This window comes from Microchirus variegatus (assembly GCF_963457635.1).
Source record: "Microchirus variegatus genome assembly, chromosome: 7".
Lineage (NCBI taxonomy): Eukaryota > Metazoa > Chordata > Actinopteri > Pleuronectiformes > Soleidae > Microchirus > Microchirus variegatus.
In genome coordinates this window covers 21,335,496-21,405,921 of record NC_139808.1, presented here as the reverse complement: position 1 = coordinate 21,405,921, position 70,426 = coordinate 21,335,496, and the positions used below count along the sequence as shown (strand labels likewise).

The 70,426-nt window shown below is 42.6% G+C and overlaps 4 protein-coding genes across 4 annotated transcripts; 3 read left to right on the top strand and 1 right to left on the bottom strand.

Moving 5' to 3' along the window:
* Positions 1 to 28,114: 28,114 nt before the first annotated feature.
* Positions 28,115 to 29,306, bottom strand: LOC310929169 (vasopressin V2 receptor-like; the record flags this gene model as incomplete). Its single annotated transcript, XM_083891888.1, has 2 exons — positions 28,115 to 28,317; positions 28,463 to 29,306. 2 exons carry the CDS (start codon positions 29,304 to 29,306, stop codon positions 28,115 to 28,117), a joined length of 1,047 nt encoding a protein of 348 aa, XP_083748014.1.
* Positions 29,307 to 30,627: 1,321 nt separating this feature from the next.
* Positions 30,628 to 36,266, top strand: vhl (von Hippel-Lindau tumor suppressor). The gene is made up of 3 exons (XM_083892390.1): positions 30,628 to 30,906; positions 34,313 to 34,435; positions 35,260 to 36,266. The coding sequence occupies exons 1-3, from the start codon at positions 30,720 to 30,722 to the stop codon at positions 35,451 to 35,453; spliced, it is 504 nt and encodes a 167-aa protein (XP_083748516.1). The 5' UTR covers positions 30,628 to 30,719; the 3' UTR covers positions 35,454 to 36,266.
* Positions 36,267 to 39,904: 3,638 nt separating this feature from the next.
* tatdn2 (TatD DNase domain containing 2) lies at positions 39,905 to 45,395 on the top strand (the record flags this gene model as incomplete). Its single annotated transcript, XM_083891965.1, has 6 exons — positions 39,905 to 40,201; positions 40,449 to 40,832; positions 41,631 to 42,296; positions 42,520 to 42,647; positions 43,023 to 43,206; positions 45,255 to 45,395. The coding sequence occupies 6 exons, from the start codon at positions 39,905 to 39,907 to the stop codon at positions 45,393 to 45,395; spliced, it is 1,800 nt and encodes a 599-aa protein (XP_083748091.1).
* A 1,606-nt stretch (positions 45,396 to 47,001) lies between these two features.
* Positions 47,002 to 53,481, top strand: ccdc174 (coiled-coil domain containing 174; the record flags this gene model as incomplete). Its single annotated transcript, XM_083891964.1, has 11 exons — positions 47,002 to 47,043; positions 47,828 to 47,935; positions 48,041 to 48,141; positions 48,364 to 48,422; positions 48,499 to 48,655; positions 49,059 to 49,148; positions 50,036 to 50,172; positions 50,274 to 50,368; positions 51,358 to 51,502; positions 51,618 to 51,761; positions 52,348 to 53,481. The coding sequence occupies 11 exons, from the start codon at positions 47,002 to 47,004 to the stop codon at positions 53,022 to 53,024; spliced, it is 1,755 nt and encodes a 584-aa protein (XP_083748090.1). The 3' UTR covers positions 53,025 to 53,481.
* Positions 53,482 to 70,426: the final 16,945 nt, after the last annotated feature.

Genomic DNA, 70,426 nt, shown 5'->3' with positions numbered 1-70,426 from the left:
TATCTAGTCCCGCCCCCATTACCCATACAATTTTATTACTTTTTCTTTTTTTTTTTCTTTTTTTTTTTTTTTCATGTTAACTTTCGACATTTTGGACGTCGCAGCAACAATAGCATAAGGCTGCAGTTCATCTCAAGGCAGTCAACAGGCTACATGCACGGCCGTACATGTGTCCCTGTCGAACCATCACGAGCGATCACAGTCTCAAGTTGTTGCCTCGGTTCCGCCGATTTAAACTGCCTTCAGCATTCACACTTACTAGTAGGCAGTATTCCTTATGAACTTTTAAGTCATTCAACAATTTTTCTTCTTTGTATAAAAAAAAAATCATTTGAAACACACTACAATACAATACAATACAATATTATAATAATAATAATAATAAATTAATTGGCCTTTATTTATAGAGTCACAAGACTGTTTTGTAAATGCTCATATCAAATTCTATAGAACAAATCTCACTTGTTGCCTCATCAAGATCACTTCCTGGTTGACTCTCTGCTGACTGCACCATTCGACGCAACTCTGGCGAGGTGAGCTGCTTGGCCTCTTTGATGACATTATCCCTGAAGATCGGATCCCATTTCTGAAGCAATCTGGTGGATACCTCATCATCAAACAGGAGAGTAAAGTCTTGATTCACCTATAAGAAAGAAAATATACTACTACCACATTCAGCACAAAATGTCAAGCCATTCTATAGCTTTCATACTTACCAATCCTTTTGTATCCAGGAATCTTGGGAAGATGGAGAGGACTTTTGTCCGTGTCATCGATAAGCTTCTGACGATGCTGAAAGGTCTCCCTCATCTTCTGGAAAATTAAGGAAGTGTCTGTTGTATGGTTGAGCAAAGAGATGGCCTCCTGGCATGCATCCCCATCAAGCTTCTGTTCAAAATTAAGGGACCTTTGGAAATGTGGGCCTCCTGAAGAAAGGCACACAACACACTTTCAAAAAAAGCCTAGCAGATAGGTAAATGGAAACAGAACAGTATCATTAAGTACAAGTAAATGTTAATGAGAACATTATCTAGTTTGTAGACAGTTACTTTCTTACCTCCTCCGGGGAAAAGCCAGTGGAGCTACTTGGAGGTGCAGATCCTCTCCGAATCTTTCTCTGGATCGTCTTCAGACGCCAAGAAATGTATCCGGTGCTGCTTGCAGCATCATAGAAGTGTTCCTTAAATGTAAATACATTCAAAAATAATCTGTTGTGAAACTCACAAGTTCCTAACAAATCTCAGAATTTAAATGTTACTGTAATGCACACAGAACCCAACAACCCAAAACATGAAAATTATGTAAACAAAGAGTACAATAATAATGACTATACATAGCCTTTCTTGGAGTATGGGTCTTTGAGGGACGGGAACACTGTCACTATCCCAAGAGCATACTCTTCTCTAACAGCTTTGGTGGGGAGTTGCCTGAGAAGAGAGATTAAATTAGCATTCTACTGTATATTTATGTAACGGCCAAGCAAGAAAAAGAAGTGTATACACAAATAGAACACACATACACGTGTTTATCAATCATGTGTGCCACTATTATATTGACCATTTTTCTTCTGGTAGCATCTGTTAGAGTTTGTGTTGTGTGATATTCTTGGAGGACCGCGTCACCACCTGAACTGGTTCCAAGTACAACTTCAATCAACTTAAAAAGATAAAAAAGAAGCAAAAAGTTGTAATAAACAGCTTTTCTAAAGATGACAAATGTTGATGTTTTAAGAAACCTGTGAGAACTGAGCTTTGTCACAACCTTTTTAGCAGATGCTGCATCAATTGTACCCTCAACTCTTGGTTTCTTCCTAGGGACATCATCTAGGAGTATAGTTGATGGACTTGCAATTGAACTGAAGCTCGAGTCAGACCACTCAAATGGAGAGGACAAGGAGCAATCAGAAAACTCTAAAAGGAAAAAAAAAAGGTCATGGCAGCAGGTTTTTGATCCAACCAAGCAACATCACACAGATTTATCAGATTTATCAAAATACATTTTGTAATAATGTTGGATTTATGTCAATTGAAATGACATTTAAACCATTTTAACAAAAGTCAGACTGAATGCCCCTGAAAATATCAAGGAGGACCAAAGAATGATAAATGTTGAATATTTCATCCACTTGAAATATTGGTGGATTTAAGTGTACTACAAGTTGTTAAAATCATTGTTGCATTGCAAAAGTAAATTACATTTATTTCACAATAGACTCCAGATTTATTATTCTGTGTGCTGTCAGAAGCTCTTAATGAGAGCTGTTCACCACGGTGGTGCTGAAACTGAATCAATCGATGCCAGGCAAATCGATCACCCACTGCTTTATCAGCGCATAAGTCACACACAGCGCCCCGTGGTCCCCCCACACAGGTGCAATTAGGCTCAGGGGCGCTTGCAGGAATTAATGCTATGGTACGCACGCCCATCAACGTTACACAGCCCTATAAAGGCTAAGTTACCTTTAGATTTGTTCTAGCGTGCCGTTAATGTATGGCGTTTTGACAAGCACACCAGTTGTCTACCTTGTTATTGCCCATCTGGAATAACTCCTCTAGCTTTACTGCGTCCATCCTCCATTATAAGAACTTGCGATATCCATGATGAGTACTGAGTTAGTGGATTAGCTTCACATTATGTACTGATAACCATATATTTATAAAATAAAAAGAAAAGAAAAGAAAAAATAACAAAAAAGAAAACAACAAGTATCCTAGTTGCGCGGCTACGCGCGTCTCTCCCGCACAAACAAAGTGTTTGCACGTGGATATAGCATTAAGTTCATTTTGATGTGTGTGCCATCAGGTGTATCCAAGTAGTAATCAAGCCCATTAGCGCATATATACCCCCGTGAATATTGGCACACACATGTGAGAATGGAAGAAATCGGCAGCAAAAGAAACAAGCGGGCACCGTCGTTTACCGCGGAGGAGATGGGCGTGTTGGTGGACGAGGTGTGGCAGCACCGTGAAGTTTTATTTGGTGGAACTAAAGGAAAGAAAAACGTAACGGTGAAGAACCGTGTAAGGCAGGCTATAGCGGAGAAGATGTCCCCCTCCAGCCCATGTGGCCTGCGTGACTGGGGTGCTGTGTGAAAGAAGTGGTAGGAATTCCAAAGCCAGACAGGGGGCATTGATGTTGAGTGGGACGAGGCCTCTCAGAAAGTGAGGAATTATATTATTTTATTATTATTATTATTGTAATAATTGTATGTGTAGTACTATAAACTCATAAACGTGTAATTCAATAACAATTTTTTCTTCTCTACTATTAGTCTATGTTTCTTTCGCTAGTGGTTCACAGCTATGAGCGCATTTCAACATTGAACATTGTTTTATTATTTCAAAAAGTGGAGGATATAAATTTCCCTGATGCGGCTTGATCACTGCAGCCTAGAAATCTAGATGCCCCTAGCGGCTATGATCACTGAACATTTGGTCGCTAAGAAGGCTGTTAAGAGTGGGTCAGCTCGATCTTATGTTTCCTTCTTAGTGAAAGATCTTCTTAAGCTAAGAGCGACTCTGGGAAACACGTTCTTCTTTCACAGCGTTCTTAAGAGCGCTCCAAAGAAGAGTCGTCAACTTCTGTCCCTGTCGCGTCTTTGTACAGTACTTTTGCGTCAGGTGGCGGGCAAAATCCCTCGATGACTGAAAAAGATAAGATACATCTGATACACTTTTTAAACCAGCACTGTTCTTGCTTCACAAATGATTTCACATTCAATAAAATCCACCACGGTATGATTAAACAGACTTGGAGAGAATCCCCTAGACAAAATACATTCCCTTTTCAGTCCAAATTTTTTTTTTTTTACTATACCAAATTTAAGTAAGAAAAAACCAAACCTTTTTCATGGAACTGCATAAAATAAAACTGTCCATCAACCTCATCCAACTTCACATACTTCTACTGTTGGCAGTACCGAACCTGTACCAGCATTTTGCTGAGACATGCAAAAAACAAAACAAAAAAACATCAGTAATAAGCACTTAATGCTAAACGAAAGAGAGAGAGCAAGATCCTCCCAGTGGCATTGGCAGGTAGTGGCACCTCACTGGCAGTCCGTGACGGCCTGTGACAACTTCTGGCCTTTCCGTGGCATTTACTGACACCCGCTCGGTGTTCAGAAACGCCTCCCTTGACTCGCTGCCAATAAAGGCGGGGCCACATTTGTTGTTACGACAGTCACTTCCTCCATGGATCATGATGAATACAAAATAAAAGTATTAGATTTTTATTGTGGACACTGTCAGTGTCCATTGTCACTCTGTCACTGCTTAAGGTAACAAAGGATAAGAATAATATAAACACAGGGAAATATTAAATATAAGAATAGTACAATATGTACACTATTTTACATTCACATTTATGCTATGGAACAGATATTAATGTACAGTACGTGTAAAGTACAAAACAGAGAAATCATGCAAAACTTTGTACACTAAAATAAGTAAACAAGTAGTTGATTTTTCCCTAATACTTTTATTTTGTATTCATCATGATCCATGGAGGAAGTGAATGTTGTAACAACAAATGTGGCCCCGCCTTTATTGGCAGCGAGTCAAGGGAGGCGTTTCTGCCAGTGAGGTGCCACTACCTGCCAATGCCACTGGGAGGATCTCGGTGCTGCTGAAACGGAAACTGAAGCAATTCAAGCAAAAATGATTAAAACACTCGCATTAACATGGTAAGCCAGTATCAGCCATATCATACGATGGTGTAGTGATAATCAGTTGCAATTAGCGACGTTGCAATTAACATTAAACTTAACAGTAATGTTACCATGGCTGCCCATGCTCCTAAGTCAAAAAACACAAAACTATTGCCAAGTGAAAGTTAAAGTAATTGTGCTTGTAATTTGCTAAATTAACCTTCAGTATCAAACAAAATTATTTCCACATCCAAAATTATGCAGGTGCCTGAAAAAGCATCACTCACGTATAGAGCACAGGAAAAAGAAGACCCCACAACACTTTTCTTACAAACGTTTAACGTTACAAAACTGAATTCTTGAAACATCTTCCCCTAGGGCTGGGCAATTAACCGATTTTAAATCGAAATCGTATTTATTTGTTTGGACGATGTTTTAAAAATTATTGGTAACGCTTTCTTTTACAGTCCCCTAATTACCTGGTATTTAGCTGGTAAATTCATGGTAACACTAAAGTGTTGCTAGGTAATTACCAAGGGTAATAAGATAAGTAAATACAGTGAAACCGTTGCCAAAATACTGGGTAATGCACGGTAATGTACTCGGTAAGTAAAGTAAAACTGTACTGTAAAAGAAAGCCAAGCTTGTTTCCATGTAATTACACACATTTTTAGGGTTAGGTTTGTTAGATTACCCCTTGGGTAAATAGCTAGTAATTAGGGGACTGTAGGTACCTGCTTATTACCAGTTTATAACCCAATAATACACTTACATTTACCATAGTTTTGCCATAGTTTAGCTGTACATACCTTCTTATTACCAGCAGTAATAACACGCTATAATTAACTATATAGTTACCAGGTAAATGCCCAGTATTTTGGCAACAGTTTCACTGTATTTACTTTCTTATTACCATTGGTAATTACCTAGTAACACTTTGGTGTTACCATGAATTTACCAGGTAAATACCTGGTAATTAGGGGACTGTAAAAGAAAGCGTTACCAAATTATTTTTACAGCGCTCTCTCAGACTTAGGGACACTGATCGCCACCGGCGAGCTGCATAAACGGCCGCTGTCCCGTTAACACGAAGGGAAAACGCAGATATTTCCACGCGGTTTGGCCTCACATTTACACGTTGCTCCGGCCAAAGAGAATTCTGAAAACGCCGGTTATTACTTGTGTCAACTGGGAGAAACAGGGTTTTAGGTTCTCAAGCGTCACATTATGCGGCAGAAAAAGACGTCATGTGAGCCGTCCCTACACTGCAGAGTGTCCGCCCATAGGTTTGGCGGCGCTCTACGGCGTATTTATGTGGGTTGATGACAACTTTGTTTGTAAACGACGTTGGATCAAACCAAACAATGCCCAACTGTAAATCAATTAAAAAAGACTTAACAATCCTAAAAACGTGGGTTTATCTCTGACAATTACCAGGGAAACTGACACTGAAAATAACTGCTTTATAAGTCAGGAGACACTTGTTTGTGTGTGCGCGCGCACGCGCTTGTGTGTGTGTGAGTGTAAAATGTCATTAATTTGCATAATTATAATAATAAATATAATAATTATTTCGTATTTAGTTTAAAAAAATCGATTAAAATCTAAAATGCATGTGACTTGGTTAAATCTAATGGATAATGTAGGAAAACGTTTTCAGCTTGTTAATGTTTAATTGTTAGCTAATGGTTATTAAAATAAAAAAGAAGAAGAAGAAGAAGCTAATGTTAAAGCTAATGTTAATCCCACACATTAGCTGTTCAGTACCAACCACAAAAAAGCTTAGCAAAGTCGCCTATATATTTTCAGCAGATATTTCATTCAATACATTGTGTTTCTTTTGATATTATTGTTCCCGTAAGTTTAATTTGTACTTACCACGTGTAAAACTCTCCACCGAACTACGCATCCATTCCCGAAACCAGCAGCACATGGTGGATGACGCGCAGCAGAGTCTACTATTTATTGATGCACGGGTTCACCTGGGCTGAAGCCCAGGGGTTTACCACACGGGTTTACCTGGGCTGAAGCCCAGGGCCCTATTATAGTAGGGAGGTTAAGTGACTTTTGACTTCAAGTCATGATGCAAATGTCCCCTTTGGCATGGAAGTGACTTAGGGCCATAGAAATAAATGTATCCTAAGACACAAGTGAGAACACGTATTATATCTAAAATACACCATTTTTTTCAAAATGGTCGCCGACCATACTTGAGAGGCCCATATCTTTGCTTCTGTTATAGTTACAATAACACATTTGGTGTGAAAGTGTACATTTTTGGGGTCAAGGAATCCAATAATATAGGTTCCAAGACTATAAAACAATAACGTTCTCCTTACCATGACAATTGGAGGTAAAATATATAACTTTTTATTCAAAAACGCATGAAAAAACACATTCCATTGTACCACTGTGGGAACATGACATCCACAGAGAGACATGCAAGGCTGCTTCTGCATGCAACATTTGCATAGCTCCATGTAACATTTGCATAGCTCCATGTACTGAACATAATCTTCATGAGCACATAGAGAGCAGCTCCACCTGATGCATGTATCGGGTTCTGCAAATGTGGTTAACACTAGGGATGCACCGATTGATTGGCCGGTGACCAGAATTGGCCAATTTTCACGTGATCGGCCATGAGCGGCAACTGGCCGGTCAGACAGAGATATGGCGTTCAAATGCACTTGGATGCCACATGATCAACAGCGCGCCTCAACAGCAACACGCGTTGTGACATGAGCTGGTGCAGGTGGAGAGGCTAACGGGATTAGCAGTTAGCAGAGGTTCCGGATAGCAAGTTAGCTCAGAGAGTCGACAGAAAGAGAAGTTAAAATGGTATCAGCAGGTCAAACTCCCTGAATAACCGGAAATTGCAATTGGCCCAAAAAATGGCAAAAGGTGCATCCCTAGTTAAAACTAATGAAGGCCTGAGCTTTGCCACTAGTCGAGATGCCACTTTTAGTAAGAGCTGTGATTCACCCGCTGCCATCTAGTCAGTCACCAGACACACTCCACAGCATCTTCTCGGTATGCATTGGCCTCTGTTACCAGAAAGGAATCCTCGCCAAGCTCTGTCTGGGGAAACTTCCACTGAAGTTACTTGGCCAGTGTGAGGAGTGGTTGATCAGCTACCATTACTGGTGTCTGACCTGGATTAAGGTAGCCGATTGTTTGTCTGAGGACTTTTATTGCATGCCAAGCAAGGAGGTGAAGTAGCTTCTGTGATGCTGGCATAATATGCAGCCCATGAGATCCATTCTCCGGCTTGAAGGTTCTCTTTCACAAGAAGGTTTCGGACTCTTTCTAACCACTAACCTCTCTCTAACCGTCTTCAATCACAATGATGAGAGGATGGGAGGCTGGATGAGGATGACTGTTGTTATTCAGGGTAGGAACATACAAAACCTCATCAGGTGGCAGTGGCACATCCAGATCCATTGTTGTTTAGTGAGGTGGCAAGGATTTCACATGCTTCTTCCCCATTTCAGATGGATCTATGATGTCAGTCAGATTCTCAGTCTGTTGACTGTCTAAAGAGAAGTGCTGTTGAATGATGCTGATGCATGTTCCATGGAGGGCTGATGTTGCTATAGTTGATGATGGGCTGTGGTCAATGTTATCAAAACCACCATTGACGACCTTGACTGCCTGAGGTGGGACCACAACACCAATCTGCTCCAGTGACTGATCACCGAATTCACTAACTCTATGCTGAATGTTTTCAAGCGGTCATATGACACACATATTCCTCTTTTATGCATGGTCTCCACCAGATATCTACTATCACTTTGCTGGTGTAGTTTAATTGCCAGATATAGCGAAGCTGGTTTCTGAGCTGCATCTTGCAGAGTTGAAAATTATTTGCTGCCCAATGGAAGTTGCATCCTGGGACTTCTCAGGTCCAGGAGGTGGCTGATCAATAGCCCGATCCATCAAGAAGCATGTGTAAGGATCTCAGCATGGGAGGGATAGAATCAGCTTCACATGAAGTTGAGAAGGAACTTGTAAAAGCATGCTTCATGGGGAGATACTCTTGCCGAAGGATTTTAGCTGCTTTGAAGATGATGGAGACATCAGTAGATGTGTTGTTTTTCATGTCAACAACAGCTCTGCTCAGGTCATCATCAAATACAAGGGACCAGACACAATTAATTTGGACTGATCTGATGTCAGGAATCAGGTGTTCAATATCCTCCTGAAGGCATGTGGTGTTGCATATAATGTTTATAAATCCCAGATTAGCAAGGTGCTCGTCATAGAAGGCTGTCAAGTCACACATCTCCAGTGATTCCCCTGAGCAACGACAGTCCTCGACGTATTCAAGCAACTCATTGAGGATAAACAATCAGCTTGAATCATCAGCTGAACTACATCCTGACTACCACCACTAATGTCCACTATAAACTCAGGCAGATCCCCTCATGCCTTCAGCTCCTGGATGTTGTCGACAGCTTCTTTTTTACACAATTGCAATCTTTCAGGATTGTTTCGCAGCTTGAATGATGAAGATGTCACGATCCACATTTCGTGGCTTCCGTGTGTTTGTTTCCAAGATGACGCCAGAGATGACTTCCACCTGCGCAGCTCCTGCCCAGCTGTTCCTGATCAGCGATCACGCGGGCTTATAAGGCGGAGCTACGCGTCTCTCTGGTGTCAGTTCCATGTTTTCGCTTAGCTGGTAAACGTCTTCACCACCTCGCTATTAGAAACTTTGACTCTCCACGTACTCACCTCAACTTCCGTCTCCAGGTCACCACGTCTCCTGCTGAGAGAAGAACACGGAATCTCCGCGGATTTCCTACCACCTCCGGAATCGCCTCCTCCTGTTCTTCTCCGCTGCGTTCGTCTCTTCCACCTCGACGAAGCAGCCCTGCCTCTCCTCGACCCTCGTGGACAATCGGACCCCTCTCGCAAACATCTCGAGTGAGTCCGTTCCTTGGGAACGACATACGAACTTTGTTGCCACGAAGGAGTCGCTGAGGATCTGGCCCTGCTGCTATCTATTACTCTTTTCCTGTTGCTATCGCGTGTGTATATATATCTATATTTGTTATAAATAAATATTATTATTATATATATACTTACCTGTGTCCTGTTTCTGCATTCGGGTCCAACCCTTAAAGTTCTAGGTTTTCCCTTTAAAGGGAAAACATAACAGTTGGAACTGACCAACTTTGGACCCGGCAGACAGGGACTTAATACATCAGGCTTTAGCATCTCACGGCGAGGCTATACGCCGACACGAGGTCCTGCTAAAGGATGTAGCCTCTGCGATCCACGAGCTAATAGCTAGCATTCAACCGCTGCTACCATCCGTTTCTCCTGTTTCACTCCCAGCTCCTTCGCCTCCAGTTACCCTTACGTTAGCCCCCGCGCTAGCTACACGCGAATCGTTTGGTCCGACCCCCGAACGTTTTTCGGGGGAATTGAATCAGTGGGCCATACTGAGGGCCTACATAATGATCATCATCGCTCCATCTCCTATGCTACGTTCTCTACGGAGTTAAACCATGTTTTTGACCACACTTTCCATAACAGCGACATTTCTAATCAGTTACTCTTGTTGAAACAGGGTAATTCTTCTGCCGCCGACTTTGCCGTCAGCTTCCGTATTTTAGAGTCCTAGAGTGGTTGGAATGATGCGGCTCTAAGAGCCATTTTTCTACGTGGGTTAACAGACGAGTTATGGGATGAATTAGCTACTCGAGACATAGCACCCCATCTTGAATTGTTAATCGAGCTAACTATTCGTCTAGATTGTAGGCTCCGAGAGAGGCGAGTTGATAGACGACGTAATCCACCCGTTCGTGTTCCCGAACCTGCTCGTCTTTCTGTCTCCTCCTCTCCGTCTTGTCCCTCTGCTAACAGCGTTAGCATTTCCGAACCTATGCAGCTGGGTCGCACACGATTATCCCCCACGGAGAGAAGACGGCGGTTGCAGTCTGGAGCCTGCATCTACTGTGGACAGCCTGGTCACGTCATCGCAGCCTGTCCCCAACGCCCAAAAGCCTGAGCTCATCTCAGACCTCAACGGCAATCGATTGGCAGAGGTTAGAATAGAATAGAATGCCTTTATTGTCATAATACAAGTTGTACAACGAGATTTACTTGACTTCACCTTGAAAGTGCATACAGCTAAGAACGAAGAACAATAACAACAACAACAACAACCAGAGTATGGGTCAAAAGGACATTAAAACAAAAAGTGACCCTAGTTAACGTGAGGTGGGTTTTCAGTTTCAGCGTACTACATTAAAAGGATAAACAGCCATCAAATTCTTATTGCACAGTATGAAATAGCAGGTCTATAGCAGGGTTTAAATATAAAAAGTGCATTTCTATGAGACGTGACCCATAGCAGGGTATAAAAAATAATAAATAAGACTATTTCCACAGTATGAAATTTAATTTTTTTTACAGTATATGAAATATAGAAATATAAATATCACAATGTGAGATGTGATTTTAGCAGCATATAGAATATAAATATCACAGAATGAAATGTCTTTTTGCAGTATATAAAAGTAGAAATATAAAGTGCAGGCGTTGTTGGGCCTTCTTGGTGATCTCCGTGATGTTCGGGGTCCAGGAGAGGTCAGCCGAGATGACGGTTCCCAGGAACTTGAAGGTCTGGACCCTCTCAACACAGACACCGTTGATGTAGAGGGGAGCTGGGTCTGCGCGGTGCCTCCTGAAGTCGATGACGATTTCCTTTGTCTTTGTGGCATTCAGTGCCAGGTTGTTCGCTGAACACCACGTTGTCAACTTCAGGATCTCATCCCTGTAAGCAGACTCATCTCCTCCTGAGATTAGTCCAACCACAGTGGTGTCGTCTGCGAACTTGACGATGGTGTTACCAAGGTGGGTTGGGCTACAGTCATGGGTGTAGAGGGAGTACAGTAGTGGGCTCAGCACACACCCCTGTGGAGAGCCGGTGCTGAGTGTGCGGGTGGAGGAGATGTGGTCACCAAGTTTAACAGTCTGTGGACGGTTCGTGAGGAAGTCTTTTATCCATGAGCAGGTGTGTGGGTGGAGGCCTAAATCCACAAGTTTACTGACTAGAATGTCCGGGATGATTGTGTTGAAGGCTGAGCTGTAATCAATGAAGAGTAGCCTCACATAGCTCCCCTGGTGTTCCAGGTGGCTCAGCGCAGTGTGGAGAGCTATGGCTATGGCATCCTCCGTGGATCTGTTTGCTCTATAAGCAAACTGATGTGGATCGAAGGTCTGAGGAAGGCTGTCTTTGATGTGGTGAAGAACCAGCCTCTCAAAGCACTTCATGATGACCGGTGTTAGGGCGACTAGGCGGTAGTCGTTGAGGCTGTCTGTGGATGATTTCTTGGGCACGGGGATGATTGTAGCTGTCTTCAGGCAGGATGGGATGGTGGCTTGAGACAGGGAACGGTTGAAGATGCGGGTGAAAACTTGTGAGAGCTGGTCTGCACAGGCTTTGAGCACCTTCCCTGGTATCCCGTCCGGGCCAGCTGCCTTCCTTGGGTTTACTGCTCTTAGCACCCGTCTCACTTCAGAATCCTGTACAGTCAGTGTGACGGTGCTGGGTGCTGGTGGCTGCGGAGGTGGTGAGGCTGTATGGGGCTCATTTTTCTCAAATCTTGCGAAGAAGCAGTTCAGCTCCTCTGCCAGCGAGGCGTCTGGGTTCCCAGGTGTGATGTTACAGCCCCTGAAGTTTGTGATATGCTGTATGCCTTGCCACACCTGTCGTGGGTTGTTATCAGAGAGGTGGTCCTCTATCCTCTTCCTGTAGGCCGACTTAGCATCCTTGATTCCTCTCTTCAGGTCTGCTCTGGAGGCACTGTACAGTTCCCTGTCACCTAACTTGAAGGCAGCGTCACGCTTCCTGAGCAGCATTCGGACCTGGCTGGTCATCCAGGGTTTCTGGTTGGGAAAAACCCAGATGCTTTTTTCCACAGTGACGTTCCCAATGCAGTACCTGATGTATGACAGTACTGCTTCTGTGTGCTCTGCCAGGTCCTGGTGTTCAAATACATCCCACTGAGTGTTCGCATAACAGTCCTGTAGCTGAGAGAGTGCATCGTCCGGCCAGGTTGTAACAGTCTTTTTGAGAGGTGTAGTTCTCCTCCTGAGAGGGGTGTATGCCGGGGTAAGGAGCAGAGAGAGGTGATCTGACTGGCCTAGATGAGGTTGTGGTATGGCTCTGTATGCATGCTTGATGTTAGAATAAACATGATCCAGTGTGTTTGCACCCCTGGTTGGACACTTAATGTGCTGAAAAAATTTCGGAAGAACCGTCTTAAGGTTCGCCTGATTAAAATCCCCAGCTATAATGTGAACTCCATGTGGGTGCGCGCGCAGCTGTGTGTTTATTGTTTTTAGCAGGCTAGCGAGAGCTATGCTAACGTTAGCATCCGGAAGTATGTATACAGCTGTAACTATCACTACTGTTAGCTCTCTGGGTAAATAATGTGGTCTGCATTTAACTGACATGTATTCTATGTCCAGGGAACAGTGTGTATCTATGATTTTGCTATTGTTTGACCAGTCATTATGTACGTAAATGCAAAGACCTCCTCCTCTGCTCTTACCGGAGTCTTGGTTTCTGTCCCAGCGGTGGAGAGAGCGGCTTGCTAGCTCTACTGCGACGTCGGGGATCCGCGGGTGAAGCCAGGTTTCGGTTATAATCATAACACAGCACTTCTTAACATAGCGATTCCCAGCCAACTGTAGTTCCAGCTCGTCCACCTTGTGAACCATAGATCTCGCGTTTGTGAGGAACAAGCTGGGTAGGGGAGGCTTGTGTGGCTGTGTCCTGAGTTTCACCAACAGGCCTGACCGGCGTCCTCGCTTCTGTTTTCTCTCCCTCCGCCGTCTCCGACGCCTGCCGGACCCGATAACAATCCACGGAGAGCCCGGTTGCCTCGTGACGTCGTCGGGTATATTGTGAGTTCGTTGAAAGTCACTTGTGGTGGGTAACTTATGCCTAAAACCAACGTCGAGTAAGTCCTGACGGCTATAGCAGCAATTTGAAGACGTACTTACGAAAAACATGAACGAAAAACACAGAAAATAGCACAAAAGGGAGAGCCATGAGCCACTGTGTCCGTGCGCGCCGCCATCCTGACGCAGGATGGCGTCAGGATTACTCACCGCACCATTCCCCTCACCCTGGTCCTGTCCGGGGAACCACATCGAGGAGGTCCAACTCTTCCTCATTCCGGCCTCCTCTGCTTCGGTAGTCCTGGGTCTTCCTTGGCTGTCTCTGCACAACCCCTCATTCGACTGGTCCTAGGGTCGTCTGTCCAGCTGGAGCATCCACTGTCATTCCCGCTGCCTCAGGTCCGCTCAACCCTCTCCACAGAGACCTGCCAACGTACCACCCGTGCTACCTGATCTCTCCAGCGTACCCGAGGCTTATCATGATCTGGCTTAGGCGTTCTCTAAGGACCGGGCCCTCTCCTTACCCCCTCATCGTCCATACGACTGCGGCATAGACCTCGTTCCTGGCGCTACTCTCCCGTCCAGGAGACTCAACAACCTCTCCCGCACCGAACGTCAAAGTATGGAGGACTATATCAACCAGTCTCTAGCTGCAGGTCTCATTCGCCCTTCTTCTTCTCCAGTAGGGGCTGGGGTTTTTTTCGTGGAGAAGAAAGACGGATCCCTTCGCCCATGCATTGACTATCGAGGACTAAATGACATAACAGTGAAGAATCGTTACGCCCTTCCTCTTCTGGACGCCGCCTTTAATCCCCTCAGCAAAGCAAGAATCTTTTCCAAACTCGACCTGCGGAACGCATATCACTTGGTTCGTATCAGAGAGGGGGACGAGTGGAAGACGGCATTCAACACACCCTGGTTATGCCGTTTGGCCTCACTAACGCTCCTGCTGTGTTCCAGCATCTTGCCAATGACATTTTGCGTGACATGCTGGACAAGTTCCTCTTCGTATATCTGGACGACATCCTGATATTTTCGGAAACCGAAGAGGAACATGTCCAGCATGTCCGCCTTGTTCTGCAGAGACTGCTGGAGAATAAACTTTTGTAAAGGCTGAGAAGTGCATGTTCCACTCCCAATCTAGGATTCATCGTGGAACAAGACAGCCCATCGAAGATCTCTGCAGTCAAGGACTGGCCTACGCCCACCACCCGGTAGCAACTACAACGCTTCTTGGGTTTTGCCAACTTCTATAGAAGATTTATCAAGAACTATAGTCGCATTGCCGAACCACTTACCAGACTTACCTCTCCCAAACAAGTGTTCCTGTGGTCCGATAATGCCGAGACTTCCTTCCTCCGCCTCAAAGAGATGTTCACGTCGGCTCCTATCCTCTCCCACCCGGATCCTGAGCTCCAATTTGTGGTCGAGGTCGACGCATCCGACACCGGGGTGGGGGCGGTCCTCTCCCAGCGCAACCACAACGACCAGAAGCTCCATCCCTGCGCCTTCTTCAGTCGTCGCTTATCTCCCGCGGAGAAGAATTATGAAGTGGGGAATAAAGGGCTCCTGGCGGTCGTTTTGGCCCTACAGGAATGGCGACACTGGCTGGAGGGGACCGCCCAACCTTTCATAGTCTGGACCGACCAAAAAAACTTGGCCTACCTCCAGAACTTCCGACGCCTGAACTCTCGGCAAGCTCGTTGGGCCCTGTTCCTAGGCCGCTTCGAGTTTTCGTTGACTTTCTGCCCTGGTACCCGGAACGTTAAGCCCGATGCACTCTACTTTCTCTACTCACCAGCCTCCCCGGAGTTGGAACCTGGGACCATCCTGCCTCCTTCCTGCATTCTTGGCGCTGCTACGTGGCCAGTGGAGGCAAGAGTCCGCGAGGCCCAACTGACCGAAACAGATCCCGGAGGAGGACCACCAGACCGTCTATTCGTTCCAGAAGTTACCCGCTCAGAGGTTCTTCAATGGGGTCACCCTTACCCAAGGGGTCTTCAATGCCCCACCTGTTCGAGAGGCAAGTCATCGAGCCGCCCACCTGCGGGACTCCTACATCCCATCCCCCATCGCCCCTGGTCACATATTGCAGTCGACTTCGTTACTGGACTTCCTTTCTCCAACAACAACACTACTGTTCTGACGGTCATCGACCGTTTTTCCAAATCTGTCCATTATATCCCCCTCCCCACCCTCCCCTCCGCCATGGAAACAGCCGAGATGTTGGTACAACACGTTTTCCGAATTCATGGTTTCCCTACTGACATTGTTTCAGACCGTGGGCCTCAATTCTCATCCCAGGTCTGGAAGGCATTCTGTTCAGCACTGGGAGCCTCAGTCAGCCTGTCCACCCACAGACCAACGGCCAAACTGAGCGGGCGAATCAAAGTATGGAGGTGGCTCTACATTGTGTCGCCGCTCACCACCCTGAAGACTGGAGCTCGTTCCTACCGTTGATAGAGTACGCCCATAATTCCCCACCTCTGCCTCTACCGGCGTCTCTCCATTTATGGCTTCCCTGGGCTACCAACCTCCGCTCTTTGACTTCCAGGAGAGGGAGGTAGCGGTTCCTTCCGTCCATGCCAACATGGAACGCTGCCAGGCCGTATGGGTGGAAGTCAGGGCTTCACTTCAGAAGGCTTCCCAACAGTCCCAGAAGCAAGCCAATCGCCATCGCACCCCCACCCCTGAGTACTTAGCTGCTCAAAGAGTATGGCTCTCGTCTGAAGACCTCCCTCTCCAAGTCGAATCCTGTAAGCTGGCTCCTAAGTTCATCGGTCCCTTCCCTGTAGACAGGGTCATCAACGCCACTTCCGTCCGTCTCAAGTTGCCACAATCCCTGAAGATCCACCCGACGTTCCGATGTGTCTCTCCTCAAGCCTGTGGTTTAGTCAGACCTGGTCCCTCTCGCCGATCCCCTTCCTCCACCCAGGATGATCGAGGGCGGAAAAGCCTTCACCGTTAATCGTATTTTGAATATTCGCAGACGCGGCCGGGGACACCAATACCTGGTCGATTGGGAGGAATACGGCCCGGAGGAGAGGTCCTGGGTTCCACGCCGCTTCATCCTGGACCAGACCCTGATCCAGGATTTCCACCGTGATCACCCTGATGCTCCTGTCTTGGCGCCAGGTGGCGCCCGTTGAGGGGGAGGTACTGTCACGATCCACATTTCATGGCTTCCGTGTGTTTGTTATTGTCTGCTGCTCTGTGTTGTTCTCTCTCTCTTTTTCACCCTGCAGGGGGCGTGGTTGACCCAGTTTCCAAGATGACGCCAGAGATGACTTCCACCAGCTGTTCCTGATCAGCGATCACGCGGGCTTATAAGGCGGAGCTACGCGTCTCTCTGGTGTCAGTTCCATGTTTTCGCTTAGCTGGTAAACGTCTTCTCTACCTCGCTATTAGAAACTTTGACTCTCCACGTACTCACCTCAACTTCCGTCTCCAGGTCACCACGTCTCCTGCTGAGAGAAGAACACGGAGTCTCCGCGGATTTCCTACCACCTCCGGAATCGCCTCCTCCTGTTCTTCTCCGCTACGTTCGTCTCTTCCACCTCGACAAAGCAGCCCTGCCTCTCCTCGACCCTCGTGGACAATCGGACCCCTCTTGCAAACATCTCGAGTGAGTCCGTTCCTTGGGAACGACATACGAACTTTGTTGCCACGAAGGAGTCGCTGAGGATCTGGCCCTGCTGCTATCTATTACTCTTTTCCTGTTGCTATCGCACATTCACTCTTGCTAGCGCGTGTATATATATATATATATATATTTGTTATAAATAAATATTATTATTATATATATACTTACCTGTGTCCTGTTTCTGCATTTGGGTCCAAAGTTCTAGGTTTTCCCTTTAAAGGGAAAACATAACAGAAGAGGGATCTAATGTTTTTTCCATCTGTAGGGTAACCCTTACCCAAGCTAACTAGTTAGCTAGTTATCAGTTATATAACATTAAACACATTTTTATATTCAATGGGTAAATAATGTGTCTCTCAGTTTACCAGTATGTGCTAACCGATCACCTCAGTCCTTGAACAGCTGTCACAGCCCCTGGTGCAGATGGGATGTGTTGTCGCAGGAACTGATGCATAAGCTACTCCTGACTGGTCCAAATCTCATGCTACTTAGGACAAATGTAATGGACAGAAGTAGCTGCACTGCTTAAATACAAAATTAATGTTTTCGAAGGAAAAGATAAATAAAGTCACTTTGATGACACAGTTCGATGACACAATGTGAAATGTGCGTATTTACCCTCAATTGTCACAATAAGGGGGAAACTGTTGGTTTCTCAAACTTGAAACCTATTTTATTAGATTCCTTGACCCCCAAAATGTACACTTTGACACAAAATGTGTCATTATAGTGTAGCAGGAGAGAGGGTTCCTCTCCTTATTATAAGCCCCATGATTTTTTGACCAATCGCCACCAGAGGGCACATTATATAGGGAGGTGGAATTGATCTTGTGCTCTCTCTCTCTTGCTAGGCTGAGGCACCTCCGCTTTCTGGTGGCCTCGCTTCCGGGTGATTGACTCGACCTGTTGCAGGTATGTGAACGGTGGCTGCCTTGACTGTAAATACGTGGCATGCGTTAAATCGAAAGTTACGTATGTAACTACGGTTCTATGAATCCTGGATGACAGCCAGAGGCGGTGCTTTAGCACTGAATGTCTCCATCTCGTGCATGCGCAGGTCTAGTGTTTATACCAACAAAGTCACCCATGACCCCTGATGACGCCGGCTAGCCTATATCTTCCGGTGACGTCAGAGGATCTGTTCCTGCAGAATCTTCTTGCGAAACCACGCGTATTCTGAGTGACGGAACACTCTGGCGGTCATCCAGGATTCATAGAACCGTAGTTACATACGTAACTTTCGTTCTATTTCATCCTTACTGACCGCCAGAGGCGGTGCTTTAGCACTGGATGAACATAACAACAAAGTCACGAGGAATGCCAGTACGTACCTCAGTGAGAGGGAGCAGTAGAGGTGGGCAACAGGGCCACACCCAGTGGGTGGGGGGTGGCCACATTCACCCGATAGAACCTGGAGAAGGTAGTTGGTGATGCCCACGATGCCGCATCACAGATGTCCCCCAGGGGCACACCGCGCAGTGCCGCCCATGATGTAGCAATGGCCCTAATAGAGTGGCACCTCACCCCGGATGGTAGGGGGCGACCACTGTTTTTATACGCCTGGGTGATGACATCCACAATCCAATGCGAGACCCGCTGATTGGAAAGGGCACAGCCTTTCTTAGGGCCTCCGTAACAGAGGAACAGCTGTTCTGAACGTCTCATGCTTGTGGTCAGATCTATATAGACTAAGGGGCCGGACGGGACACAGAAGTCCTGACCTTTCCTCCCCTGCTGGGGGAATTAACTGTGCCAGGTGAATAGGTCGATTAAGGTTTGACGCTGACAGAACCTTAGGAAGAAAAGCCGTATTCGGCCACAGAGTGACCCCTGAGCCATCTGAGTTCCACCTCAGACACGAGTCGCTCACAGAGAGAGCATGTAGCTCCCCGACACGCTTTGCTGAAGTGATGGCGAGGAGATAGGCAGTCTTCGTAGACACCCACTTCAACTCTGGGGCTCAAAGGGGGGCAGGCACAGGGAATCCAGCACCAGGGGCAGATCCCAGGCTGGAATTCTCGGTGTCCTTGGGGGTTGTAACCTTAAGGCTCCCTTTAGAAAAAGGGACACAAGTCTGTGGCACCCCACGGTGTTGTCATCAACTTGAGTGAGTTGAGAGGAAATGGCCGCCACGTATACCCTCAGAGTAGCGGGGGACCGTCCACTGTCTAGGAGTGACTATAGGAACTCGAGAATTTTTGTAATTGTACAGTGCACAGGGTCTTCACCCCTGTCTGAACACCAGGCAGAAAACAGTTTCCACCTATTCTCATACTGTATTCGGGTAGAAGGCGCCCTCGCATTCAGTATGGTATGTTGGACAGTGTCTGGACACTCTGCCAGCAGCTGGTCGGGCCCTGCAGTGGCCACACCCAGAGCTGGAGGCGATGAGGTTCGGGATGCCAGACCTGGCCCCCTAGCTGAGACAGGAGATCCGTCGGGGAGACGCCACGGTGAGCAGTGGCAGAGCCTGTGTAGCAGAGGGAACCATGCCCTCCCTGGCCAGAAGGGGGCCACCAGTAGCAGTCTGTGGCCCTGCTGGAGGACCCTCTGCAGTATTTGAAGAATCAGAGGCATCGGTGGAAAGGCGTAGAGTAGGCTCTCTGGCCAATCGTGGGCGATAGCATCCTGGCTCAGAGGGCTGGTTTCCTCCATCAGTGAGAACCAGAGGGGGCAGTGGGTCGACTCTTCCGTGGCAAAGAGATCCACCTCTGCCCTGCCGAATACATCCCAGATATTGAGCACCACCTCTGGGTGAAGCCGCCACTCCCCTGGTGGAGGCTTGCAGCGTGATAGGGAGTCTGCGGCCCAGTTCCGTTCCCCAGGCAAATATATCGCCCTTATGCTGGCTAGGCGGGGGCCGCCCACGACAGGAGGTCCCGGGACACCTGCAGCAACCGTGCGGACCTGGTTCCCCCCTGGTTTATGTGAGAGACTGTTGAGACATTGTCTGACCGCACCAGCACATTCCTCCCTCATAGGAACGGAAGAAAAAACTGTAGCGCCATGTGCACTGCCCGTAGCTCCAGGACATTGATATGGTCCAAGCAGTCCTGTGCGTTCCACAGGCCTCGAGCTCGAGGTTCTGCCACACAGCACCCCACCCTGTGAGGGATGCATCTGTTGTGACAGTCTCTCGACGGGATGCAATGGAGCCCATGGGCATGCCCTGGAGGAGAAATGATCTCTCCCTCCATGGGGCCAGAGCGAGGAGTAAGCGATGTGACACCTTGAGTTTCTTGTGCCGGTGTCGCTCGGCGTCTAAATGGAAACTGTTCAGCCACCTCTGAAGGGGGCGTATTGACAGCAACCCTAAGGGAACCACAGTGGCAGCAGGTGTCAGCTTGCCTAAGAGGCGCATATACTGGTCATAGCGCAAGCAGCGGCCCCTCTGAAAGAGGAGAAGGAGGCGGAGGATGTCTTATACATGCCGAGGTGATGGGTAGGCCCTCATGGCAACAGCATCCAGGGTCACCCCCAGAAAAAGTGTTCTCTGTGAGGGAACCAGGCAGCTCTGTGCCCGAGCTGGGCCACATGTGAGAGTAGAGCCGCCGTGTCTCGGGTCACCTGAGACCGGGATGACGCACAGACCAGCCAGTTGTCCAGATATGGCAGGACCTTCATGCAGGGGTGAGAGGGCTGCTGCCACACACCTGGTGAACACCCGTGGTGAAAGGGAGAGGCCGAATGGGAGAACCCTGAACTGATAATGGCAACACTGAAAAGCAAACCGCAGAAATTGCCTGTGGTGTGGTGCTATGGGGACATGGAAGTATGCATCCTTCAGGTCTATTAAGGTAAACCATTCCCCCCTGGCAACAGTACGCAGAACCTCTGCAGTACTGAGCATGTGGAACTTCAGGACCTTCAGGAACCTGTTGAGTCCCCTCAGGTCGAGGATAGGTTGATAGGTCCGCCGTCTTTCTTTTCCACTAGGAAGTAGGTCGAGTAGAAACCCCCGGATGATAGGGGGTCTACTGGCTCGATGGCAGCCTTGTCCAGGAGGGTGGACAACTCCTGGTTGACGGCATGGGCTTTTGCCAGGTCACGTATGATGGTCATCCTGACCTGGCCATAGTTTGGGGGCCGGCGTCGGAACTGAAGTCTGTACCCGTGGGTTAAGGTGGAAATCACCCAGGGGTCCGTGGTGGAAGCAGCCCAGTAGCTGAGCTGCTGCTGGGAAAAACAGCCGACGACCGGCCCCGGACTCTCAGCGCCTGGTCCCCTGGCCTCTAGGGGCCCTGGGGGGATGACGGGCAGCATCAAAGTTCTGAGGATGTCTTGGGGGCAGTCTTTCGGGGGCTCGAAAGGCCTGAGGGCCTCGTCGAGTCGGCTGTTGAACCGACCGCGGAGACCTAAGGTAGCCACTGGGGAGAGTCGGTTGCTGAGAGTGGCGCCTGGGGGGACCTGGAGAGACCCTAGGCCTGCTTGGGGGAGGCATATTTCTGTGAAGCCCAGAGAGCTGCTGTCGAGTCTGCCTGGCCTGGACTGTACGTTCAAGCGCCTCTACAGCAGCTGACCCAAAAATCTCACCAGGTTCCACTGGGATGCTGCGGAGGGTTCTCCGGCATGCCTCAGTGAGAGGTGACTGTGCCAGCCATACCTGGCGGCGAGCCTGAACGAGTGTGGACATCAGGCGCCTGAGTTCTCTGGACATCAGGGAAAATGCCTGTAGAGATGCATCGCTAAAGCTGTGGATGGAAGAGTCCAGTGTAGCCCCCTGGAGGGATGCTGAGAGAGCAAGCATCAGGTGGGACAGGGAATTGCTAATGCATCCCATGCGTGCTGCTGCTTCATAGGCCCTGGAGAGCAGGTCATCTGTAGCCCAACACTGGGGGCGCGGACGCCTGGCGTCCGGTCTCAGAGCCTCATCAGATGAGACAATGAGAGCCGCTATAGCTGGCTCAACCGCAGGCATGTGGGCCAGGCCGAACTTGGCTGCATCCTGCATGGCTGCTAGCGCCCGGCCATCTGATGTTGCGTGGGAGAGTGCTCTGGTATCTCTCCAGCATGCATGCAACTCCCTCAGGTACTCATCTGATGGGGGCACAGTAAAGGTGGTAGGGGCTGGTTCACGCCTGAAAAAGGCACTGGCGGGAGCCTGTTGAGCCTGCGGAATGTCCACCTGCAGGCGGGCAAGGGCCATGCGAATGATGGCACCCATAGAGTCATCCCCTGACCCAGCACCGCGACTGCGGGCTGAGGAGCAGGAGCTCCCCCCAGAGGCGTTAGAGGCAGCATCCCGGGGAACCGGGTCTGCCCCATAGTCTGTGAACTCGGTGGCTGAAGCTGCCACAGAGAGCACATCCTCATCTGGTTCGAACATTGTGGTAGGGGAAGCGGAAAACGCCCACGTCCACTACACTGGTCCCAGACTGGATGGCTAGGAAGAGGGTCTTCATCTGGTTTAACTCCTCCGTCAACTGGTCCACCTTGGAGGCCAGTCTAGACTCCTTGACCCTCCTCCCGGAGGAGGCGCCCACAGCCTCTGCAGCCCGACGCTTAGGTCGGTCAGGCTGTGCTGGAGGCAGTCGCTGGGCTGGGGTCAACTGGTCCGGTTCCGGAACATGACCCAGCAGGTGTTCAACCTCAGCCAGTCTGGCAACCCGCACTGCCCGGGGCATGAAGCTGCAGTTCATGCACGAATCCTCTGAAAGCCCCTCCCTCAGGTGTTCGAGGCCAAGGCACGGAGGACACCTATCATGACCATCCTCTGGCTGCAGAGAGGCCATACAGGTCGTGCAGGAGTGGTCACCAAGCATGGTGACAGTCGCACCTGTAGAGTGGGAAAACAACAGATGCTGGGAGAGGGAGCGAACACACTACCTTCACCAACAGGTGTCGCACAGCCGAATACAGTTAGGATTAGTGGGTTTCTTCACACTAACTATGAGGGCATCAGCATCCGCCTATGCTGGGAGTGGGAGCGAGAGCACTGCCTTCACAGGCAAAGATCAGCTTGCTGCGCCAAAATACAGACGTCACCACAGAGCGACACAGCTCGATATGCGGCTGTTACTACTCGTTTTTCTTTTTTTCTTTTTTTTTCTCTTAGGGTAGTGTATACACCTGTGATGGGAGAGGAGCGAACACTGCCTTCACCAACAGGCGTTTAATACAGTTAGCTTAATGGCAGATCGGTTAGGCTAACCACCAACGCTACTCAGTAGAAAACCACACCGGTACTGTACAGTTACTCACAGATAGCGGTAGTACCTTCTATAACTGAAGACAGGAACACCCAGCGGTGTACTGATTAGTAGACGTAGGTCGAGCAATCAATGCTAACCTCTAGCGCCCGTTTTCACCGACACTGGAAAATAAAACGAAAGTAATACACGCTGTACAACTACTCACGGACAGTAGAAGTACTGATGTCGGGAGAGGGAGCGAGTACACTGACTTCACCGACATATAGAACTACAACAAAAGACGGGTACAACTAGCTGTGTACCGATTAGTAGACGCTAGGTCGAGCAATCAATGCTAACCTCTAGTGCCGTAATTAGGCACAAGTGTCGGGATAGAGAGCGCGCGCGCTGTTTTCATCGACACTGGAAAATAAAACGAAAGCGATACACGCTGTACAACTACTCACGGACAGTAGAAGTACTGATGTCGGGAGAGGGAGCGAGTACACTGGCTTCTCCAACATAAAAAACTACAACAAAAGGCGGGTACCACCAACTGTGTACTGATTACAAATTACACAGACGCTAGGTCAAGCAGGCAATGCTAACCGCTAGCGCCCGTAACAATAACACAATAACACAAAAAAATGTCGGAAGAGGGAGCGAGTACAACGCCTTCACCGACTTATTAACAAAGTAAGATATACTCTCAAAGGAGGCGAAAGACGCCTGGTATACTCAGCCAGTTGTAGCGTTGGCTGATCCAAACTTCTGTTTCGGAGTGTCCACGGCGAACCGCGACGAAACTCCCGTCTCCGCTCGTCGCAGCCCTTGGAGGGCGAGCAGCTCGCAGCTCCGACAGATTGTCACAAGGCTACCAGCGACAAAGCGGCAATGAACGCTTTAATTCAGCTAGGATTTACTGACATGCGTCTACCTGCAAAGCGAGAAGATGAAAAGGAACAGATCCTCTGACGTCACCGGAAGATATAGGCTAGCCGGCGTCATCAGGGGTCATGGGTGACTTTGTTGGTATAAACACTCGACCTGTGCATGCGCGAGATGGAGACATTCAGTGCTAAAGCACCGCCTCTGGCGGTCAGTAAGGACGAAATAGAACTATTATTATTTATAGAAGATCGATGTGCCGCTGGGTCCTCCTGGATCTCAGATAATGGGATCGGTGAGACGAGCTCCGTCTTCCCTCCAGGTGTAACAAACACTGCCTGATGGTATGTAGGCTGCTGCCTCCTCTTTGCCACTCACTATCCATGAGTTTTTATTAATTTAGTTTTCTTTGTGACATAGGGGCTGGGATAAGTTGATCGCCCGCCCCTCTGTTGATTTGCCTGGCGTTAAATTGTGCCTGTTCGCCTCCTTGGTGTGCGCCACGCCGCTCCTGCCGTTGCGCTGCGTAACGGCGCTGTTTCTGCTGTGTTGTCTACCTGCACGCACGCTTGGGTTGGTTCAGGAGCGGGTCTGGGGCTTCATCGGCAGCCGACCAAGCTTGGGTCATAACTGTGGGTTTTGGACGGGGATTGATTCTGTTTAGTTTATTTGTTGGCAGTTTGGTTTAAGTTTTCCTATAGCACAAAATCACAACATGCAGCATTTCAAGGTGCTTAAAACATTATGGATGAGACTTTACAACAGTACAGAGACTATGAGAAATGCAATAGGTCACACAATTATGTAACACAGTTACAACAAACTACTTTTTTTAGAGCAGAAAATGGAGAAGCAGACTCACTGTAGACATGCAGCCATCTGTCTCCAAAGGTTGAGATGAAAGTAGAAAATAAGGGAGTGAGAAGAAGATGGGAGGATGAAGGATAGGGGTTAAAAGACATATAGAGGAGAGGCTAAGAGCAGTTGTATAATGATAAGTTTGTTTGCAGAGGGTACTGCTGCATAGATTTGTATAAAAGTACAGATTAGGATAAAGGTGTCCTCTCAAAGAAAGAACATTCTCCTACATGCTTAGAAGGGAAGGATGAGGTGACAGATATTCAGGTACAATCCTGCCGTGGATTCCTGCTAAAACATGTCAGAATGTCTGCTGTGACGAAGGCCAGTTGAAAAGTGAACTGACCACACACAGCTGAGCAGACTCCACCTGCTGCTGCTCCAGTACACACATGATACTGAAGTGGAAATTGTTTTGTCCAAACCATATATAGTCTTACTGTGGACTGCAACATTCTTATTTACAGCACAGGTTTATCACATGTTTTTTGTGAACCTCCATGTGAACATCTGTGTGTGTGATTAAGTGATGCAAGCACTTATTAGGCTTCATTATTTCCAGTGTACAGCATGTGCATGTTCAGGCTGATGTGATTATTTACTATTATGTAATTCCCTCCTTGCATCAATCATCTAAATATGTCTTTATTAAAAAATAAAAAAAATAAAAACTTTCATTTATAGAGTGCTTTTCACAAACTCAGTCATTTTCAGTCGCATTTAAAGAGCAAGAATGAATAAGATTAATTAGAAAAGAAAATAGACACACAAGTAAGTTAAAGCCATTAAATATTAAAAGCAATCTTGAAATGGTGAGTTTTGAGGAGTGATTTGAATGTGGAGAGGTCAGGGGTATTGAGTTCCAGGTTCTGTAAGCTTTATTCAAAACAGTTATATCAGTGCACTAGCATAGCAAAACACATGCATCTTTTCATTTTGCATTACAGTATGTTCCGTAAAAACCAAAAGGAATTTACATCATCTGAAAACATAGCACCTCAAATAGGTTACACATGACAAGAACTGAAAAACTGCTTTCAATGAGAATACTACATAAGAGCTGACTGACCATTCAATCATTATCCTGCAGTACAGTATAATGAAGCTTCACTGTGGAGGCATTTATGGGAACCTGAGCGGATCAAATACCCACAGAGGATATGGCAGGTTTTGATCGTGCGCGCTTCCTTTTTGACTCCAAACGTTGCACTTTGCCATCTCTCTGATACAAGCTAATTTTGAGCTCATCAGTCCACAAGACTTTTCCCCAGAATTCTGCAGGCTTCTTATCCTACTGTTTTTATGGCTAACCAGTAGTTTGCATCATGCAGTGTAACTTCTGTATTTATGTTTATGTCTGTCAAACAGACATAAGAGGATTATTCTGTCATCAGCAGTAAAAGTCGTTCTTGGTCTGTCATTCACTTTGCAATTAATGAGTTATTTCTTAATGATATTCCACTGAGTTGAATTTGGTAAACCCAAGGTTTGTCCAATGTCTCATGGTTTGTTATCGATTCTTGTCATTCAGACTGATAATCGTTTATTTCATTGACTTTCATTGGCACAGCTCATGTCCTCATTTTCAACTATGGCAACTCCAGACCCTAAAAGACTTTGGGAGGTTAAAGACAAACCTATACTAATAATATGTGAGGCCAAATGTCCTCGACCCTATGGTGCCCTGAAATGACATTGTAAAATTGTTGCCATTTCAACACAGTGAAACCAAATTGTTTATTAATACACCTGACTTAAAGTCTGAAATGTGAACTTTATTCATGTCTGAAAGGTTGGATTTGAAGTTTTAAACCAGTGAGCAGACGGATACAATCAAAGAGGAATTGTCTTTGTTCAAAATATTTTGGAGGATGATGTAAATTCTGTCAGGAAAGTCACACAACTGAACTGTAGCTGCCCCAGTAACACAAACAACAGTGTAAAGCTGTTAGCAACCACTGTTTGACACATCCACACTATCACATAGTTTATTTCTTTATTTTACCAGGTGTTCCCTGACTGCACCCTGTACACAAGCTTGATTCTTGCTAATACATCTCCATTTAGAATTCATTAATAAAAGTAAATATATATATATATATACAGTCAGTGTAATAAGAGCATTCATTGAAATTATTTCACATGAGTGGTTCATCACAAACAATTTTTTTTTCCTAATAGTCTTTGAAATGTTGTGATAATTACTTCTGTAATGCAGTCATGTATGGATTGGAAAATACATATTGTATGTAACACAGTTTAAATGCCAACAATGTGAGATCACCTCCCCATTCAGGCTTGTATATTACAAGCTGTTGGAATACGACAAGTCAGTAAATCATGACTGCAATCACTCTGTGTGTGTGTGTGGGGGGGGGGGGGGGGGGGGGTGCGTGTGTGTGTGTGTGTGTGTGTGTAATACATATAATGACACATACCTTTCACAGTTTTAATACAGCTATTGTACAGTTTTGTTGAGTCAAGCACTGAGACAATTCAAGCTACTGATTGCGTGTCTCCTTTCTCACGAAAACACAAGTTGTGCTTGTTTTCTTTTTAGATTTTATTTCATTCATCAGTACATACATCAAGTATAATGTCTGGTTATATTATTATTACTGACATTTTCCTTTCACTAAAATACCACTTTTGCCATGACATACAACAACAACACTGCCTCTGTCCAAACTTCGTTGTGGGTGAAGAATATTCTTCATCAGATCTAAATCCAGCGGAGTAAGGCGCGCTTTTGTCGTGTGTCAACATCCGACAAGATGAGGAGCGCAGTTCTCAGCCAGATCGTTATCTTTTTGTTGCCGTTTCAGTGACGCACCGTAATTCTGTCCAACATGTCAGATAATCAGTGAGACACAGTAAGTCCTGTCCTCCTTCTTCTGATCACCCAAGTGCAGATAGATAGATAGAGAGAGAGCTCAGGAACTGTTGCGCAAAGCACCACCGATTTCCCGCGCGTAAAACATCTCCCTTGCATGTTTTTCTATTTCCCCCAGAAATGTTTGGCCCTCATCTGGACTCAGAGACATTTTTGAAGCTCATGTACAATGTGCTGACTATCGTCGCCTCCTCGTGCATTGGATCCTTGGACCGCCGCCGAGATAGCAGCGAAACCAGCCGTTTCGGAAACTGGCCGCTGAACAGAAGATAAATGCAGGGGTTCGCACAGCTGTTCAGACTGGCCAGCAACATCAGGATGGTGAATGTCGCTGCTGGAAGAATCACAATGTAGCAAGAAGTGACATGTTAAAACATGTTAAAAAAAATATATAGTTAATGCGTAATTACGTACGTTGAGATTGCGTTTTTAAACGGAAAAAAAAATCAAACACAATAACGAACATTATAATGACTTACTTTCTTTTGGCGCATGAAGGTCCCAGGCGGACCAAAGCTGGACAGTGAAGAAGGGAGCCCAGCATGCAATATAAGCTAGTACAATAAACACAGTCATCTTCAGCGTCTTGACTCTGGCTCTGGACATGCCGGCCACACTGCTGGTTCTGGACGGAAGCGGGAAACCCACATTGCCTCCCTGCCTGGTCTTCTGATATAGGTTGTTGTGGATGGCGTAGAAGATGCGTACTTGGCACACAATAATTGCAATAACAGGCAAAATGAAAATGACCAGCGTGGTCCAGGTTATGTAAGTCTGCAGCCCCCACGGCTGGATAAATGTGGCCCAGCAGTCAAACACATCGTGTGCAACCTCGACCCGGGAGAAGATGAAAACCTGTGGCAGGCTTCCCAGCAGAGAAATGCCCCAGGCGACGCATACTGGGATGTTCAGTCTTGTGCGCGCCCGCTGGAACTTTACCATCGGGTTGCAGACAGCTTGGTGTCTGTCCACTGTCATCACCACGATCATGTAAGTGGATGAAAACATACCCAGAACTTGCAGGTACTTCACCAGGCGGCACACAATGTCCGGCCCAACAAATCTATCTGTGATGTCCCAAATGAGCTGCGGACACACCTGGAAGAAAGCGACCACCAGGTCCGCGATGCACAGGTGAAAGACGAAGACGCGCATCCTGGACATCTGTTTGCGCTGTCGCCACAACAGAGTGAGCACGGTTACATTGAGGATAGCGGCGCTGACGAAGATGACACTGAGAAGCGCGATCTCCACTTTAGCCAGACTCTCATCTCTTGCCACATCCTCCTCATCCACCCAGCCACTGTCATTCAGATGAGGCATGGTGCGGGTCGGTCAGAGTTCAACCTGCCAAGTGACAGACACAGTCCCACAGAACTGCATCACATACTCCAATTATGTTGAACATCTACTGTTGCTATTGCAGCTGATGGAAAAACAATGCTTTAAACTGACTATAAAATGTCACCAGTGCCTTTTCTTATTTCTACCTACCGTTATTGATACTTTTGGTCAGCTCTTGTTTAAAGTGTTGTTGTGTTGAAGTTGAGGATGGGAATCATCTCTGGTGAGGAGGCTCGTGCAGGGGAAGATCTGTGCTGCGATGCCTCTTTGTATGTGAGGCTGAAAGTGGGTGGAGCTTACATTCATTCAATACTGAATTCTTTAATTACAAAGTGATAAAATGCGCCTCAAGCTTTTGAGTTCATGGTTTGTGCTCTGAAAGAGGCCTGGCAGATGTAGTTGGTACTGGTACTGTTTTGAAAATAAGCATACCATTTTCACAGCTGGGATTGTTTGATTCAATAATGGACTTATAATGTGAATGTTTTTATTTTCACCCCCTTGAAATATGGGTATTGCATGGTATTTTTTTTTAAATGGAGTACTTACCGATATTCGATATGCCGTATATGTATAGGTGTATATGTATATATATATACGTATATATACGTGTATGCGTACATTTTTCCCTGCATGCGCCCAACTGCAGAGGTCATTTAGATTCTATAAGCTGTCTTTGAAATGTGGCCAGTAAGACAATAGGAGAAATAGAACGTTTTAATTCATGTACAACAAAAAAACAATATTCCATCCATTCATTTGTTCCCAAACAATGTTTAATGTATTAATTTATTATAACTTTACTATTTATTATATTAATTATAATAAATATCACAATGATCATGCATTAATGGTGGGTTAAAGAGCTCTATGGGCCCATGGTCAGACATATTTACTACTGATATCCATCCATCCATCATCTACCGCTTTACTCGTCATTCAAAAGTACAGTTGCCGATATCTGCCGTCAAACTTGTCGAATAAATGTTAAAAAGGCTTTTCAATGCGATACACTGTCTATGTCACATGTCACACGAAATGAGACACCACTGAGACCGAAGTTTTCATCGTGTATTCCTCAACCATTCACAGTACAGAGTCGTCTGACGTCACTCTGTCAAGCCGGAAATCTAAAAGTAAACACACCAGTTGATAAATAAGTAAGAACAGCTTATCTGCTGTGGAGTTATTATGAAGAACACGCGCATTTGCTTTCTTATTTAACGCAATATAATCTAATTTGACTTTGTGTCACACTTGTTTTGATCCAACTGTCTCCGTGGTCGACGACAGGCTCCGTTTATGTGTGTTTTGTCAGCTGGCTACTAGCTAACGTTAGCTTAAAGGCTAACCTCGCTGCGTTCTCTGTCTTAGGGGTTTAATTAGCGACAAATGCCTCTGGAGGAAGAGCAGCCTCTTCCCCTGATTCGCTCCCTGAACTCCCTAATACAAGTCAATGCTGTGTTTTGTAACCGCACGAACCGTGTGGTGCGTCCATTATGGATAAATTACCGTGGGGAACCGCACCCGTACGAGGATCTACAGCCAGGATCTGGACGGCGAATGACCACATACGAAGGTAAAGTATCTTTTTCTGCGATGAAGGTGGTAGAATCTTGGGATGTGACTAAATATGGCCGTTTCTCAAATCTGGAAATTATGATAGTCACCAATGTCTTGTTTTGTCCACAAACCAAAAATTAATTTGTAATATGGAGCAAAGAAACCAGCTGATATTGCATTTAAGAAGCTGAAAAATCAGAAAAAATATATTTATTAAACATATTGATTATTGGGAAAAAAAACACTCAAACCAATTAATCGAATGTCACAATTATTGCTCAATAATTTAGCCATCCCTATAACTCATCTTCTTCATATCAGAGTTGAAATGGAAATAATTTCTAGGTCATCTAGGGACAATGAGATGTTAAAAGGAACCCAGGCTATGAAGACTTGTAGGCCCTAATAAGCCACGATTATTGCCTTGTACTAAAATATGTTGTTAGAAACACATCAAGTATTGCCATTGATTTAAAAGTCTACAATATTAAGTTAAGTACATATTTTGACAAACGTAGGACGCCATTCTTTCCCCGCGCAATGCACTCTGGGGGCGCTGACATATAATGGTTGCATTAGGTAGAATAGCCATTGACCTAGTGTTTGTTTACGTGCGCACAGTTAAAGTAATTATAAAGTAAAACGCCACATTGTGCTGCTTTTGGATGCAATTTCCAGTCAAAAGGCAACAAGGGGAGTGGTGTGAGTTTACACTGCTTTCATCTGACAAGAAGAGGAGAAAGAAGTGGGAAGACGCCTGTGGATGGACACTATTTCCCAAAGATCCGCGGCTGTGTTCACAACATTTTTCTTCTGATGCATTTGAGGCTTTGAGTCGACCACAACTGCTGCTCACAGAAGCGGCGGGGTATAAACATATATATACCCTGCCGCTTCTGTGAGCTCTTTCAGCATATATATATATATATATATATATATACATATATATAACACGTTAGCATAAAGATCGCTAGCTTAAAATGCTAACGAGTACACTCACATGGCAGATGTGAGATCTGTGTCTGTCTCTGTCTTTGTTAAGAAGCTTACACAGATAAACGTGAGTTGGATAAACAAGAAGAGGAGGACCCTCGGTCTCCTCATTAATGTTTCGCTCAGGTTCAAATTGAAGGCTGAACAGATGACATGTTTATGTCGCTGAACAGTCACAACTGGTTCCCGAAGCCCGCTAGTGTTGTGTCGGTCAGGAGTGATTCGTTCGAAAGTACGAATCATTTGAGTGAACGAACTGACTGGGATCACTTCATGAACTGATTCGTTCCATTTTTAGTTCAGTTGAGCTCAGCAGCGAGCGTGGCGGCCGGGAGTGGAACTGCCGGGTCCTGTGAATCACTCGTGAAGTCATTCGCCGACGCCATCGCCGTCACTCACTCGTGAATCTTCGGCAAATGACGCCAGCCAACGTGCGCCGGGCGGGGAGGGAGAGGGAGTGACTGTGAACTGTATCTGCCCGGCTGTGCTGCTGTGATTCGTACACTGTCAGTACACTGACTCACTCATGATTCGCGCGTACGAACAAACTGAGAGACAGAGAGCTGGTGAACTGACGCTGAGGTACGAACTGACACACAGAGAACTGGTGTACTGATGCTGAGGGATGAACTGACACACAGAGAGCAGGTGAACTGACGCTGAGGGATGAACTGACACACAGAGAGCAGGTGAACTGACGCTGAGGTACGAACTGACACACAGAGAGCAGGTGAACTGACGCTGAGGGACGAACTGACACACAGAGAGCAGGTGAACTGACGCTGAGGGACGAACTGACACACAGAGAGCAGGTGAACTGACGCTGAGGGACGAACTGACACACAGAGAGCAGGTGAACTGACGCTGAGAGACGAACTGACACACAGAGAGCAGGTGAACTGACGCTGAGGGATGAACTGACACACAGAGAGCAGGTGAACTGACGCTGAGGGACGAACTGACACACAGAGAGCAGGTGAACTGACGCTGAGAGACGAACTGACACACAGAGAGCAGGTGAACTGACGCTGAGGGATGAACTGACACACAGAGAGCAGGTGAACTGACGCTGAGGGACGAACTGACACACAGAGAGCAGGTGAACTGACGCTGAGAGACGAACTGAGACAAAGAGAGCAGGTGAACTGACGCTGAGAGACGAACTGACACACAGAGAGCAGGTGAACTGACGCTGGGAGACGAACTGACACACAGAGAGCAGGTGTACTGACGCTGAGGACATGAATCTCGTCCACGCTGTCACTCACTCACTCTATGACCCGCGGCGCGCACGTACTGCACTCAGGGAGGAGGTGAGTCACGTAGCGGGGCACTGGGCTCCTGCTTAGAACTGAACGATTCGGTGAACGAATCTTTTGAACGAATCATTTTAATGAACTGATTCAAGTGATTCAGTACACTCAAATGAACTGCCGATCCCATCACTAAAGCCCGCTAGTGCAACTTTATGACGACACTACCCAGAGTGCATTGCAATGTTAATGGTGACCTACGAGTTAAACTATTTTTTATATACTTTATTATAACTGATACTAACATTTATCTTTTAAGAACTACAAGTCTTCATAGCTGGGGTTCCTATTAACAGTAGCCAAGTATCAGCAGCACTTTCATATTTGTTAAGAGTTACAGCACTGAATTTTAATTGTAATATTCTTAAAAGTCCCTGTGTTGGTAATAAAGTGCTACAACAGCTGCAGAACAGCAGGCAACCCAATAGAAACAGAGGAACAATACAAAACCATTTGGCCACTATAACCAAGCTGTTTTTAACAGTAAAAAGGGTACAGTGGATTTGAGTGGAAGGAGAAAAAGGGGAATGACGAGAGTGAATTGGCTCATAGCCTGTTGTCAACTAGCAGTTGGAGGCTTAATGCAACACAAAAGCATTGTCAATATTATTTGCAATATATCATTACATGGCTTCAAAGAATACTGCGTCATTACATGAAATATCGCAATATTTTTGTGTATCACATGTATGTATTACATCCTAGTTGGGGGTGGGCCAAAATATTGATTTGGTCATATATCATCGTCCTTGCTTGTGTAATATGATAATTGATACAACAGAGCAAATATTGATATGTTAATGAACAAAAGAAGGCACTCTAAATTAAAGCTTCACTTGCTGATCGTTGCTACCTGATGTTTCCTTGTGGTAGTGCTGCTCAAATGATTACCAGTTACCTGGTGCAAGAAGAGGGAGTTAACAGCAGAGAAAGCTACGCCAAGAGATGCCACGTTCAATACATATAGACATTTATGCATTTTGTTCTCTATGTTGTGAATAAATCGAGAAATCCTGCACTTTTAACTTTTCACAGACTTTTGTTTTCTTCAGTTCAGTTTTGCCTGTTTTAATGAATGCTATATTTCAAAACTGATTTACTTGCATCTTCTTCCAGGTCATCCTTGGATGTTCAGAGATGTGGAGAGTGATGAGCTACTAAAAGTGAACAGCAAAGAGCTGTTCCTTCCTTTACCAGCAGAGGGCGGACATGCTACTTTTGCTAATGTCACTCTACCATGTAAGATTAATTAATTAAGTTAATTAAGATTCCCTTATTAGTCACGCAGTGGGGAAATTTCCAATTTCTGCATTTTAACCCATCTGTGAGTTAGTGAACACACACAGCACACAGTGAGGTGAAGTACATGCTAACCCAGAGCAGTGAGCTGCCTGCATTCAGCGGCGCTCGGGGAGCAGTTAGGGGGTCTCGAGCTTGAAGCCCTAACCACTAGGCCACAGCTGCCCCAAGATGAGAGTATACACAGATTTCCATTCATTACAAAAAAAAAATTCTGCACAAAAACAAACAAACATCATGGAAAACAACTCTTTGTGGAAGTAAATATAGAAGAGATATCTCCAGGAATCTCTTTTAAAAACATGGGTACAGTAATTCTTCTGTAACAATATTTAGATTTGCTATAGCTTTACATGTTAGAATACACTGTTTATCCATCAGATGATTAATTCAGAAATTACAGTAATAAGATTTTTGATTAAATAACTGCTTTTTAGATGTTTGTAAATGTAACAAGGCAAAACACCTTTGCTCTCAGTTGGCCAGAAAAACCTTCTTTATTTATGTTTATGTATATAAAGCTCAAATAATGCTTCATTTAAATGACCAACATATTAACCAGAGTGTCTACAGTGCCATATGAGAATGATGAGGGTGTGAGACTATACTAGAAGTGACTTAATTAATTATATTATTATCACTGTCATATTTTTATAGTATCATTGCATTTGAATTACTATCCACTGTTTTTTTGTCCCCTTTATATTGCTATAACCACTTTTGTCTAATCTTAACATATTGTTAACATTTATTCCCCTGTACAGTATACAGCCTCAAGGACTGTTCCCTTCAGGTCATTCGGCGTCTTGTGCGGCCAGAAGACTACAGAAGTTTGGAGATTGCGCGGTGTCTCCATGAAGAGCTGGAAGACCATCCCAGTATGCATAAAGATCTTCGTCGCATGAACCAGCGATTAGAGCAGCATCTGTTAGAGAGGATCCAAGGCCAGGAGGAATGAGGCATGAAACTGGACGGACAGTTATTAGAGATCAGGAGATCTATTTTGCACATCAGAAAGGCAAGAATGAAAAGAAAAACATATAAGGGTCGTTCTAAGATGAGAAGAGAGCTGTTGCCTTGACAATTTCAGAGATGTTATATTTGTTTCAAGTCTGACTTGCCTGCCACTTTCATTTACCGCTTTAAGCAAATATCTCTCATCATGACTCATAGCTTCTCCTTCAAAAGTCCAGTATGTGTAAGAGTTTGTAACAGGTAGTGATGAATCTGCAGTTTGTACCAAACAGAGAGCTCTGCTGCTCACCCCCTTCCTTTCCCAGGGGTGTCGATAAAAAAACAGTCACCTCCACATACCAACTTCTGCTTTTAAATGCAAATGCACACTCTACTGTAGAAACATGTTGGCACAATATGGTCACCTTTGTACAGGGGTTCCACCACAGTTCCTTGAAATCCTTGAAAGTTTGTGAATTTGAAAAAAAAAAAGCAAAACATTTCTAGACCCTTGAAAGTTTTTGAAAATTGCCATATGGGGTCATCAAAAGTGCTTGAATTTTGTGCAAGAAAGAAATTAAGTTGCTATTTAGGTAAATGTCTCCCGTCGCCAATGTGCCCTTGTTTGTTTGCGAAAGACACCTACTGTTACATGTGCCCTGCATTTCTTGATGTACGTACACTAGGCCTACGCAGAGCAGATGTCGAGCCATAATTACTATAAATTAATATACACTGGACTAAACTAAGTTAATGACAGTATATTCTCTTTGGATTAGCATTGTTTTTCTTCTCAAATGTTATGTGATGATTTAAATGTTTATTCCCACACAAGAAACTGGAAATATTTAGCTTGAGATGTCCATCTAATTCCGTTACTCTCCACCTCATTTTTTCAAAGACTTGCACGTTGTCATGCTACGTGCAAAACGGTTAAAACGGTAAGTTATAACAATATTTGTGTCTTGGAATCAGTATATATTTTTCAGGAAAATATTTACATTAGAGCGGAATTCCAGAAAAGTCTATCTGTTAAAATCTCTACTCAACTAATCCTCCCACACAGACATTTCCGGATTTGACTTCTTTTTAGGACCATGTTGCTGTGGACACACTGGGTGTATTTGTCATGTTAATATTCTTGTCTTATGCCGAGTCATGTCCCTCTACTGCAGCACTCCTCTCAAAAAACACCTTACTTTGTTATCCAGGCTATATTGCAGCTCATTTCCTTTTGAGGGGAGAAAGTAAATACATTGCCAGACTGTGAAACACTGTGATCAAGGAGCTTATGTTTTCGTTTTGCCTGTTTTTAATCACACACATTCTTCTGCAGAGCTTTCAAAAATCACAATTTAGCACCTTGCTACTGTGTCTCAAATGCGTTTGTTTATTTGTGTATAAATGAAAATATACGTTATATGTTGAAGAGTATTTTTGTGAATTTGAACTATATATGCAACAGTGAGCAAAATTGTCTGACGGCTTATAATTTAGAAATCATTTGTATGTTTTTGTTGAAATGTTTTTCTATTTTATAATTGTAGTGACTATGTAATTTTCTATCTCATTGCGTGGTCAACAATATTTGAAACTGATCACTGGTTCATTTTAGTAACATCCAATAAAGCAGAATATTTTTTTTTTAATTAGTTTGATTATTTGTCATTGTGTCATCATGGAGAAATCACCATAACACTCAGTAATGCATTAACATTTGTAAAGGCAGATGAATTAGAAAAAGAAAGACTGACTTCTCAGAATCTGAATTTATGATCAGCTCCTGGGCCTGGTTTTTCTAAAGGTTTAATCTGGATGAAAGTGATCCGGATTTGGTAATCCTTTTTTTGCTATCCATGATCATGTAATCCATCTTACTTTTGAGCTGGTTTTTCAAAGAAACATTGGATTGGATCAATCTGATCTGGATAGAAACTTTTCAGGATCACCAAATCTGGATAAGCTTAAATAGGATAGGAAATCTGCAATGAAGGACTATAGCTATGTAAAGAGTAACACGTAGAATATAGAATATCAATGCAATTGAGCGTTTAAATGGAGTTCTAAAGCGGCGCTTTGCATGCCATAACCCTTGCCTGTATTGTCCTGCACAACATCGCTAACAAGCACAAACAGGACGTGCAACCAGGGATGCAATAGTTAGACACTATTCTGATTTGGATTTGTTTGGGATTTCAAAACCAGTGATGCCATTGCCATTGCTATTCTTTTTTATCATTGCATGCATCACTAAAAAATTATTCTAAAAACAAAACAAAAATATTGAATACACATGAATTAGTCACATAATTAAATATATTATTTGTGGTCAATATTGACAGCTGTTTGGGGGATTATTTTAGGAGGCCAAACTCTAATCACTGTAGCCTGATGGATGAAGAAATCAAATTAAAACCTTATGAATAGATAGGATATCTTGTCGGCTATAATGCATGATCTATGATCTGATTCTGTTCTTCCACTGTAGAGCCAACTCTTACAGTGGAGCTTAGAAATAAAAATACATCTGTCCAAATGACTGAGCGATCAAGAGAGCACCTGTGTCAATGTTCACTCATTTATTGATTTATTATTTATTTAATGCATGCATTATCACATCAAAACTTTAATTTAAATTTCACACATTTGTAATTTAAATGTAAAACTTCTTCTCGACTATTGCTAAACACGAACATGCAGACAATGGGCAACATCGCCACCTGTCGGGACGTCACAGTATTACGGTCTTTTTGCTGTTTTTTTTGCCGTAAACATATTCAGGGTTGGCTGTTTGAACGTAGGTGAGGCGAACAACACTTAATTAACCCCGTTTTAACATCGCAGAGACGCGTTAATATGTTGTTTTTGTACAGCAACGTTTATGTTTATTAGCAGGAAACGAGACAGACACCGGGGAACTGTGCAGAAGAGCTCGCGCACTGGGACATTTTCTGCGGCACCTGAGACGGTAACGAAACTACTCCTCATCATTAGTTGTATTATTTTTGAAAAACGGAAGATTAATGTGTCTGAAGTGTCTTTTAAAGTCACTAATATGCAATCTTATCACGACTAGCTTCAATATTTACTATAGTTGCTGTTAAAAGATGTGCAAAAAACGAATGTTAGCAGTTAATTGGCTAATGTGGATGTGCTATGCTAACGACCATGTGGCTAACGACCATGTGGCTAACCACCACACCCCTGCCCGTTTTGGTTATCACAACATTATGAATATGCTTAGTTAAACAACTAAACAATAACCAAGCAGTAACTTAAGGACTCAATGAAAACCTACAGCAAAGTTGTAGAACAAGAGTAATAAGTAAAAGTGTAAAATGTAAATACATTTAAAAGGTTAAAAATAAATCTGGTGATAAGATGCATATGCCATTATGTTGGAATACGATAAGCAAGGCAATATATAGTTGTTTAAAAAAACCCACACCATTTTAAAATAGCCTTTACTTATGTACCATAAAATGAAAGTAAACTGTGTACATTGTTTCTATTGTATTGTATTTATTTATTTTTTACTTAACTCTGTTTTTAATGCCAATTCTGTAAAGTTTCTTGTAAATTTCCTGTTGTGTCTTGTTAGGTGCTTCAAATGTAATGTATTATTATTAAAGCTCCATTTCCATATTCGTTGTATAATAGTTAGGGATGTGAATCTTTGGGTGGCTCACGATTTGATTCCGATTCTTAGGGTCACGATTCGATTCCATATCGATTCTCGATTCAACCGATTCGATTCATACGATTTTCGATTCAAACTGATACAATGCATAGTGTCTTAAGGCAAATTATGGCATCAAAACAATACAGTTTGTATAAGATAATGTGATAATGTGATCACACAAAGGTAAACTTTAGACAAAAGTTAACATTTATTCAAAACAAATAAAAACTTACTTACCCTGGATTTCCGTCAGCAGCGCAGTCACCATTGCAAATCCACCAGACGCGCTGCGGCGCGTCTCTGCAGCGTCCCAGAATCAATTCAGAATCGTGGATGATTAGAATCGCGAGCCCTATGTGAATTTTTCCCCCCACCCCTAATAATAGTTCCATGTGATGAAGCAAAACGCATGGCCCCATGAAAATATTATCTACTTTACTCTGATTGATAGTTTTTAATGTGCATGGTTTATTATTTATAATCGGTATTAAATGTTATACAATCCAAAATAGAACAATTTAATTTGTGACTTATTGAGTTGATTGTGTTGTTTCAAATGGCAATTTTTGCCCTAGAAGAAGAATGCTAATTGGGCAAATGTCTGCAATTTCTTACATTTTAATTAGGTGTGTCATTTTTTTTCTCAGAAAATTGATAAATGTCAAAGAAAATTTAGTGAATACTGCACTTTTAGCTTACGTTTTGTACCAATGAATTTACACAGACATCTCCATTCAATCTTTTCAGCTCTAAATGTTATAAAGTTCTTAAACATGGACAGCAGCAGAAAGATGTCGTTCAAGTGGCTACAAAGTGCTGCCACCTCACCCACACATCTTCACAGGAGTAAAGCAGGTTCAGACACACCTTCACGCTTGAGTACATCGCCAGATGAAGACTCGGACACTTCGCTCCTCAATGACTCTCAAGAACCTGAGGGCTTTGGAGCACTAAGTCTGGATACTCCTAAGAGAAAAGCAGAGGTTCTTGGCAAAAGCTTGCCCTCCAAAGGCATCGTTAAGCTGAGGAAGCTTTCCAGAAAAAATAATGAGCTGTTCAGAACTTCAAAGGTAAATCTATACTGAAAATCTAGCTCCTGTCTATCGTCTTGGACAAGTGCAACTTTGTCTCTCTCAAATTATGCATGACCATTATTTTGTTCAGAGTCATTAATGGACTTTTTGCATTTGATGACTGTGACGCTGTTCAGTGACCCAGACAGACATACAGATGTACCTTGAATTAATGTACTTGTGTCTTGTGAAATGCATTCGGTTCTTGTAACCACGATCCCTTCTGTTGCTCCATAAATATCAGGAAACACCGATGGACAACTCGCCCAAGCAATTGGGATTTTCAGAGAGCCCACAAACATCACCACCTCAATCTCATTCGTTCATCCTCAAAAAGAAGGAGAGGACACCTGAAGAAGGATCAAAGGCTATTTACAGGATGGCAATGATTGCTGCACTTGGTGGTACAGTTCCCAGGATGGACACGAACAGCCCACCTTTGCCACTTGTATCTTCACCTGTGAAGACCGAGGACAGACCTGTCATGAATAGTGACTGCTCTCCGATCAAATCTGAACTTAAATCAAAAGATCTCGGAACTCTCCAGGAAGATCAAAAGTCCTGCCTTCAGTTCTGTAAGGATACAGAAGCCCCTGGTGACAGCTCTGATCCACAAACACGTGGTTGGGTAAGTTAAGCAACATTATATAAATTACTCAGTTTTGCTTATTCAGCAAATGGTTTCACATTTTGGAGGAGATGGAGAGACTGTGATGTGAATAAGCTGAGCACATATGATACACAGCATCTTCTTTTGTATTTGAAGAAAGTTTTTCAGTAAATGTTTTGAAATTAAAAAGTTTTTGTTGCGCACACATCGATACGACTTTAGGGCTACATAGCTTAAATGTTCCTTTTTTGACAAATTGGAGTCACAATAGTCACAAGTGTAACTGAGCAATGTTGTGGGCTCTAAATGTGGAGCAGCATTTACACAACTGGAGCAATGTGTTTTGAAATGGCTATGAGATCAACACAGGTGTGTCATTAAGAGCTTGTTAATCTAAAATATTTAAAACAACCGTATTGGGCTATGGGCATCGGCAGACACTCTGGGTTGTAATATCCGTATTACTCCTCCTTTTTATAAATGTAGTGGAGCCAGGTCAACTTTTGTACAGTTATCAATCCACTACATTTGTTTTGCATGTAATTATTATTCTATTGGGTTGTTTTTTTCCAGCGCATTCTGCAAAAAGGGGAAGTTTCATTTAGGAGGTGTGTTTCTCAGGACTCTTCGTTTGTTGAAACACCCTCTGAGGTTGGGTCTTTTGATCAAGGAAATGAAAACTCAACCCTCCCGAGTCCATCATTAAGTATCAAGAGATTTACAACTTCCACTTCCAACGTTTTGTCTACTAATAGAACCATTGCTTCCATCCATTTACCTGCTGAAGACCTGGAGATACCTTTCTTGTCTCCAAAGAGGACAATTTTTGTCTCACCCAAGCAGCCCCAAACACCATACACAGGCCATTCAGAGGCAGCTGGAGTTGAGATTGAAAGCAGCTCCTCATACTCTAGGTTCTATTCATTGGATCAATATGTGCTGCCAGACGACTCACCCAGACGAGTATCAAACCCTCAATCAACATCAACACGGAGGCAGTCGGATGTTGGCTTTAACATCCACCACCCCCCCTACTCTTTTACTCGTGGCAGCGCACCGAGGAGGAGATTTTCCCTGGGGGCAGAGCATACAAAGACCAATGACTCATACCTGAACAGTCAAGTTGGTTTCATAGACACACACTGCCATATAGACATGCTGTATGGAAAACTTGGCTTCCGAGGGACATTCAGCAGTTTTCAAAGGCTTTATAAGAGCAGTTTTCCCTCTGAGTTTGAGGGCTGTATTACCAACTTCTGCAATCCAGGGGTCATGGTGAAACAGGCCCTGTGGGAAGGTTTGCTGACTGAAGACATGGTTTGGGGGGCATTTGGGTGCCACCCCCACTTTGCCAAGGAGTACTCAAATGATCATGAACGCAGCATACTGAAGGCCATGCAGCACCCAAAAGCTGTAGCATTTGGTGAAATGGGTCTGGATTACTCGCACAAAAACTCGACGAATGTATCCACACAAAAAGAGGTATGTTCTTATTTTTATAAAGCTTCAGTAACTAAGCACTAAGTAACCAAAAGTTACTATTGCAGCTTTAAATAGTTTGTGTTTGCAAGTTTGCCTTGACCTTCATATATGCATATACTGTCCCATTTATTGTCTGAACTGCACACCAATGTGTTGAATGCAGTAATAATGTAAAATAATTATGAATGTTGTGGCATCTGTTGTGTTTCTCTGCTTCTCTGAGGTGTTTGAGCGTCAGCTGCGTCTGGCTGTGGCCATGCAGAAACCTTTGGTGATTCACTGTAGGGACGCAGATGACGACCTACTGGCAATCATGAAGAAGTGTGTTCCCTGGGATTACAAAATTCACAGGTGTGTGTGTAAAGGAAAATAACTACTTCGGGCCTTGGAATGGGAGTGAAGTATTGTTTTGGCGGCTCTGTGTGTTTGTTTGTCCGTTTGTTTGTGCTTCCGCAGTTGCACTTGCCATTATGATCAGTAGAGGGCGCCAGAGGCTTGTTGCATGAATGGGGTGAAGTCTGCCATCTCTGATTCCTGCGTTTTCCTCTTGCTTTCTTAGTTAACATGAACGCTGAGGATACCTCTATTTTGTTCACTTCAAATTCATAATCTCTATGAATTTCATAAAATCATTCCTTGTTTTAGTTGTCATGTTTTTTATTTTTTTGTAGAATGTTACAAATTTTTATTAATCTGAATTTTCTTATTTACTTGTATGGTTTCCAGACACTGCTTCACAAACAGTTATCCGGTGATTGAGCCCTTCCTGACGGAATTCCCCAACATGTATGTGGGCTTCACAGCCTTGATCACATACTTCAGGGCCAAAGAAGCTCGGGATGCTGTCCGCCGGATCCCTCTTAACCGCATTGTGGTGGAGACGGATGCACCTTATTTCCTGCCAAGACAGGTACATTTCAATAACCTATAATTGAAACCAAAACACAACTTAAATGTCATTCATTAACAGGCTTTCCCTGTGTATTCTATTTTTTTCCATTAGCTTTTTGCTTAAGTACTTTAAATGATTAAATAGTTACACCTTTGCACAACAGCTGTATAATTAAAGGGACACTGTGTAGTATTTACGGGTTTATATAACCCAAAATCCACTTTTGTATACATATTATGTGCTCCTGTCTAGTCGCTGTATAATAGTTTTTGTTTCCTTTTCGTAGTGTTTCAAAAAGTCATGTAAAATAACATGGTCGTGGGCCGCGGTTGCATTGTCACTGTTAGCAGCGAGACGCCATGTTTCTACCGGAGCCTGTAAGGACAAACGCGAGAGAACAAATCAAGCGTCTCATTAATTGTAGCGGAGGTCCCGCCTCCACTCTCTCCGCTTCGTCTGCTACGGTCGCGGTAGCTCGCCCTCTCCCTCGCCTCACGAACCTCATCTGCTGACACGGAGAAAGACAACAAGGACGACATTTGACCGGCTGCGGATACCGTAGCGCTCAGGGAAGGGAGGGGGTGAGCAGAGGAGCAGTTCTTTGTTGTAAATTTCAGCCTCTCCTCTAGATGGCACGATAAACTACTTACTTCACATTTAAATGCAAAAAGTGTTATTTGCCTGGCTCGATGCACAACATTACAATTAAAATCATGCAGCACAGGCTCTGTGAGACAAAAGGAAATTTTAGAAACGAGGATAAAAGGCATGAATATGTGCAATGTGATAACATCAAAGTTCAATTATAAAAACATGGAGGAAAATTGCCTCTAAGGGAGAAACAGGTGGAGGCAGCGTCTAGTGATGAGCTGGTGCTCAGTCATTCTACTTAACAAATACCTGGGTACAGCCTATTGTGAAGAGGAGCACTTCAAGGCTCAGGCACTTGAACTTTACCTAAATCCACTCCTTTAGGATAGACTAAAGATTTCTGGAAGGTCCTGTTTGCACTACCAGTTGTGTAACTTTGCTCAGTGGAATATTTGTAAAGTTCATCAGTCAGAGGCGATTGCTCTAAGATGGCAGAGGAAGCTCTAAAATGCCATTAAATAAATGGTTAAATATGTAATGTTGTGCACTAGAATGTGATCATCAATGACCTCCTAGTTGCTGTAAAACGAGCCGATAGAAATCTGTCTTTTCCAAGTGACATATTCAGCACACCCGCTCTCAGAAGAGCAGCTCCCCCCTCTGGAACAGTGGATGCACTGCTACTCATTATCAAAACATTGTTTTAACAATGTTTAAAAATAGCTTCTTCACGACTTCCCGCCGCAGTCCCTTTTATGACTTTGACGCGGAGTAAGACCCAGAGTCGGAAGACACTGTCGCTCGTGAAACACCTCCACAACGGACGTTATTCTTCTTCTGCGGTTCAATGTACACAACCGGATGTACCCGGACTAGAGCAGGACGATCTGCTGTTCAGGAGAACCGCAGTTTACGTAACCGGACCGGGTTTTTTCAGAGATCTCGCTGAGCCCGAGATTACAATAAAACACAGCGTTCTCAGCAGTGGCTGAACTGTTTGTTTCGAAACTTCAGGGCTTCATAAACAAGGTAATGACGCAGATACACACTAAAAAACAGCGTTAATTGGAACTTCCGGTCTAGGTCCACTTTAATCACAGATCATCTGATGCGATTTTCTAAAACCTGCTTCAATTGACCTATGAGACAGCAACTCTGGTATAAAAGACGCTGATTGGATAAATGGCAATTGTCACTTCCACGGAAGCTCAGTGTCTCTGGGAGTCAATGGAGCAGTGGCTGGCCACAGCTGCTGGGCTAATGCATGATGATTGGAGGAACTGTCTAAAAGGCAGAACCTCTTTTTGATTCATAACATTGTAGAAATATACAATACAATTAAGCATTTTCTGTCCCATGTGGATCTTGCGAGTGAAGTTGAGAAACAACTAGCAGCTCATTGTGTGTTCTTTGCCTCTGTGATAATGGAGGATATACGTTTGAATACATTCAAAGGTGTGTCTCACTCTTAATAGGTGAGTAAAAACGTCTGCAAGTTCTCACATCCTGGATTGGGCATCCACACGGTGCAGGAGCTGAGCCTGTTGAAGGGAGAAGACATGCCCACAGTCCTGTCCACCCTCCGACAGAACACCACACAACTCTACGGAGTCTGATCCTCACAGATGGTGAATAAGTAAATCAGCTGCTTTGTGATGCGTAAACATGGTATGCCTCTTTTTGTTTTAGAATAATGAAATACTCCATATGTTGAGATGTTAGAGAATGGAGGAGCTGAAACATCCCTAACACATCCCTAACTATTATACCACAAAAATATGCAAACTGATATTTCACCTAATGGAAGGAAAAAAAGAAAACGGTACAGTGAAAATGTGTGACAGAAATATAGTATATTATTCTTTGTTTTATTATATTCTGACATTGTTCTTATTAGAAAATACTTACCCAGGTGTTTTTGTTGTGTTCTTGCTGTGTTAGTTTGCCTTGTTGTCTTTGTCTGGATGTTTGCTGTATCTGCACAATCTGTAATTTCATTTGATTGGATACAACGCAGATAAAATAAAGGCCTTAACTCCTGCCTGTTTATTCATTATGGCTTATTTATTCACTCAGTAATACTAGTGCTGATGAAAGAGAACATAAAAAACATAAAACTTAGTGTCTAGCATAATGAAATAAACATGCCCTCAGCAAAGCTGACACTGTTGGAGAGAGGAAGAGGCTGTGGAAGACTGGTCCATTAACTTAATGCCTTGAGTGCTTTTTGTTTGCAATATGATTTCGGTCGGAGGATGCCATCTGTGGGTATACTTACGCTAGATGAATAAATGGCTTTGGAATATTAATTTTAACAAGAGGGAAGCTTTAAAATGCATTTCTTCTTTTGAAGAGTTGCAAATGGAAGCTTCTTTTCCTGGAAATGTAGGTCCTGTCCTGAACTACTGAACTCTGTTAATGGTTTGAGGAGGAAGCTTGTAATTTAACGTTCACCACAGGAACAGAACAATATTTCAGTTTGCAATTGAAAAGGTAAAAATGCTCAGGAAGCTGGTCAGGTTTAGAGGTCAATTGACAGTCACTCCGGTACCTTGAGACAACATTATTTATTAACATTATTAACATTATATATTTATAAATAATATTAAAGAGCCCAATATTGTACTTTATATGCTCAGGGGGAACATACATTTTTGTATAAATTAAGAGAGATGAGGTGTAAGCTACCTTCTGTCACGGTTTTCCAGCAGATGTTGAACCAACTCCTGCAGCAACATACACAACATTGTAGAAGAGAAGGAGAAAAAAAAACTTCAAAGCTACAGACATGATTGTATTTAGTGTGATTTATTCTCGCTGTGATCACTTTGTTCTGTGTTTGACCTGGAAATTACATTCACATGACCAGTAACCAGTTCAGCTTTACATTAGTAGTTCAGGGATAAAAGTAAATATATGAATACATCTTAATGTTTATAGTGCTTTTCAAACTGACAATAAACATTGTCTCATAATAATGTCAAATTAACACAAAATAAATATAATAACATAAACAGTAAAATGTAGGCAGAGCAGTGGACGCCTCGGCAGTAGGGGGCAGTTTGCACCTGTTGGTTGTTTAAGCTCTGCCAGTAAATCGAGACAGGAAGAAGAAAGGAAAACATCCCATGGAGAAATGAGAAAACACCAACGAAGAAGTCCAGTTGAACTGCAGCGAACACCGCGGTGTTCTTGAGACGAAGGCGTCGAAAAGATATAACCATGGATAAAAAGAAGAAACACTTTGACGTGACGGCTTCATCGGCAAGTTTCCTATGTTGACAAATATTTATAGCTGTCCTCTGTAGCTGTGTGACGTTTAGCTAAAAGATATCAAGAGCTACCGATAGCTGACTAGCTAAACTACTAGCGCTTATGCAAAGTAGTGTCACAGTTGTGGCTTTATATTTTGTCAAAATGACCACTCAATATTATTTTATTACCTTACAGTAGAATTTGGAGTGGGTAAAAGTCAACTGAGTAACATTTAGGAGGGTTTAATGGCAGTCATTGAACACGATATTCACAAGTGTGTTTGTGGAAGTGTATAATCATTTAATGAAATAAATCCTTTCATAGCCTTAGCTTAAGCATGTTACGTGTTCCCTGATGCTCGTCTGAAGAGAGTTGTGAGGGAAGGGCTCCTCCATTTATTGTCATCTGACATTAGATGTCACTAATTCTTAGGCACTGGACCTAGATTTAAAAAGTACAAGTTAAGTAAGTTATTTATATTATAGCTTATTTAGATTAGAATATGTGCAATTTTCTTATCTACAAACAACAAATCAGTTATTTGAAAAACAATTGACAGATTTGGTGATGACAATACTTAGGTGCAACTCCACTGGGTAATCTCTTTGTAAATGCTCTATCATTTTGTTTTACAATCTATCAAAAAGTGCATTGGTCTGAGGCATGACTGTAAAACAATGTATACTGCAAATCACTTTGCAATATTTGTGAGAAAAATTGCAATTGGATTTTTTTCCACAAATTATTCAGCCCCAAACTTTATTAACTTATCCTCATGTTTGTTGTCTTACAGTTAGTGGACCTTAAAGCTGAATTGTACAGGAAGCAGGAACAATTCAAACAAGAGAAACATGGGCAAGATAGTCCTGGTGGTGGATCGAAATCAAAATCCAAAGTAAAGGTATAGTATGCGCTATTTTTCCACTGATGTCATTTTATATATTTATATCATTAATGTACAGATGAAGAGCCGTAATGAATGTCTTGTCCCGGTTTACCTGTGTAGAAACCTAATGTGTGGACAAAACAAAATCCTGGTGTTTCAGCAAGGGCTGAGAAAGATACAGAGCAACTGGTGGAGGAGCAGAGAAGTCTTGATGCATCAAAGTGAGTTCAACACATAATATTGTATAAGCCGTGTCAGACTTGTGATCAACTCTGGAGATTGTGGGCGGGGGGGGGTTGACGCTAATAAGTAGTGTAAACATGTCCCACAAACCAAAGAATGTCCATACCTAAATCTCCAGAAATTACCTGGAGAGAGGATTATCTGCCATAATCTGCCAACATGATCACAAAATCCTCTCCAAATTCTTGCTTTGACAACAGACGCAAGTTGGAGGAGAAGGCAAAACTCTATGAGCAGATGACAAAAGGAGACTTTCCAGGTTGGTGACATTTAAATTATACCCTCCTGATATTTGACATAAGGAATATTGTTGTTAACTTGTATTGTACTGTCAGATGAAGAGACAGAGAGTCTGTTCCTGGTGGATTTCACACAGAAGATCATTGACAAAAAGAAACACACAGAAGCATATAAGGGAATGGAGAGAGATGGAGATAACGAAAGTAACAACTCAACACCTGTACCTGCTCCACAACACCCAGATGAGGAATGGTAATGTCTGATCAGTAAATTTTCATTGGTTTGGTTGGATTATGTGATTATACAGTACTGTGTATGATAATAGTACACATTAGATAAAGCTATACAAATGTAGGTTTCTCACAGTGTCAATATACTTGCCTAATTCAAGGGTAACAGTTCAGTTTTGTTTTTTTAAATCCTGAAACTCAATCCATGTCCAGGTCACCATCAAGATCTAATAATTTCTCCCTCTGAGTATGATGTCCATCCCTCAGAATAGTTAAATTAAACCTTTACTTTTTAGTTGTACTGCTCACAATCAGATAAATGCAACCAAAAACACAACTTCCTTGACAGAGGTAACATAATATTATATTAAACTATTAAAAACCTCTCAGTAAACTCTTTTTCCTCCTCTGCTATTTCTCTGAAGGGTGGACTATGTTGATGCTTTGGGCCGATCTCGAAGATGCATGGAAAAAGATCTGCCTGATTTTATGAAAATGGATCAAGACCTGAAAGGGTAAATAGAGTATAACACATTTAACTATTAACAGTGGTGTGATGCTGGAATATAGTGATGCTCAAATGAAGCAATGAAGCAGTATTGAACCACTTTGCCAATTGTATTGAACATGGGTTCATTCACTCAAAGGTTTATTTCAGTGACATCGAGTGGTGAAATGGTCAACAAACACTGTCAATATATGTTCAGCTGATTCAGTAGACATATGTTGACTTGTATCTGGGATTGAAGGATGGTGTGCTTTAGGAATCAAAAAGTAGTTTTAAAAAGTAGGTGCTGGGAAGGTGGGCTGTGCTTGTGTAACTCAGACAGTCATGGTCAAGTCATAGTTTTTCCACTGTTTTTGGACTCGCAATTTATCTTTTTGCTGACAACTTCTCCAGCTTTTGAAAAACACGTTCACAAGGAAGATGAGGCTGTTATGCATAAATATTGTTTAGCCAACAAGAACTCTCCAAACTATATAAACGCTATCCAAACTCTTAACTGACCACAATGCTCCTTCAAAAAACACATTTTAAATGGAGCCTGAGGGGTCTAGCTGTAAAACCTCACGGCAAAATCTGAACCACTTCCCGAAGCAATCGCGTGGTAGAGCCGGGCAGCGAGGCTTCGGACGTCATCATTTTTGGCTCCTCCCCTAAATAAAGCAAGCCTCGATACGCGCTTCGCGGAAAAGCCCCCTTCATTACTGGACACTCGTTTCGAAGCCTAGGGCATCTCGTAAATATCACTAATGGCAATGACGTGTGGATATGGTATTGATATTAATAATATGAAATATTAATAATATTAATATTAACAATATATCTTAATAATATTAAATATGAGTAATAATAACAATATATATTAATAATATGAAATATTAATAATATTCCATGTAGAAAAGCCCCATCTGAGAAGACTTTACTCTCTGAGGACATGCTTCGGGATCTGCAGAGGCAGGAGTGGGAGAGGGAAGAGGAGGAGGCTATGAAGAGACCGATTGGACCGGTCCACTACGAGGATATCAGGGGACAAGGTAACTATTAAAGCATTTCCTTAGCTTTTCTGCATGAATTACAATAAAAGCTTTTGATTTTCTGCTATTGAAAAATAAAACACTATGTTTGTTCATGTCAGAGGCTCGTGACCTTGGTGTGGGCTACTTTGCCTTTTCCCAGGATGCAGATCAGCGCAGAAAGCAGAGAGAAACTCTGGACATGCTCAGAGACCAGGTGAGCTGCCGAAAGATGATATGGAAGGAATTCATTCAAATGGCTAAATCATTATGAAAACAACATGTTTCCATCATATAGGATTTCATCAGGTCTTGACAAAGTAAGCTTCCCTTGTCCCTTTTTCTACTTTGGACCAAACAGCTTTTACAAGACTGATTGTTATTTAAACGGGAAAAGTAAAATGCCTTAAAATAATATTGAAGTACTCGGCCACTGACGTCAAATCAGATTCAAAAGGTCAAAACCATGTTGGCAGCAGGTCATGATGTCACCTTTTAAGATTCTGAACTCCCGTTTGGAAGCCTCGAGATTGACGATTTGACCAGTGAGGTTTCACAACTGAATATTCAGACGTCGCCTATAACCAGGCACTTATTAGATGATACTGGCTGTCAATCATGCTGGTGTCCACTCACATTTGCTTTGCTTTATCGTCCATGTTCCTCTAAATGATTTACAAAATCAGCATCATGTGCCATACCATTCAAGACAATTAAACCCTCAGCAAAATGTTTATTGTTTTATAAGTAAGAAGGAGGCAGATTTTCCTAAACGATTACAGTTTATTCAAATGTTTTTGCAACATAATTGCTCATGTCCCCTTTAGCAAAACGGGCACAACTTGGATTGTTGTTCTATTTAAGCAAAAATATTGGTGTTAGGTAGAGAAACTGTCTTTGACGTCTGATGCTAGCAAAGACACATATAATTGCACTTGAAACCACTTTTCACAATGTGTTTGACAGGATCCATAAACTTGCATAAATATTTGCATACAAACAAGTTAGATAATCCCTTTTCACGACTTGCCTTGACTTACATAGATGCCATATGAAGCATTTCTATTTACCTTGTTTCATACAAACTAAAACCAACCTTGTTGTCATAGTCCTTACATCCAGTGAGTACACACTGTTGGTGGTCTTATCAGTGCATATTTCAAGACATATCTTTTTTGCTTCTTTTACATTTCTCTTGTTCTTTAGACAACAGATCAGCGCAGTAAACGAGAACGACTGAAGGAGAAGAGGCAGGCCATCCTGCAGGCCCGGCTGGCCAAGGTGAGGCAGAGGAAGATGAAGAAGACCAAGCCAGGTGAAACCGAAGAAGAGAGGACGGGCGAAAACGAAGGTCAGAATCCACCCTGTTTGACATCGTTAAAATCAAACTGCATGTTCATTAAGTTGGCTATTTTAATGATCTCTTAAATGATAATAAAAAAATTGCTGTGAATTATTTGTTCCAGAAGAGGAAGAGGAAAGTGAATTAATCGAAACTCCAGAGGAAAATCCAGAGGTCAGTATCGTGAAGAGGGTAGAGGTGGAGATCCAGGAGAGAAGAGACACTAAACCAGGAGTTCCTCATGTCAGAGAGTGGGACAGAGGCAAAGGTAAACCCCATTATGTAGATTTTTAACAACTAGTTAATCTGTGACGAGAAAAAAAGTGTTTGCAAAAATATAATTTTGTGTGAATTTTTTTTATGAATGTTTAGTAAAAGTCTAATATTAATACAGCTAATGTATGTTTTTTTCTTTTATAAAAAGTCAAAATGTCCCCTGTGAAAAGCACTTAAAAAGTTACATGGCATAAATATTTTAGGCTATTAGCTTTTACCCTCTGATTACTTTCTGTTGTGCTGGTATTTCAGTGTAATATAAGGAATATTTATGGTAGATGAACTCAGAACTGTGTTTATTATACGTCATGATTCAAACAAACATTTCATCTTGTTGCCCCCTTTTCATTTATCTGCTGTTTATTCTGTTAAAAACTTTGTTTGGATGCTTTTCTCAGACAAAATATTCAAGTACAAAAACACGTTGTCTAACAGCTCTTTGACTGACAGACACACACACACACAGACCGCCCGATGTTTAAAGATGTGGTTACTCTACTTTCTGTGATTCTGTACTCAGATGTACAGAATCTGAAACTGGACTTCTTTCACAGCACTTTTTCTTTTTCTTGTTTCAGAGTTCATGTTTAGTGAGTGGAAAAGTCGGCGTCGGGACGAACGAGATTGTGAATTTGCACCTCCCACTGCTTATTTCACCGGTGGGAGAAAACCACAGAAGTATGAAACTCTGGAGAAAAAGCCCAAAATGTCCTACAAGTGGACAAAAGGTCCAGAAGAAATACCTGAGCGTAAAGAGGAGCCACAACCGAAGTCTCCAGCTCCTCCTTCACCTCCAACAAAATCTGAACAAAATCATCAAACTACTTCACAGCCACAGACCTCAGTACAGCCACAGTCCTCAGTGCAGCCACCACCCTCAAATCCCCCAGTCACTTCAGCTACTGTGTCTGCCCCGCCTTTCAATACCCAGTATCCTCCACCTCCTCCATTTTATCCCCCGTTCCCCCCTCCATACCCTCCTCAGTATGGTGCCTCTCACTATCCTCCACAGTATCCACCCCAGTACCATCCTCAGTATCTGCCGCAGTATTTCCAGTATCCTCCTCAGCCTCAGCCTCAGCCTCAGCCTCAGCCTCAGCCTCAGCCTCAGCCTCAGCCTCAGCCTCAGCCTCAGCCTCAGCCTCAGCCTCAGCAGCCCTCAGAGCAAACATGTGATAGCCAGGCCCAGCAGCCTCCTCCAGAACCTTCTCAGAGTCTAGATGACATGCTGTCCTTCTACAGGAACTCTACTTGACCTCTAAAATATCATGTTCACTCAGCAGTGGGTCAATATTAGGATTGGTAAATATGGCTTTTGAGGAAATCTTTTTTGAGAATATTACAGCCTAAAACTTGGCTGATCCAAGTGGATGATAACTGCAAAGCGACCTGCATTTTCCCAACAGCAATATAATGTCAGCAAAAATAGTAAAATCTATCAAATCTGACAAGCCATAATGTCACACCCAGAATATTTAATTTGCTATAAAATTGGCTATAATAGCTATTACCATTTATTATATCATGTCTATACTTATTTTATTCAAATGAAGATACTGTGATCCTCCTCTGATCAGCCTGGTCAGTCTGGTCATTATTAAATTCCAATAGGTTTGTCAAATCATCATGTACAAGATGACACCAAAAAATCTCTCAAGTCACTCTCACCCATGAGCCACATGAGAAGCACTGATACATCTTTATCGTTTGTGAGGTCCCATGTCTGCTCCTAGGAGTATTTGAATTCAATAAATATCAGTAATTTAAGAGGATTTTTGTTCTCACCTTATTTTTTTTCATCATGAAAACTGTTGTGAAATTTAGTTCCAAGGGTTGTTTCATGTCCTAGAAATAGAAATTTTACTCCTCATTTTGTTTACAAATGTGTATGATGGCAAAGCCTCGATTTTAAGTTGCAGTATGAAAACATCCACCAGATGGTGCTGTAATCTTTGGTTGTGCACTATTGATTTGAGGAAACATTTTGAGCTGCAGGTAAAAGCCAGTTTCATAATTGCTGATAATTTTTTATGCATAAATGAATATATTATTATAGTCAGCAAATGCACATCAGTTTCCCCAGAGTCTAGTGAATATGACTTAATACAGTAAAGCAGTAGCTTCATAATTAAAACGATGGAACTAGAGATGTTTAAGTTAAATCTTTATTTGAGTCAAATGAATATTTTTTCTTTACATTTTGCTGAACAAATGCTGAAGATGTCTCCAGTATAATTCCTCATAGTATCATAAGAGCTTGTAGAAGGCAGATGTATAGAAGGTGTGTTGGTGAGAGTGTTGTTTTGTTGAATTTTATAAATGTCTTTTTCTGTCAAGTGAATGTCAGTGTGATGTGCTGCTACGATATGTAAGCTTCCAGTAACCTGATGTGAACCCATGAGTGAACCAGTTTGCCGCCGCTCCCTGCTGCCTGAATGAACACCTGCTGGTGTAGTGCAACATCTCATCCCTGCGTCCACCTACATGATGAGAAAGCCTTAGAAACAGGGTCAGTGGAGAGTTTGTAAAACTATCATTTACAGATGAGAAGAGGTCTGAACCCATTCACCTGCATACCTGTAAATATAATTAAAGTGGTAAACTTGTCATTTAAAAAAAACATGTTCATAATTTTTAGTTTGTTCATGCTAAAGGGAAATGCATTTATTTTTGGCCACATGCCTCAAACGCAGCTTCCCAGGTAGTGTATTACTACAATGTCATCTTCTAAAGCACCACAGTGTAATGAGGAGATGGGATTTATTACATAAGTTTCATTTTTCACCGTTTCCCACATAATGCATATCACAGCCCGATGCTGCTGAATGACACAATTTCTACCATTAGATGACATTAATGAGCTATTTTAATGGAGATTGACTCCAACCTCTGGCTGTGTCCTTGTCCACAGGAACAATTGGAGTTCAATTCCCAGTATTTTGATCAATGCTGTTGACCCCCACTGGGACCTTAAAACCTGTGTTCTTTCCCCTTTTTGTTCCTGCACCATCATGTCAGACCAGTCCAGATGGACAACTCCAGCACTGGATCCCTCCTCCACCCTCTCTTCTGGTAAACGTGAGTGTACACTAAGTGCTGAGGTGTTATTTGCATTTTTACCGCAAATGCTCAACCTGAGTACATTTGCTGCCTATGGAGACGATGCAGATGATGAAGATAGAGCATCAGGACCTCACAGAGGGAAAGTCACTTAGAGGATTTAAAAATACCCTTTGATGCAGACTCAGAAAACCTTCAATTTACTCAGAGGCAATTTGTTTTGCAACATAAAACATAAACACATTTAAAACAACCAACAATCGTGATCATCTGTAGAAGCCAAAGTGAATACTAACAATTACAGATACTTTTACGATAGATAACTTTAAACCAGGAGATGCAATGAAGTCATAAAATAATTAGGTATATTGCACTCCTGTGTGTGTCCATGTTGGTATTTAACATCATAAGAAAAGCTCTTTCTAATAATGCTGTACCGACCCCTAAATGGAGAAGCCGAAAGAAGAAATGTGAATAAATGACTGAAAGAATTACTTGTTTTTTTATTCAAGCACAATAAAAGAATTCGAAAAAGTATAAATAGAAGGCAAGAATAATCAGTAACACAAGAAATCATCATCATGTAAAGTAAAACAGTAGAAAATAACATTGTTCTGTGTCCATAAGAAGGAAAGAAGTGGTTACCTCACGGTTTTTACATCATGTCTTTAAACTTAAATAATTTTGAAGCTTTCCTTTGTAGCTACCCTATTCAAACTACTCTACAACTCTGGAAACAAACCTGAGAAAAATAAAAGATTCAGAGTGAAGCAGGCTGCACACTGTGTCCCATCATATACACTGTTCATTCAGTTCAAATTCTCCACTTAATTTGACTTGCTGACTCACCACATTGATACGTCTGATCTAATGCAGTCTAAACCGTGTCAGGTAGAGGAATGTGTGTCTCAGAGACAGGTTGGGTCTGCCCTCCTCTCAGGAAGCTGCCACACTTGAGAAATGATCTCTGAATCTCCACATGTAGCAGTTTGTTCTCGCTGTGGTCGATGAAAATGGCAACCCTCTGTTTTTCTGACAGATGATAAATTACTTTCCACTCAGAGTAGCTGCTACAAATCTTATCTATTATGATTTTTGAGTTGTTGGTACAAAAATATTTAGCAGCAGTCATGTACGTGTTCAGACTGACACTGGTACTGTGTATACTATATAATGTACTTGGTAATAAGTGTTGATACTTGTTTAGGTGCAGCTATAAAGCTACTGTAGCACACGGGCTAATGGGGCCTTTATGATAAGTTTATGAGTCAAGGATTTTATCTTATGTTCTCTAGACCTGAACAGGTAATCACTGTTGTCGTTATTGTGCTGCAGGCTTTTCATGGCGGGCAGGAGGCAAAAGGTGCAGCTCAGCTTTGTTATGGTGGCAAACAAGGAATGATCAGGACAGTGAGCGGCTATCAAAGTCTTCACACATGGTAAGAACCTTTCAATCCCACATAAACCTGCAGAGTACACTGCAGTTACTGTAGGTAATGTACAGTTTGTGTCTGATGCTGCCCTGGATTGTGTCTTGTATTGATCCTCATCAGTGACCACATAAACAGATTGACATTCCATGCATTTCATGATAGATGATGCTGCTGCTGTGGGATGGCAATGTTTTCATTTGTTAAAACTCAGGTTAAAATATGTTTTAATGACCTTTTTAATATCCCGTTTTGTCAGTGACACGGCTCTCAAAGCTGCTTTCAGACATGGCGCCTCTGAGATTCTCCTGCCAGCTTCCCAATATAGACTTTGGTTAATGTCACATGGATCTCATGTGAAAACACAGCAGGAAAACCTCCACAGCCAGTGAATGGGATGAATGTCCTGCCTTCTATAAGCTCAAGCCAGGTGCCTCCCCTCTTTCACCCAGATCCTGTCTTGTATAAAGTACCTAATAGAGTTACTTGAGTAAAAGTACAAGAACATTTAATTTACCGTACTCACTGTATCAAAAGTAATTGAAGTTTTAGAACTAAAAGTATTAAAAAAGTGAGGAGATGAGCAACGGTAGCTCAGTGGAAGAGTGAGTCATCTTTTAACTGTAAGGTTGTGAGTTTGATTCTCCACTAGTCCAAATGCCAATGTGTTCTTGGGCAAGACACTTACTCCTGACAGCTGTGCTGGCTGTGTGTGAATGGGTATGAAAATGTATGAACGTGGGAGTGAATGGCAAAACTGTAGTGTAAAGAAGCTTTGAGTTAATACAGTAAATACAGACCATTTCTTCTTCTTCTGATTTTATTTGGTAGGAACGAGTAACAAAGATAGTTGCTAGAAATATGAATGACAAAGTAAAGTACAGATACCCGAAAGCGTACAATGTACTTTAAAATTAAATTACAACACGTAAGTGTGTGATAGGGATGTGAATCTTTGGGTGTCTCACGATTCGATTCAAACGATTCTCGATTCATACGATTCTTGATTCAAAAATTGATACAATGCATGGTGAGGCAAATTATGGTATCAAAACAATACAGTTTGTATAAGATAATGTGATCACAAAAATAAACTGTACACAAATAACACAAACTGATGTTTTGTGTGGTTTTTCAAAATAGAAACTTTATTTAGCATTTTTTTTTTTCTTTTTTAAAAACACGATTTTTTAAGTTTATGAATCGATTAAGAATCGTGGATGATTAGAATCCCGATTCTTTTCCCCCACCCCTAGTAGTGTGTGTGGCTTCATCATCCGCGTACGACGTCAAACTCTTGAAAATGTCTGGACCTCTGGATATTACTAAGAGTTAATCTGAAAATGGCTTCATCCTCAGGATCATGACAGTTATTCTAAGGGAACTTTTCCCCACCACACTTTATGCAGTCAGTAGCCACAACACTGTTCATGCAATGCTGTTTAAGCTCATCAGCTCCACATGACAAGATCTCATGTCCCGACATCCCTGCTCTGTAATGTAGTCATTATATAGGGAGGTGGATAGGGGTCCAACAGCAGCTATTTCAATAATAATACAATACGTTAGTCTAAAGTTGACATCCCTTACATCATCAGATTTAAAAAAGAAACATCACAAGAATCATACACTACATACATATTCAGTGTTTTCAATTTAATTTTTCAATATTATACAATGTATGAACTATTTAACAGATCTTCTGATGCCACAGTGAGTCTTAATTCGATTAAATACCTGAAGTTTAATTTAGTGCCTTAAAATTCATCTTCTATGTAAAAGGATAAATTGGACTTTGCTAGACTAAAGGCCACATTATACTTCTCCGACTGCGTCATGCATTATCCGACTGCGTAACCACGGAGACCCCTCGAGCCCTCATACTTCTGCGTCGTGGTGACGGATACGCGCTGCAATTTCCCACCTGATCAGTAGGGGTCGCTGCGCAAGGTTGTTGTGCTTCTGGCTACATTGAGCAATGGCGTCCGAGAGAGAAAGACTGTTGTTCAAACAGTGGCCGTCTCCTGCGCCGAGAAGACACGGAGGCTCCCGTGGATTCCAACACTTCCGGAATCACTTCCTCCTGCTGTCTCCCTCGTCTCGTCTCCCCTACGCCAGGGGAGCTGACGTTACTCCTCACACTGCCACTTCCTCTGGAACTCCTGTTTCTCCTCTCTCAACATCCCGAGTGAGTTTGTTCCTCTGGAACACGATAGGAACTTTGTGCCACTATGAGTCGCTGACGTCTTCCAATCCCGCTGCTGCCCGTCACATACTGATCTCTGTCATACTCATGTTCCTGCTACCTCGTTGTACCTTAGAGCTAATAAAATCATTACTTATTATACCTACCTTGTCTTGTCTGCATGCGAGTCCTCCATTCGATCTCTCAGACGTTTCCCTTTAAAGGGAAATGTAACAAATTTCTCGCCTCAAATTATCTTAAAACTGCCTTCCGTGACAGAAAAGTGAGAAACGGCCACTGTTTCAACAACAGTCTTTCTCTCTCGGACGCCATTGCTCACTGTAGCCTGAAGCACAACAACCTTGCGTAGCGACCCCTACTGATTGGGTGGGAAATTGCTGTGCGTATCCGTCACCACGACGCAGAAGTATGAAGGCTCGAGGTGTCTCCGTGGTTACGCAGTCGGATAACGCATTACGCAGTCGGAGAAGTATAATGTGGCCTTTTGACTGTTGTTGAAACAGTGGCCGTTTCTCACTTTTCTGTGTCACAGAACGCAGTTTTAAGATAATTTGAGGCGAGAAATTGGCCATTTGGAGTCTAAACATGTGCTGTGTGTGTTAAGATATGATGTATTTATTATAGTTTGGCAGCGACGTTGTCGGCAGTGATGAGCTCCGCCTCTGTGGACGCTCGGTGCGCACTGTGAGCCGGCACAGAGCAGCTAAGCTCGGCCTGCGTAACCTACGCAGAGCACTTTACGCAGGAGTATAAATTGGGCTTAAGAACGGGACAGTGCAACACATTTGAGGACATTAATTTTCTTTATAGTGGAGACTTGAATGTTTGATTCTTAGATTTGTAGTTGTAAAGATGAGAAAGTGAGAGTTTGACTTTGTCAGAGGACTTTAAATTCTTTCTTGTTTTTTCTGTATGAAGATCTTTCAAAGGTGTAGAAACAAAGGGCTTTATGCACCGGACTCTTTCTTGTCTGTAACATCCTAAAGTCTTCTCTACTTCTTCTCTACAATCTGCACATGATTTACTGCTGGCTCACCACCAGTGGGGCTACAAGTGAGCTCAGAGAACACACTCAACTGTTAGAGGTTTTGATTCCTTGGTGTGGTTTTACGATGCAGAGTTTCAATGACCCACCTGGGGACTGAACTCTCTAACTGGGAGTGGGAATCAAACCCATAAATTGTCAAACCCTGGGTAGGTGGTACAACTATGGGTTCACTGAGCTGGATAAATCTTTGAGAGTGCAGTGACTGGAGCAGGCATAGAGACAGAATTAGGAACTCAAGAAACAGGATTTAAAGGCTTTATGATTTAGAGTTTCCTCTTCTTTAAATTACCAACATTAACATAAAAGCAACTGAAGGGTATAAAGATAATGGGCTCATTAAAGATAATAGGTCTTTAAGACTCGATCAGTAAAATACAACATATTGAGACAACAAATCAATTTAGAAAATTAATTGAAGGGGATTTCGGATAATGATAATAATACACTGCAATTTTCATCCAGATGGATCCTGGCATTTAAAGACTTTTCACTTTTTATTCTTTGTCATTGTGTATTGTATGTTTTGGGTAACATCTACTGCACGTCTGTCCGTCCAGGGAGTGGATCCCTCACCTGTGGTTCTCCCTAAGGTTTCTACCCTTTTCCCTGTTACAAGGGTTTTTTCCCTGGTAGTTTGTCCTTACCCTGGTCGAAGTTCTAAGGACAGAGGATGTTGCCAACCCTGTGAAGTCCCGTGAGACAAACTATGTTTTGTAAACTGTGGGCTATACAAATAAAGATTGATTGATGATTGATACAGCAGATACACTACACTCTGTGCATTTAGAGTGTCCCACACAGATGATAACACATTTATGGTCATGGATATATAACAGTAGAATAAACATGACAGTTGTCATGTTTAATCTACTGTTATAGATTATATATATATGATATATATATATATATATATATATATGATATATATATATATATAGATATATATATATATATTATATGATATATGATATATATATATATATATATATATATATATATATATATATATATATATATATATATATATATATATATATATATATATATATATATATATATATATATATATATATATATATATATATATATATATATATATATATATATATATATATATATATATATATATATATATATATATATATATATATATATATATATATACACGGTTGGTGTAGTGGTTAGCACTCTTGCCTTTGCAGCAAGAAGACCCGGGTTCCTGGGTTCGAGCCCCGTTTGGAACAACTTCGGAACAAGGGCCTTTCTGCAAGGAGTTTGCATGTTCTCCCCGTGTGTGCGTGGGTTTTCTCCGGGTTCTCCGGCTTCCTCCCACAGTCCAAAAACATGCGATATGGGGATTAGGTGAATTGGTCACTCTAAATTGACAATAGGTGTGAGTGTGTGAGTGAATGGTTGTTTGTCTCTATATGTGGCCCTGCGATGGACTGGCGAACTGTCCAGGGTGTACCCCGCCTATCGCCCAATGTCTGCTGAGATAGGCACAGCACCCCCCGTGACCCTCTGGTGGAGGAAAAAGCGGTAGATAATGGATGGATGGATATATATATATGATATATATATATGATATATATATATGATATATATATATATATATATATATATGTGTCCAGCCATGGCAAAAGGGTTCACAAGTCTACTTTGGGACATTTGGAGTTATTTACATATTCTGAAAGTGTGATTTCTAAGCTTTCCAACAATGTCAAACACATGTCCATCTGATTTCCATTTTTGAAGAAGATGTGGCCATTTGAATGTAGGCACTCCTCAAACTGCTTTAGGGAGAAATTCAGCCTGAAAGAATTTAACCAGGAGCCAGGCCAATAGCTGCTCATTTGCATCACATTTACATGGTCACAACCCTACACCCAGTCTACCTGTCAGTGACATCTGATATCTGTTAGCCCACAGGACAGTAACAGTGTAGCAGTTTGAAAAAAAAGGAATGAATGTAGTTCATGTCAATGTAGTGTTATTTGCCTTAAGTACTTCAGTGGACTGATAAGAATCAGAATTTACATTATTGATCCCCAGAGGGAAATTCTTCTGTTACAAAAACTTGAATAAAAATGAGAAACAAGAAAGGTGAAAGATAGATACATACTTCAAATATCAAATAAAATATATCTAAGTGTGTGAAGTTGAGCTCATATATATAATATTTTCCAGACCATGGACTATATTATCATCTTCAATACCAGTTCCTCCCTCACAATGTGGCTGTACCCACTCTGTCCATCACAGTTGATATGCGGGCTAAATGGTGACATCACAAGCGCACCCTCTTCTGCTTACTCTTCTGTGCTGTAACCTTTGGTGCTGGGCATGTGAAGTCTTTTGCCTCATCAGAACAGAAAGGCCTGATTTTTTCAAAAAGATATGTCTGCCTGTCCATGGTCAGTCCAGGTGGGGCCAGGACAAGAAGACTGTCAACAGGGGGCAGAACTCCTGGGTTGCGCAGTAGCTGAAACTCGATAGGCTCTGCATCACTACTTACTATATATATATTATGTATATATGATATATATATATATCATGTATATATATTATATATATATATATATATATATGTGATATATATATATATATATATATATATTTATATATAGCATATATATATATATATATATATATATATATATATGCTATATATATATAGCATATATATATTTATATATAGCAGCTGTCATGGTCCAGAGACAAAACTCTTTAAACATTATGGCAATGTGAGAATTTTACAAAACAGTAGGAATGCAACAGTATATGATGCTGCTGCTGCTGCTATCATTAGTGTGAGTAGAACATCAGATTATGAGATTGACTCAAACATTTTGAATAATAATAAATGAGTGAGTGAGGGGGCCCACGGTTGGTGTAGTGGTTAGCACTCTTGCCTTTGCAGCAAGAAGACCCGGGTTCCTGGGTTCGAGCCCCGTTTGGAACAACTTCGGAACAAGGGCCTTTCTGCAAGGAGTTTGCATGTTCTCCCCGTGTGTGCGTGGGTTTCCTCCGGGTTCTCCGGCTTCCTCCCACAGTCCAAAAACATGCGATATGGGGATTAGGTGAATTGGTCACTCTAAATTGACCGTAGGTGTGAGTGTGTGAGTGATTGGTTGTTTGTCTCTATGTGGCCCTGTGATGGACTGGCGAACTGTCCAGGGTGTACCCCGCCTATCGCCCAATGTCTGCTGAGATCGGCACAGCACCCCCCGTGACCCTCTGGTGGAGGATAAAGCGGTAGATAATGGATGGATGGAGTGAGTGAGGTAGAGCGGAAGATGCCAAGGCTTTCTTTGGGAGTGACCAGGATGAACAGGATCAGGCACAGCTCAAGTTGAATGGTTTGGAAATAAAGTAAGAGAGTCAAGATTGAGATGGTTAGGTCATGTGCAAAGTAGGGAAAGTGATTATATTGGACAATGGATGTTGAAGATGGAGCTGCTGGGCAGGAAAAGAAAAAGATGAAGACCACAGAGAAGGTTAATTGATTGTTGTGAAGGAGGACATGAAGAGAAGAGGACACAAGAGAAAGGGCAGATAATCTGTGGTGGTGAAGAGGAAATTTTGTGCAGTACAACACTGAGGGAAAGATGCTAAGATGAGTGGTAAACTAACCTTGAGATGAATTTATCAGTAACTTCATAAAACAACAGGGAGGGAAAAAAATGTTTTGAGTTCCTGCCAAACCAAAAGAGACAGAGATTATTACATTTCCTTCGTAATACATAAACAGGTTTATTCCACTAAATGAATTTGACCCTTTTTACTGTACCACCTAAGACGGACAGCTGTTCATTTTTGTTTACCGTGACATGATTCTCGCTGACGGAACAAAGTTGTTCATCTGTGTTCTTATCTCAGCTTAAATAATATAATGGAAAAGCTGAGATACAATGAGAAAAAAAGTGCTTTCACAGCTATTAGTACTTTTACTGCTGCAGTTTCTGCTGTTTCAAACACTGACTGAACCACAACTTGAAAAACTCATGCTGGTACCAATAAAAATCCATCAAAATGGGTAGAAATGTCACCGAAAACCCACACTTAACATAAGGTAGTCACTAAAATTCACACACACACACACACACACACACACACACACACACACACACACACACACACACACACACACACACACACACACACACACACACACACACACACACACACACACACACACTGATCTGACCACAAACTTTCAAACGAGTGTCCACAGTGCAGACCATTACAACACCTCATCGCTTCAACATTCCACACTGCTCAAGAAGAGCCCTGTTTTGCTGCTCCTTTAATGGTCCGTCGTTGAATGGGATGGTCCACTGGTGTGCATCAATACCTCCACACTGTGAAACACTGTGCTTCAGATGGGGACCATCACCCCACGGTGAGTTGTAATGAGCTGGTGTGTGTGTAACGAGAGCTAATGCTGCCACAGCTCCTGAGCAGCCCTTGCCACTCTGGGCCCTAATGTTGGTCCTGCTGTGTTGTGTCAAACAGCCACATGTAAAACAGACTGGTGGCAGTGAGCTGATGGCAGGTCTGCTGCACTCTCTCCCCAGCAGCAGATGGACGAGTGAAAGAGGGACAAAGAGCCTGCAGAGTCTCTAATGACGGAGTTTGGCTTCTGTTCAACTCACAACTCGGGGATTGCTCCAATTTTTGTTGTAACTAACACTTGAGCAAATCTCTGTAGTCGTGAGCATCAAATCAGACAGATGTGGTATATTATTACTACAGAACCTTCATTGTGATGCAGCACCTACTGAAAACCAGAGATCATATATAAAAAGTGGACATAATCCTCCAGTTTGCTTTATGAAGACAATCTGGAAGTAGGAACATACTGAATAGTACGGTGGCCCTGAGGTGCAAAACACAAAAGCAAATCAAAAAACACAAACGCAAATCAAAAAACACAAAAACATTAACTCAAAACGGAAACACAAAAGCAGAAAACACGAAAACATTAACTCACAACGCAAACACAAAAGCAGAAAACACGAAAACATTAACTCACACTTTTGCGTTTGTGTTGTGGCTTTTGTGTTTGTGTTGTGGCTTTTGCATTTGTTGTGGCTTTTGCATTTGTGTTGTGGCTTTTGTGTTTGCGTTGTGAGTTACTGTTTTCGTGTTTTCTGCTTTTGTGTTTGCGTTGTGAGTTAATGTTTTCGTGTTTTCTGCTTTTGTGTTTGTGTTTTTTGATTTGCGTTTGTGTTTTTGATTTGTGTTGTGTTTTGTGATTTGCTCAGGGCCACCGTAGAATAACCAGCAGGGGGAGACTCCACTGGTTGCAAAATGAAGTCCATTCTTTGATTCTTCAGCTGATTCTTCTTCTGCAGGAGTTGAAGAATCCACTATTTGCCACTCGATAAAAATACATAGTCACCATGTAGTAACAGTGACATTCATAGAAGTACTTTTGATATTTTAGTTATGTAAATATGGTGTAACATGAATACTGTATTTTACATAAAAGTAAGTTTCTTCATGAAAGTCCCCCTACAGTTTAAGAACATATTTGTACGACACCACGGTAAAAGCCCCGGTATACCCAACTCACACCATGCGCATGCAGCCCAGCGTGACGAGCGTGCTGGGTGCACATGGACATTGCATGTGCAAACTGAACTTCTGCCCCACCAGCAGGTGGAGTATTAAGCCTCGCCCAAAAAGCAGAAAACAGAAGAAGAAGTCGCCAAGGAAAGTTGCCTCGAACCGGCTGACACACTGACTCCCCTGCCTGACAGGCATTTCAGCTGTGAGCGGCATGAACCAGACATGTATGAGGGAGCTGTCGCATCCTTCTCTTCTTCTTTGGTCGGAATGCGTCCTATATGTAATGCGACCCCCCTCCCCCCACTTCCTGCTAGAAACATTTGATCATGTTCATTAGAATGTTTTGCCTACATATCAGTTACATTTGTGAAACCGTTTGAGAAGCTTGTAGAGGGACTTTCTTTAAGGTGGATGTGAGTCATAGACAACAGAAATGTGATCTCAACACTTGGCTTTTCATAAAAGAAATCACAAGCCACAATGTCTGGAAACCTGTGATTAAATATCTTTATGTAAGATGAAGGTTAATTCCGTATCGACTGAAGCTACAGTGGAGAAGAAAGTCTAGAATTTCCCTCTTATAAATATACTTAATACTTATAAATCAACTACCCTACAATACTTGAGTGAATGTAATTGTACTGTTGCTGGTTGATGTACGCTCACCGGATTTAAAATCCTTTCCTTTCACAATCAACAGATTTGTTCAGAACAAGAATAAGCTTGTAATAAGTTCAGTATTGAAGCTTCTGGCTACAGAAGCCAGTGAATGTGTTTGAGATGCTGATAAATGTAATTAGTGTTCTCATGGGTGCTGAGCTGATCCATGTGCTGCGAGGCTACTTCGTCTCCTGGGCAGCGCATGTGTCGTCTGACGGACGACCCCTGCACAGCGTTGGATAAAGATATTAGCTGGGCACTGTTGACGCTGCATGCACACTTGTAATGGCCTCATAAATTCTGCTCGAGTGAAAGGGAGAAACGGAGCGAAAAGAGCTGGAAAGTAACGGTGGACTCATTGACAGTCCACTCTCACCCTCTGCCTCCTCTAAAGCAGCTGACATGTTCTCTACCTGCAGTTAACAGATGCAGCGACTTGTCCTACAAACAGCATTTGACATGCGGGTTTTAGCATCAGCAGATGCTTCACATTATAGTCATTACCAGGGATATTTATTTTTGACACAATGTTGGCTTGGATATTTGAATTTTAATCAAATAGTATTAAAAGAAATGTTTACATGTTGGTGCAATATTATTGAAATTTTATCAAGGAGACTTTTTGCCCCTATAAATGATGTACACCTGTTCAAAAGCTTCTGAATACAGATATCTAACCAGCAACTCACTGCATTGAGGCATGAAAACATGGTTATGAAGACCTGCTGAAGTTCAAACTGAGCATCAGAATGAGAGAGAACGATGACTTAAAACACGGCAGAATTGTTGACAGACAGACTGGGTACTCCTGATCTGCTATCTTCAGGGTTGACAAAGAAATGTTCTGTGAAAAAAAGGCAAAACCACAGCGATGTCTGGCAGTTTTCTTGAGGCAGAGGAAATTAGATAAGTGTTGAGTACAAAATACCGCCTGAGAAAACGATGAGCTCTCAAAGTTACACCATTATCACCAACGTTAAAATACAGTGGTGTAAATAGGTCAAGCAAAGTCAGCATCTTCTTCATCCTCACATATACTTCACACACTGATATTGTGAAATTAGATTAAGATCGAGCGAGAGATAAGGTGACACTAATTATTATTATTATTTAATTTCCAACCCTATTCTATTTTTTTATTTTTTTTACTTTTTATGGTTTGTTTAATTTTCTGTGCACTATGTTCAAAATTCCTCAGCTCCACTCCGATCACATACCCTGGTATTTACAGTATAACATGTACCACAGTTTGAGAACCATGGAGATAGACCATTTGAAATGACAATCAATGCAACTCAGATAACCACCTGTGAAAGAATACCATCTCTGAACACGTTAGCATTAACACGAACTATAGCAACAAAAAACAACAAAAAACTAGGTGCCTCTCCTACCACTTTATTTGGTGTCCTGTGTACCTAATAAAGTGACCAGTGAGTGTACATGTGTTTAAAGTATAATATGATTATCATGAAAATGTGGCATAAGAAGCTGCTTATCACAATCTGGACTACATTGTCTATCAGCTCATATACATCCTATGATCATGCTATTCTTCTCTTTCAAATCCCTGTTATTATTATTATTATTATTATTATTATTATAATATTCAGCAGGCTGTTTCTCTAGATTCACTGACTTCACTGGCCTTTATTCAGTGTGAAAGACCTTCTGATTTACTTTCTGCTACTATGTCTTGCATTTATTACCATTGTCTTATTATTGTTAGCTGCTCCTCAAAGACCTGCTGACCTTTTAGTGGCTGTGTCTGGTTGGTCAGTCAGCCGCTGTGGGCCCCCGTGTGACCGCCTCCACCTTCTCTTTGCAAACTGCTGTGCTGCTGTTTTCTGTGTTGCAGGAAACAAGCTTTATGACCTTCATAAATGTCACCTGTTCCTGTTGCACCTTTACTCCGAGCTCTACAGTGCTTTCTGCAGTGGCTTTCTTCTTCTTTTCCTTGCTGGACTTGAGTCTGGAGGCTTTACTGCTTTCTCTCCAACTCTGCACCAACAATATAGGTTTGTCACAATACTACAATTTCTGTCTTGATTCTGATACCAAAGAACATGGAATCTTGACCGTGAGGGAAATGTTTTCATAGCGAAGAGAAGGAAATAAACAATAACCTCAACGACACCATGTCGGTGAAGGTCGAGACGCCTATAGCTCACTACTGAAGAAGTTGTCTGACATTGACAGTGCAAGAAAACACAGTATCATCTTCAGAGCCCATCTTCAGAGCTCCCCATACACTTTTGAATTATGTATTTTTATGACACCACCTTACATCCATCCATTCATTGTCCAGCACTTTATGATGGGCGGCATCCATTTGAAATCCATTTAAACATCCATGTTTACTCATGTGTGGCGTCTCGCTCGTTTATACAATCGTTTCCTCTTCTTCACTTCCTCCAACAACTGTTTTCTCTGTGTCTTTACTCTGGCTCTACCATGATGAATGTCTAAATTAATACTGCCTTGATCTTATAGCTGGTAAATGGCTAGGATGTGTGTGTGTGTGAGTGGTGCCATGAAGCAATTTGTGTCTTTTGTGAGACTCAAGACTTTGCAAGACTGATTCTGAGAACTCCGAGTTGGCAGCCTTGATCTTGCAAAACTGGTTTTCTGCTAACAGACTGCCCACAGTCTCCCTGCAACAAGACATTTAACCATCATAATTGGTGCTTTTCCACTACAATGTTCCAGCATGACTTTTCTATTAGTGATAGTACCTGGTACCTGGTGCTTTTTTTAGTACCTGGTCTGGTGAGGTTCCAAGCGAGCTGAGGCGATACTAAATGTGACGTCGACAGACTGCTGGCCACAGATTGGAGTGTCGTCACTGTAAGAGTCATGAGCGTGACGTCCGACACAAGAGTCAAACCCAAAAATGCCAGTTAAAAAGAAAGAAAACCCTGAAGATTTGCGTTAATCTCTAACATCTAGCAAGGAAATGTCAATAAATAACAGTGTATTGAGCAACAGCACTGAAAGCTCAGTTCAGTGAGTCTAATGATTCAGTTACGACGAAAACAACTGATTTACAAGTCACCAGTTTGTGTGTGTCGTGTATAAATCGACGTCACGGCAGTTGACTCCACCCGCATTGAGGAGATACTTATATATACTTATAATGACAAGCCGAGTCGTGCTGGAACTGTATAGTGGAAAAGTGCCAGTGCAGTGACTGTTAAATTAGGATTAACATCATATACTGTAGTTCTGCTATAAGCATAAATGCTTCTGTTGACTTTGTGTTACAGATCAGGTGTTTTCATAATTTACATGATGGACTTTGGTGCAGAAGAGTGAGTGTTGTTGTCTAATAGTAAGATAAAGTATCAACATATTCTTAAGACTTTGCAGCAGAAGCTTACACCTTGTTTTCCTTGTGTCCCTGCTGGCAGCCATGTTATGAAAAACATGAAATATCCCACTGGAATTTATTTGAGTATGAAATTCTCTTGCTCCTCTCTTCAGTCTTAAAGTTGTATATTAAAAAAATTATACCAGTGGGTCTCTATTTTGGTTAAGATTGTCAATTTTCATGCATCTCTCTCTTCCATCCTTCTGAGAATTGTTCTTCTCACACCTTCATTACACAATAAAAACAACATTTTATGTGGGAGTCTTTCATTCCCACAACAGCGGCAGCAGTGGAATAATAAATAAAAGATCAGGTCAGTGAGGGCAATTTAACGGTCATACGTGACGGTCAGTGACTTTCTCTAAATTAGAGGTTGTAAAGAGAGGAAGTAATGTTTCTTGGCAGCAGCCATGTCACTCTTGCTTACTCCAGTGCCACATGGGCAGTATTGATTTGTCAGACCCAGAGGCTGTTAAGGGGTTTCTTGCATCTCAATGTGTCCTTCAGTCAAAGATTAATGGTGTCTCTGTAAACACAGACTCTATCCCCTCTGCATTACTCTTCATTATTAATGAAACCTTTAAAAGGCAGTTTGCCAAACTGAAGAAAACATCTGATTTTAAAAAAACAACTTCTCTGTCACAAACATTAACTTTCACAAGTAACCGTGAGGGTTCAGTACACCCAGTGCTTAACACATTTATTAGAACAGCTGTCATAAAAAAAGAACATCTTTAGAAATCTTTTAAAACACTTGCTTAAAACTAAAAATGTTATTGTTATTTCTTATTTGACCTTTTTATTCCCAAATTTGAGTCGGCTCACTGGGCTTCTTCTGTGAAAAGTCAGAAATGAATCAAGCTTAAACACACCACCCCTAAAACTAATTTTTCTGTTAAGGAACTATTGACATCTTAATCAAGAAATAATCATGTCCTTTACAATTTTTTCTGGATCTGGAATGAAAAATATAATTTCGGTTAAAGAGCTTCTACATACTGGTGCATTAACCGTTACAGAAACGTTTGTTAAGCTCAACTACTAGATCCTGAGAAGAGAAAGAGTCTAGTCTGTACACTGTGGTTCAGATTTATCCCACAGCAGCCTCTTCTGTGCTGGAGGAAATAGTGTTTTTATTTTGTTAAGTGATCAAAGAGGATATCAAACACCTTTGTCTCTGGAATATTGTTGTTCTTAAAAAGGATGTAAACTATCACTGTTTACGTCAACCTTTGTGTTTCTGAGAGAGGAATTTTTTACTGTATTTGCATAACCAGTCAATGCCTATACTTTTAACCTGACCTCCCTA

Excerpts from the sequence above, each read along its gene's own strand:
- vhl (XM_083892390.1), top strand. The coding sequence starts at position 30,720 with ATGCCTCTGGAGGAAGAGCAGCCTCTTCCCCTGATTCGCTCCCTGAAC. Across the intron at positions 30,907-34,312 it reads GCGAATGACCACATACGAAG|GTCATCCTTGGATGTTCAGA; the intron begins GTAAAGTATCTT and ends ATCTTCTTCCAG. Across the intron at positions 34,436-35,259 it reads TGCTAATGTCACTCTACCAT|TATACAGCCTCAAGGACTGT; the intron begins GTAAGATTAATT and ends TCCCCTGTACAG.